Genomic DNA, 61106 nt, shown 5'->3' with positions numbered 1-61106 from the left:
TACTACTTCAGGACTTCCCTTTCTACATTCGTTTTGCTTCAGTATCTACTAACTATATACTTGAATCTTGAGCTCTTCTCCCACTTCTAATTCCTAAAGGGTTCATCGTTTCATATCAGGTCACTTTGTCTCCGGCAGCCAAGATTTGTCTTTAGTATTGATCCAGTCAGAAATGACAGAGGAAATTGTAGCTCAACACATGACTTGTTTGCTGTTCCTTTAGAAGGGATATTATAGTAGGACAGTTTACCTTAGGATAATATTTATAGTAAAGCAGGTCTTGATTGCTCTGTCTTGAGTTCAATTAATCAAAAATTAGTTCTGAATTAAAATATCAAATTTTTAATGCATCTACTAAAAATGAAAGTTCTAGTCTCCCAGTTGGCATACTAGTTAATGAATACCCATGTGCTGTATTTATTATAGATTATTACCATTAATTCTTAACTGATAAATTGCCACGTGTGTGTGTGTATATATAAATATATATAGAGAGAGAGAGTTTAGTCACTAAGTTGTGACCCACTCTTTTGCAATCCTATAGACTAACCCGCCAGGCTCCTCTGTCCATCCGATTTCCCAGGCAAGAATACTGGAGTACTGGGTTGCCATTTCCTTCATTAGGGGATATTCCCAACCCAGAGATTGAACCTGTGTCTCCTGCATTGCAGGTGGATTCTTTATTGCTGAGCCACAGGGCAAGCCTCATACACCTATAAATGGTATGGACCTAACAGAAGCAGAAGATACTAAGAAAAGGTGACAACAATACACAGAAGGACCATACAAAAAAGATCTTAATGACCCAGATAACCACGATGGTGTGATCACTCACCGAGAGCCAGGCATCCTGGAATGTGATGTTAAGTGGACCTTAGGAAGCATCACTACAAAGTTAGTGGAGGTGATAGAATTCCAGCCGAGTTATTTCAAATCCTAAAAGATGATACTGTGAAACTGCTGCACTCAATATGCCAGCAAATTTGGAAAATTCAGCAATGGCCACAGGACTGGAAATGGTCAGTTTTCATTCCAATCTCAAAGAAAGGCAATGCCAAAGAATGTTCAAACTACCACACAGTTGCACTCATCTCACACACTAGCAAAGTCATGCTCAAAATGCTAAATGCTCCAAGCTAAGCTTCAACAGTACGTGAACTGTGACATTCCAGATGTTCAAGCTGGTTTTGGAAAAGGCAGAGGAACCAGAGAGCAAATTGCCAACATCCTTTGGATCATTGAAAAAGCAAGAGAGTTCCAGAAAAACTTCTACTTATGCTTTATTGACTACACCAAAGCCTTTGACTGTGTGGGTCACAACAAAGTGTGGAAAATTCTTAAAGAGATGACAATACCAGACCACCTTACCTGCCTCCTGAGAAATTTGTATGCAGGTCAAGAAGCAACAGTTAGAACCATACATGGAACAACAGACTGGTTCCAAATAGGGAAAGGAATACGTCAAGGCTGTATATTGCTACCCTGCTTATTTAACTTATATGCAGAGTGAAAGTGAAAGTTGCTCAGTTGTGTCCGACTCTTTGTGACCCCAAGGAGTATGCAGTTCATGGAATTCTCCAGGCCAAAATACTGGAATGGGTAGCCTTTTCCTTCTCCAGGGAATCTTCCCAACCCAGGGATCACACACCCAGGTCTCCCGCACTGCAGGTGGATTCTTTACTAGCTGAGCCACAAGGGAAGCCCCTGTATGCAGAGTACATCTTTCGAAATGCTGGGCTTGATGAAGCAAAAGCTGGAATCAAGATTGCCCAGAGAAATATTAATAACCTCAGATATGCAAGTGTCACCACCCTTATGGCAGAAAGTGAAGAGGAACTAAATAGCCTATTGATGAAAGTGAAAGAGGAGGGTGAAAAATCTGGCTTAGGAAAAAAACCAAACAAACAAACTGAGATCATGGCATTCAGTCCCATCACTTTATGGCAAATAGATGGGGAAACAATGGAAACAGTGACAGACTTTATTCTGGGGGCCTCCAAAATCATTGCAGATAGTGACTGCAGCCATGAAATTAAAAGACACTTGCTCCTTGGAAGAAAAGCTATGACAAACCTAGACAGCATATTAAAAAGCAGAGACATTGCTTTGCCAACAAAGGTCCATATAGTCAAAGCTTTGTTTTTTCCAGCAGTCATGTATGGATGTGAGAGTTGGACCATGAAGAAAGCTGAGGACCAAAGAATTGATGCTTTTAATCTTTGGTGTTAGAGAAGACTTTTCAGAGTCCCTTGGACTGAAAGGAGATCAAACCAGTCAATCCTCAAGGAAATCAATCCTAACATTCATTGGAAGGACTGTTGCTGAAGCTGAAGCTCCAGTACTTTGGCCACCTGATGCAAAGAACTGACTCATTAGAAGAGACCCTGACACTGGGAAAGATTGAAGGCAGGAGGAGAAGGGGATGACAGAGGATGAGATGGTTACATGTCATTCACTGACTCAATGGACATGAGTTTGAGAAAGCTCTGGGAGTTGGTGTTGGACATGAAAGCCTGGTGTGCTGCAGTCCATGGGGTTGCAAAGAGTCAGACACGACTGAGTGACTGAATAGCTGCTGCTACTGCTGCTAAGTTGCATCAGTTGTGTCTGACTCTGTGACCCCATAGATGGCAGCCCACCAGGCTCTGCTGTCCCTGGGATTCTCCAGGCAAAACACTGGAGTGGGTTGCCATTTCCTTCTTCAATGCATGAAAGTGAAAGTGAAATCTCTCAGTCGTGTCCGACTCTTCACGGCAGCCATTTTTATAGTTTTAGTCCTTCTACTTCCAAAGTGTATTTCTGCTTTATGTAAAAAGCTATATATATTTAACGTTAATTTTTGACCGAGAGAAATGAATTATTTAGTAAAAAGAGTTCTAGTCACAAGTCTACTATATTAATAATTTACCACTTTGTTGTATGGGATATATGATTTTCTTTGCATTTACCAGCCCTACTTATCAGTAGTATGTCATTTTAAATTATTATTATAAGACTGCATACTTATCTAAGTTTTCATTTAGACTCTATTTTAAAGCCTTTTTTTTTTCCTTTTGCTTTTTGAATGAATCAAAGGCCAGAAATGAGTGGAATGCTATAACTTAAGCAAGCCAAACCAAAAATCTGTTATAACCTTTATTAAATATTAAATGAAGAAAAAATTTTTTAAAACCCTACAAAATTCCAACTGATAATTACCCTATTCAGACATTGGTGAATATGTCCCTCAGTCCAACTCGACCTTCTTCATCAGAGGTAAGAGAATCTTTTTGTACTAAAATATAAGAAACACCTACCTACCATTGGTTTTTAAAAGTTTTAATAAAGCAAAAATATGGATTATATAAAGTATTATATACTAACTCCACTGTGAACCCAATTTTCTGTATCCCATTATCTGATTACAGATCTTGTATCTCTAAGGACCCCAATTATACTGGTATCTCCAGTGCATTGACCTTATAATCTTTTTTTGTTTGTTTGTCTCTCTTCTCAGGATACCCTCTCTGGCTGTCTTAAATATCATGGAGCATTCTTGATCATTCTTGCACATAATTTTGACTCATTACCCCCTCTCATTTCATTGTACTCCTTGATAAAACAAAAACCCTGGTTAATCTTCATCTGGTCCTCATGTATACCGACACTGGCACATGGCTGGAGAAAAATATACCAGCATAAGGACTAGTCTCACTTCAATGAGTGTGAATCTCAAGTGGAACTTTTTGCTAGGAGGCAACAAGACTACCTCCTACTTATTCTCTGTTCCACTGTTTTAGACAACTATTTCATACCTCCTCAAACTCCAGTACCTTCTTACCATTTTTTTCTTTAAATTAACTCCAAACAAGTTTTCACTCCTCTACTCCACCAAAACCGACTGCCCTGTTCACCTTTACATTACTAAAGCTATTGTTTAATTCTTATCTCACATACGCTTGATCTGTATGTGCACAATAGTTGACACCATTGATCACTCTCTTCCTTGACATAATTCCTTGTTATTCATTCTCAGTCTTCTTTTAAAAAATATTTATATATTTGGCTGCATCGAGTCTTAGTTGCAGCACATGGGATCTGTACTTTAGGCATGCAGGATCTTCAGTTGCAGCATATGGGATCTGTTTCCCCGACTAGAGATCGAACCTGGGTCCCCTGCGTTGGTAGAATAGAGTCTTAGTACTAGACTACCAAGGAAGTCCCTGTTCTGTCTTCTTCTCTTTTAGGTGTTTTTCTTCTTCCTGATCTCTTGATACTGGGAAATTTCAGGGGTCAGCTCTTTGTTCTCTTCTCTGTTTGCACTCATTGTGATCTTTATCCAATCTAGTAGTTTTAAATACCAACATTATGCTACGTATTCACAAATTTATATCCCCATCCCAACCCTCTTTCCCAAATTCCAGACTGATGTTGTCAGCTGCCTACTTGAAATCTCCACTTGGATGACCAATAGACAACAGAAACTCAACATGTTTGAAACAACTATACTTTTCCCTGCAACCCAAACCTGTACTAACCATGACCTTACTCATTTCAGTTTATGGCAAATCCATCCGTTTAATATCTGAGGCCAAACACTTTGGAGTCATACTTAATGCCTTACCAAACTTCACTTCTTGGACACTCAGTTCAGTTCAGTCACTCAGTAATGTCTGACTCTTTGCGACTCCATGGACTGCAGCGTGCCAGGCCTCCCTGTCCATCACCGACTCCTGGAGTTTACTCAAACTCATGTCCATTGTCAGTGATGCCATCCAACCATCTCATCCTCTGTCACCCCCTTCTCCTCCTGCCTTCAATCTTTCCCAGCATCAGAGTCTTTTCAAATGAGTCAGCTCTTCACATCAGGTGGCCAAAATATTGGAGTTTCATCTTCAACATCAGTCCTTCCAATGAATATTCAGGACTGATTTCCTTAGGATGGACTGGTTGGATCTCCTTGCAGTCCAAAGGACTGTGAAGAGTCTTCTCCAACACTGAAGTTCAGCTTTGATTAGACAGACCCTTGTTGGTAAAGTAATGTCTCTGCTTTTTAATATGCTGTCTAGTTTGGTTGTAGCTTTTCTTCCAAGGAGCAAGTGTCTTTTAATTTCAAGGCTGCTGTCACCATCTGCAGTGATTTTGGAGCCCCCCAAAATAGAGTCTGCCACTGTTTCCATTGTTTCCCCATCTATTTGCCATGAAGTGATGGGACCAGATGCCATGATCTTTGTTTTCTGAATGTTGAGTTTTAAGCCAGCTTTTTCACTCTCCTCTTTCACTTTCATCAAGAGGCTCTTTAGTTCTTCGCTTGCTGCCATAGAGTGGTGTCATCTGTATATCTGAGGTTATTGATATTTCTCCCAGTTTGTGATTTCAGTTTGTGCTTCTTCAAGCCCAGCATTTCTCATGATGTACTCTGCATATAAGTTAAATTAGCAGGGTGACAATATACAGCCTTGACTGTACACCTTTCCCGATTTGGAACCAGTCTGTTGTTCCATGTTCAGTTCTAACTGTTGCTTCTTGACCTGCATACAGATTTCTCGAGAGGCAGGTTAGGTGGTCTGGTATTCCCATCTCTTTCAGAATTTTCCAGTTTATTGTGATCCACACAAAGGCTTTGGCATAGTCAATAAAGCAGAAGTAGATGTTTTTCTGGAATTCTCTTACTTTTTCGATGATCCAGTGGATGTTGGCAATTTGATCTCTGGTTCCTCTGCCTTTTCTAAATCCAGCTTGAACATCTGGAAGTTCACAGTTCACGTACTGTTGAAGCCTGGCTTGAAGAACTTTGAGCATTACTTTGCTAGCATGTGAGATGAATTTAATCTGAAAGAAAATAGCTGAATCACTTTGCTGTATACCTGAAACACAAAATTATAAATAAACTGTACTTCAATTAAAATAAAAAAGATATGAGAACCAAATGCATATGTTATCCTTGATTGGATTCTAGATTGAAAGAACATTCTAAGGACAGTTGGACAATAGGGGAAATTTGAATATGGACTAGATATCAGTTGCCATTAAGGAATTGTTAGTTTTCTTAGATGTGTATTTGAATTATTCCATTTAAAACTGAAAATTACTCCCTCTTTTATCTCCCCCCCCCCTTTTTTTTGCCCTGCTCTACTAATTATTTTTGACCAGGGATGTTCACTTTCTAATTTTCTATATCACTTACCAGTGTTTTATATTTAATGTTTATTGTCTGTGTCCCTCACAAGGCTGAGACTAGTCTGAGGCAAAGTAGTCAGTTGTCTTTGGTGCAAAACTTAAAGAGGCACTGAAAAAATTAAGTTATTAAAATAAATAATAAAAGATTTCTAAAATGAAAAGTTAATGGAAAAACCAATGATGAACAGGATATCAACATTTTAAATAGAAACAGGATCCAATAATGCTATGCCTAGCCATTTTGGAGCCAGAGGCAAAAGGCAAAATATATATCCCTCTGTATATCTTTTAATGTATTTTTACTTTATGTATTTATTTATTGTAGAAGAGTTATTTTTATTTTCATTTATTAAAAAAATTTTTAATCATAGTTGATTTACAATATAGTGTAAGTTTAAGATGGGCTTCCCAGATGGCCCAGTGTTGAAGAATCTGCCTGACCGTGCAGGAGATGGATGTTTGATCCCTGGGTCAGGAAGAAACCCTGGAGTAGGAAATGGCAAATCACTCCAGTATTCTTGCCTGAGAAGTTTTGTGGACAGAGAAACCTGACAGGCCACACAGTCCATGGGGTCCCAAAGAGTTGGACACGACTGAGCAACTGAGCACTCCACAGGTATGTTTTGGGTATGAAAGTGAAAGTCACTCAGCTGTGTCCAACTGTTTTCAACCCCATGTACTATACAGTCCATGGAATTCTCCAGGCCAGAATACTGGAGTGGTTAGCCATTCCTCTCTCCAGGGGATCTTCTGAACCCAGGGATGGAACCTAGGTCTCTCGCATTGCAGGCAGATTCTTTACCCTCTGAGTCATCAGGGAAGCCACAGCACAGCAATTCAGTTGTACATGTGTGTATATATATATTCTTTTTCAGATTCTTTTCCCTTAGAAGTTATTACATAATATTAAGTATAGTTTCCTGTGCTATTTAATGTATTTTTAAATAGTTTTAATGAGAATATTATTGATGAGTTTACTTCCATTAAAGCCAGGAAAGTAAAATTACAATAAAGTTGAGTTTTGATATAAATAGAATGTTTAACCTTAAAGTGATGTCCTGAGTTTTAATACAGGCTTGCAAAATTTTCAATATTTTTTCAAATATGTTGTTCTGGAAAAAGTTAGCCATTAAGAAATGTATTTTTAAAAAAGCCTGTATATAGCAGTTTGCTTTTTTTTTTTTCTATTCAGGCTATAATAGTACCATTCTATCTTTAAATTTATGATATTTTGTTCATCATGAATTTTTTGCATTGAACAGATCTTTAAATATTATTTACCTCAATGATTGAGGCTTTGGTGCCACTAAATTTTGTACCTGAGATGAGTGCTTCACTTGCCTCACCCTTCTTGTCCTGATACCTCATTAGAATATCAGCTACATGCGGGCATGGACCTTTGTTTTATTCACTATGTACTCATAGTGCCTAGAACAGTACTTCCACATAGTAGGTATGTTTGTTGAATGAATGAATAAAATTCTCCATAAATTAATTTACTTTACAAAATGTTTCAAAGGCCAGGAAATGTTTTATTATTATAATTACTTTTTCTTTATGTTGTCTCCTCATTCAATTATGGAATGAAAGTATATACAAATACTTTGAATTATAATTCATGAATTGTATAAAAATATTGAAGTAATTACTTGGTTTATGAAAATGGAGTAAAATGTTTAGTTCAAGAAATATTTTTCTACTATAAAATATTGATATATTCATATAAATGATAAGGCCATATTTACTTCAAATTTCTGAAAGTTTTATAAATATTTATTATAGCTTTAATATTTACTATTGTAGTATTAGTACATAGTATAGCTTTTAGCTGTTAATAGGATGGTATAACCAGAGAGTAATCTTTTATTTATTTATTTATTTTTAAAAATTTATTTATTTATTTTACTTTACAATATTGTATTGGTTTTGCCATATATTAACTTGAATCTGCCATGAGTATACATGTGTTCCCCATCCTGAATCACCCCCCCCACCTCCCTCTCCATCCCATCCCTCTGGGTCATCCCAGTGTACCAGCCCCAAGCACCCTGTATCATGCATCAAACCTGGACTGGCGATTTGTTTCACATATGATATTTTACATGTTTCAATGCCATTCTCCCATATCATCCTGCCCTCGCCCTCTCCCACAGAGTCCAGAAGACTGTTCAATACATCTGTGTCTGTTTTGCTGTCTTGCATACAAGGTTATTGTTACCATCTTTCTAAATTCCATATATATGTGTTAGTATACTGTATTGGTGTTTTTCTTTCGGGCTTACTTCACTCTGTATAATAAGCTCAATTTCATTCACCTCATTAGAACTGATTCAAATGTATTCTTTTTAATGGCTTAGTAATACTCAATTGTGTATATGTACCACAGCTTTCTTATCCATCCATCTGCTGATGGACATCTAGGTTGTTTCCATGTCCTGGCTATTATAAACAGTGCTGCGATGAACATTGGGGTATATGTGTCTCTTTCGATTCTGGTTTCTTCAGTGCGTATACCCAGCAATGGGATTGCTGGGTCATATGGCAGTTCTATTTCCAGTTTTTTAAGGAATCTCCACACTGTTCTGCATAGTGGCTGTACTAGTTTGCCTTCCCACCAACAGTGTAAGAGGGTTCCCTTTTCTCCACACCCTCTCCATCATTTATTGCTTGTAGACTTTTGGATTGCAGCCATTCTGACTGGCATGAAATGGTACCTCATTGTGGTTTTGATTTGCATTTCTCTGATAATGAGTGATGTTGAGCATCTTTTCATCGCCATCTGTATGTCATCTTTGGAGAAATGTCTCTTTAGTTCTTTGGCCCACTTTTTGATTGGGTCTTTTATTTTTCTGGAATTGAGCTGCAGGAGTTGCTTGTATATTTTTGAGATTAATTCTTTGTCTGTTGCTTCGTTTGCTGAGAGTAATCTTTAAATGCCCTGAAATTCAAAATACAGCATATAAGCAACTTCACTATTCAATCTATGCAGACATCTTAAACTGTTAGTTAATATTCTGACATCAAAATATACAGATAATATGCTTGGTCTATCGGAGAAGGCAATGGCACCCCACTCCAGTACTCTTGCCTGGAAAATCCCATAGACGGAGGAGCCTGGTAGGCTGCAGTCCATGGGGTCGCTGAGGGTCGGACACGACTGAGCGACTTCACTTTCACTTTTCACTTTCATGCATTGGAGAAGGAAATGGCAACCCACTCCAGTGTTCTTGCCTGGAGAATCCCAGGGACGGCGGAGCCTGGTGGGCTGCCATCTATGGGGTTGCACAGAGTCGGACACAACTGAAGCAACTTAGCAGCAGCAGCAGCCTGCTTGGTCTATAAAAACAACTTGAGCAAATTACTCATTCAACAGCCATTTTCATTTCCTATAAGAATTACTAATATTAATGTGAGGTCGTATTTACTTCAAATTTAAAAAACATTTTTTCAGATACAGACTTCCCTGGTGGTTCAAACGTTAAAGTGTCTGTCTACAATGTGAGAGACCTGGGTTCGATCCCTGGGTTGGGAAGATTCCCTGGAGAAGGAAATGGCAACCCACTCCAGTACTCTTGCCTTGAAAATCTCATGGACAGAGGAGCTTGGTGCAGGCTACTGTCCATGGGATCGCAGAGTCAGGCACAACTGAGCGACTTCACTTTTCACTATACTGTAGTGTATAATCATTTAAATGCTTTTGACTTTTAATATGGATGAGTAGCAAACTTTCATTGAAGTAAAAGTCTTTATTTGCTATAACTGTTTTGTAGAAATCTAAATATTCTTCTCAGTGGATGAATTCTAATTGAGGTCATAAAACAATAGAAAAGATGATAGTACATATAAGCACAGACAACATATAAACACAAACCATCTAAGCTTACAGACCTGCCCTATGTGGAAACAACAATTCCTTTTCCATCACTAGTCAGGAATAGGTTCTTCCTCAAATTCTGGTAAACAAAAATATTCCCCAAACCCCTGTATTCCGACTTCAGCAGGTTAGAACTAGCAATCATCACAGCTGTGTTAGGGAGATATATATAGATATATATATATATATATACATATATATATAAAGAATAAGGATTCCATAAAATCACACAAATTAAACTGTAGGTAGAGGTCAGGGAAAGGGGCAATGGTTGGTAATAGGAAATCTGATCTTGGCAATCTAGTGTCCTTACTGCAAGCCACAAATGTTTTGTGTGTCATATATATGTTAAGGAAATCTAGCACCACATCTAGGACATGGTTTCCAAGGGAAAATGTGCTCCAGTGCCTAGTAGCCAACTTAGCGATTTCAGGCTCTTCGTTTTGTTTTTTAGTATGTGTTTGTTCAGAAGGATACATATATACCTTGTTTATTTCAATGATGTTTATTAAACTCAAATTGTAGAGGATATTAATTGATTTTTCTCACTTAAAAATGATTTTAACTGACTTTATTCTTAATTTATTCAGTTGATGGAACTTCATGTTTTTTATGTCCCTGAAGGATCATGGAATTATAAGTTAAATACCATTTCAATAGAAGTTGTTAACAAATTCATTTCAGCTGGATTTATAAGGCAAGTATTTTGTAGTCACATTACAATGTGTCTGAAAAAGCAATCTTTTTTTTTCTGCAGAGAAAAATGCTTTGTGGAAATTCAAAAATTGTAAGTGAAAAATATCTTGTTCATGTGATGGATCCAGTCCCTGTCTTGATGAATACTGTCAATAAATAGTACTATGTAACTGTTAAAAAGTGCCATAGGAACAGATGTCACTTAACCATAGCACTGCCACCTAGAAAACAGAGTATAACTAACCTGTGTAGTAACCAGGCTATACACAAAGAGAATTAAGACCGTATTTACCTGAAATTAGAAACCTACTGAAGAGCTGTGAATAGTGGCTAAACCAGTATATCTACAATGACTTCTTCACTGAACTATTTAAAAATAGAAACACAATATATATATATACATATAATATATATATGGGCTTCCCAGGTGGCGCTAGAGGTAAAGAACTCGCCTGCCAATGCAGGAGACGTGAGGCACACGGATTTGATTCCTCAGTCGGGAAGATCCCCTGGAGGAAAGCCGGGCAACCCACTCCAGTATTCATGCCTGGAGAATCGCATGGACAGAAGAGCCTGATGGGCCGTTGTCAACTGGGATGTAAAGAGTTGGATACGATTGAAGCGACTGAGCACGCACATAACATATATATTATTTCACCTTCACAGAAACACACATGATACTATGTGTTCTAATTGCCTGTTATTTCTCTCGAGGACACCTCAGTCTTCCTAATCTTCCCCATCATTTTTTTCAAGCACATGAACTTCCTTTGTGTTCTGGAACACATTAGACATAGCCCTACCTCAGAACTCTTGTACTTGCTGTTTCTTTTGTCTAAAATGCTCTTTGTGCCTTTACATATGCTATCTTATCTCCTTCATTCATGTCTTTTCTCCAGTATTACTTTTTTGTTTATATTTTCTCTCATCAGCATACTCATCCTTGCCTGCTTTATGTTTCTCCATGGTACTGGGCTTCCCTGGTAGCTCAGCAATAAGGAATCTGCCTGCCAATGCAAGAGACATGGGTTCGATCCCTGCATTGGAAAGATTCCCTGGAGAAATAAATGGCAACCCACTCTAGTGTTCTTGCCTGGAGAATCCCATGGACAGAGGAGCCTGGCAGACTATAGTCCATGCTGTCACAAAGAATTAGATAGGACTGAGCAACTAAACAGCAACAAATAGTACTTAGCAGTGTCTTACGAATTAAATTTTTTCTTACTTATTTTGTTAATTTTTCACTTCCACCATTAGATTGTAAGGTCTATAAGGGCAAAAATATTTGTTTTGTTGATTGCCTTATTCTCAACCCTACAACAATATCTGACACAAAGAGGAGCTCAATATATATTTGTTAATTGAATAAGTTAATTATATAATATTCCCCTAAAAGTCTAGAAAAATAAGGACTCAGAACAAGAGCTTTAAATTTTAGATGTTGAGGAATGAAGTGTTCCCAATAAGCAAAGATGTATAGTCTGATGACATTTGATTATCAAAGAAAGTCTTAAGCACTAGCTAACACTGTCAAATTTCCAAAATAAATATCTGTGGCTAAATCCTTCTTTAAGATACATATAATATTATATAAATATCATTGCATGGTTTTATTTTAATAAAAAAACTGAAGGTAGATGAGAAAAGTGAAATTGAAGGTAGATGAGAAAAGAAAATAAGTCTTTTTTAGTACAGAAAAGACTTTTATAAACTGTACATTTGGATAATTTAAAATTTTAATGATTTTATTGATTAAGTGACTTTTAACCATTTTGTAAAAAAAATATTTACAGCCTTCAAGCTTACAAAGTTCCAAGCAATGTAGAAACACAATATATTAAGCTATATGCTACTGCTAAGTCACTTTAGTCGTGTCCGACTCTGTGCGACCCCATAGACGGCAGCCCACCAGGCTCCCCCGTCCCTGGGATTCTCCAGGCAAGAACACTGGAGTGGGTTGCCATTTCCTTCTCCAATGCATGAAAGTGAAAAGTGAAAGTGAAGTCGCTCAGTCGTGCCCGACTCTTAGCGACCCCATGGACTGCAGCCTACCAGGCTCCTCCATCCATGGGATTTTCCAGGCAAGAGTACTGGAGTGGGGTGCCATTGCCTTCTCTGATTAAGCTATATATGATCTATTAAATTGGGCTTCCTTGGTGGCTCAATGGTAAAGAATCCGCCTACTATTGCAGGAGACATGGGTTTGATCCCTGGTCTGGGAAGATCCCATATGCCGTAGAGCAACTAAGCCTGTGCTCTAGTGGCTGGGAACTGCAACTAGTAGAGCCAGGGCAACCCTAGAACCCATGCCCCTTAAGAAGAGAAGCCACCACAATGAAAAGCCCAAGCACCACAACTACAGAGTAGCTCGTACTCGTCACAACTAGAAAAAAGCCCTGTATAGCAACAAAGACCCCAATAAGCAAAGATGTATAGTCTGATGACATTCGATCATCAAAGAAAGTCTTAAGCACTAGCTAACACTGTCAAATTTCCAAAATAAATATCTGTGGCTAAATCCTTCTTTAAGATACATATAATATTATATAAATATCATTGCATGGTTTTATTTTAATAAAAAAACTGAAGGTAGATGAGAAAAGTAAAATTGAAGGTAGATGAGAAAAGAAAATAAGTCTTTTTTAGTACAGAAAGAACTTTTATAAACTGTACATTTGGATAATTTAAAATTTTAATGATTTTATTGATTAAGTGACTTTTAACCATTTTGTAAAAAAAATTTACAGCCTTCAAGCCTACAAAGTTCCAAGCAATGTAGAAACACAATATATTAAGTTGTATATGATCTATTAAATTAGTATTTAGACTTGAGATAAAAGACTAAAGCTATTGAATCTTTATTATAGCTGAAACCTATTTTATTTTACATTATAAGGCAATGTCATGATATTTCAGAGTATCTCCTCACCTAACTTTACAAGACCTGAGGGAGCATCTCAGTGAGTTCCTTGGTGAAGAAGCTGTTGCAGAGAAATTTTTATTTCTCAAATGCATTGGAAATAATCTAGCTGTAGTAAGTTTTATTAATTTTTCCTTTTGATTAAAGAAAAGCATACCTTAACAAATTTTCTTTCTTAAATGCTTATCAACTCAACTCCTTAATATACTATGCAATATATAATTTCAATCATAACAAAATGGAAATATCATTTAGCACACAGGTCATCAAGAAAAGATGGGCCTTTCTGGTATATTACTGTGCACTAAAATATGGGGGGGGGGGGGTGGTGGTGTGTAAATTTCCCTGGGGAGAAAAGAAAGACAAATTTTAAATGTGATCATATATTTTAAAATTTAATAGCATTAGAAGCTTTATAAATGAGCATTTGTGGGGGAAAAAATGGATTCTCATTTGTTAGGCCACAACTAGCCTTGTTTGATGTGGAATGACTCCAATATACTGTATTTGATGGGGCAGGAATCAGCTATTCTCAATTGAACACTCCTATTTGTAGCTTCAGTGGCAGGATTTTCTAAATAGAGAGTTTTCCTAGCTGAAATCTCAGTCCAGCAAACCATTAGATCTCAAAGTTTCTGGTTTCTCTTATTTATATAAGGTTTATTTGTCTACTCAAGATTTTCCCTACTTAAACTCTAAGTAGGCAAGAATCCCTTAGAAGCAATGGAGTAGGCCTCACAGTCAACAAAAGAGTCTGAAATGCAGTAATGCAGTACTTGGGTGCAATCTCAAAAACAAAAGAATGACCTCCTTTTGTTTTCAAGGAAAACCAATATCACAGCAATCCAAGTCTATTCCCCAACCACTAACGCTGAAGGAGCTGAAGTTGGATGGTTCCATGATGATCTAAAAACCTTATTGAACTAACACCCTCTAAAAGATGTCTTTTTCATCATAGGCAAGTGGAGTGAAAAAGTAGGAAGTCAAGAGGTACGTAGAGTAACAGGCAAGTTTGGCTTTGGAGTACAAAATGAAGCAGAGCAAAGGCTGACAGAGTTTTACCAAGAGAACGCACAAGTTATAGCAAACACCGTCTTCCAGCAACACATGAGACAATACTACACATGGACATCCCTAGACAGTCAATACCGAAATCAAATTGATTATGTTCTTTGCAGCCAAAGATGGAGAAGCTCTATACAGTCAGCAAAAACAAGACCGGGAGCTGACTATGGTTCAGATCATGAACTACTTATTACCAAATTCAGACTGAAATTGAAGAAAGTAGGGAAAACCACTAGAACATTCAAGTATGACCTAAATCAAATCCCTTAGATTATACAATGGAAGTGACAAATGGATTGAAGAGATTAGATCTGAGAGAGTGCCTGAAGAACTATGGGCAGAGGTTCGTAATATTGTAAGAAGGTGGTGATCAAAACCATCCCCAAGAAAAAGAAATACAAAAAGGTAAGTGTTGTCTGAGGAGGCCTTAAAAATAGCTGAGAAAAGAAGAGAAAGGAAAGCAAAAGATAAAAGGAAAGATATACCCATCTGAATTCAGAATTCCAAAGAATAGCAAGGATAAGATACGATAAGAAAGACCTCCTAAGTGATCAATGTAAAAAAAATGGAAGGAAAGTAATAGGATGGGAAAGACCAGAGCTCTCTTCAAGAAAATTAGAGATACCAAGGGAATATTTCATGCAAAAATGGGCACAATAAAGGACAGAAATTTTATGGACCTAACAGAAGCAGAAGATATTAAAAAGAGGTGGCAAGATTACACAAAATAACTATACAAAAAAAATCTTAATGACGCAGATAACCATGATGGTGTGATCACTCGCCCAGTGCCAGACATCCTGGAATGTGAAGTCAAGTGGGCCTTAAGAAGAATTACTACAAAGTTAATGGAGGTGATGGAATTTCAGCTGAGTTATTTCAAATCGTAAAAGATGATGCCGTGGAAGTGCTGGATTCAATATAACGGCAAATTTGGAAAATTCAGCACTGGTCACATGACTGGAAAAGGTCAGTTTTCATTTCAATCCCAAAGAAAGGCAATGCCAAAGAATGTTAAAACTACCACATAGTTGTATTCATCTCACATATTAGCAAACTAATGCTCAAAATGCTCCAAGCTAGGCTTCAACAGTACATGAACCAAGAACTTCCAGATGTTCAAGCTGGATTTAGGAAAGGCAGAGGAACCAGAGGTCAAATTGGCAACATACATTGAATAATAGAAAAAGCAAGAGAATTCCAGAAAAACATCTACTTCTGTTTCACTGACTACGCTAAAGCCTTTGACTGTGTGGATCACAACAAAGTGTGGAAAATTCTGAAAGAGACGGGAATACCAGACCACCTGACCTGCCTCTTGAGAAATCTGTGTGCAGATCAAGAAGCAACAGTTAGAACTGGACATGGAACAACAGATTGGTTCCAGATTGGAAAAGGAATATGTCAAGGCTGTATGTTGTCAACCTGCTTATTTAACTTATATGGTAAGTACTTCATGTGAAATGCAGGGCTGGATGAAGCACAAGTGGGAATCAAGTTTGCCCAGAGAAATAGCAATAATCTCAGATATACATATAACACCACCCTTACGGCAGAAAGCAAAGAGGAATTAAAGAGCCTCTGATGGAGGTGAAAGAGGAGAGTGAAAAAGCTGGCCTAAAACTCAGCATTCAAAAAACGAAGACCATGGCATCCACTCCATCACTTCATGTCAAGTAGATGGGGAAACAATAGAAACAGTGACGGAATTTACTTTCTTGGACTCCAAAATCATTGCAGATGGTGACTGCAGCCTTGACATTAAAAGAAGTTTGCTCCTTGGAAGAAAAGTTACGACCAACCTAGACTGCATATTTAAAAGCAGAGACATTACTTTGCCAACAAAGGTCCATCTAGTCAAAGCTATGGTTTTTCCAGTAGTCATGTGTGGATGTGAGAGTTGGACTATAAAGAAAACTGAGCACTGAAGAATTGATGCTTTTGAACTGTGTTGTTGGAGAAGACTCTTGAGAGTTCCTTGGGCTGCAAGGAGATCAAACCAGTCAATCCTGAAGGAAATCAGTCCTGAATATTCATTGGAAGGACTGATGATGAAGCTTAAGCTCTAATACTTTGGCCACCTGATGTGAAGAACTGACTCTTTAGAAAAGACTCTAATGCTGGGAAGAGATTGAAGGCAGTAGGAAAAGGGGATGACAGAGGATGAGATGGTTGGATGGATCACCAACGTGATGGACATGAGTTTGAACAAGCTCTGGGAGTTGGTGATGGACATGGAAGCCTAGTGTACTGCAGTCCATGGGGTCGCAAAGAGTTGGACTGAATGACTAAACTGAATTGAAACTGTAAAATGCAGTTTATTTCTATTCTACTCTAGTTTAAACATATCATTATTATGTATTTGCTTATTGGTTATTTGTTTAACTCTGCCTAGACTGTAGCTCCCTGTGAGCAAAGACCTTATTTTATTCACTATTTTATTTACAAATGCCTGACAAGGCTTTTAGCACTTAGGCATTTAAATGTTTATTGAAAATAATTAAATAATGAGTGATAATGAAAAAAATAAACATCCCCCCCAAAGTAGTACTGTAGAGGAATTTGCTATTGGAATTCTTGGGCTTATCTACTAGATTTGAACATTTTGGCATAGAGTTCTGTTCCATACACAGAACATTAATTTACTGATCATAAGATCGTTTCCCTTAATCTTGGAAGACAAAGAATTCCTCCCATAAATTTTTGTTCTTTTTCATGATATGTAAAATTACTAAATATCAGCCACAGAATTCTGAATTGGAAATGATCTGACAATAATTAAAATCAAATTCTAAACTGTTTCTAATAATTTATTATTTTCAACAAATAGTTATTGATGTTTTTCTCTATAGAAAATGAGAGAAAGTAAAGAATTGGACATAGATTTTTCCCTTAAAGAATATTCAGGATACAGGATGCTTGGGGCTGGTGCACTGGGATGACTCAGAGGGATGGTATGGGGAGGGTGGTGGGAGGGGCGTTCAGGAGTGGGAACACATGTACACCAATGTGGATTCATGTTGATGTATGGCAAAACCAATACAATACTGTAAAGTAAAAAAAAATAATAATAAAAAGAATATTCAGTGTAGTGGTGAAGACAAAATACACAAATAATTAAAACAGCATATTCTGTATATTTCGATGATTACAATTTGTTGACAATTTGATCTCTGCTTCCTCTGCCTTTTCTAAATCCAGCTTGAACATCTGGAAGTTCACGGTTCACATACTATTGAGGCCTGGCTTGGAGAATTTTGAGCATTATTTTGCTAGTGTCTCAGATGAATGCAATTGTGAGGTAGTTTGAGCAACCTGTGGCATTGCCTTTCTTTGGGATTGGAATGAATCTGACCTTTCCCAGTCCTGTGGCCACTGCCGAGTTTTCCAAATTTGCTGGCATATTGAGTGCAGCACTTTCACAGCATCATCTTTTAGGATTTGAAAGATCTCAACTGGAATTCCATCACCTCCACTAGCTTTGTTCATAGTGATGCTTCCTAAGGCCCACTTGACTTTGCATTCCAGGATGTCTGGCTCTAGGTGAGTGATCACACCATTGTGATTATCTGGGCTGTGAAGATCTTTTTTGTATAGTTCGTCTGTGTATTCTTGCCACCTCTTTCTAATATCCTCTGCTTCTGTTGGGTCCATACCATTTCTGTCCTTTATTGTGCTCATCTTTGCATGAAATGTTCCCTTGGTGTCTCTAATTTTCTTGAAGAGATCTCTAGTCTTTCCCATTCTTTTGTTTTCCTCTATTTGCATTGATCACTGAAGAAGGCTTTCTTATCTCTCCTTGCTATCCTTTGGAACTCTGCATCCAGATGTGTATATCTTTTCTTTTCTTCTTTGCCTTAACTTTTCTTCTTTTCTTGGCTATTTGTAAGGCCTCCTCAGACAACCATTTTGCCTTTTTGCATTTCTTTTTCTTGGGGATGGTCTTGATCCCTGCCTCCTGTATAATGTCATGAACCTCCATCCGTAGTTCTTCAGGCTCTCTATCAGATCTAATCCCTTGAATCTATTTCTCACTTCCACTGTATAATTATAAGGAATTTGATTTAGTCATACTTGAATGGTCTAGTGGTTTTCCCTACTTTCTTCAATTTCAATCTGAATTTGGCAATAAGGAGTTCATGATCTGAGCCACAATCAGCTCCCGGTCTTGTTTTTGCTGACTGTATAGAGAGCTTCTCCATCTTTGGTTGCAAAGAATATAATCAATCTGATTTCAGTATTGACCATCTGGTGATGTCCATGTGTAGAGTCTTCTCTTGTGTAGTTGGAAGAGGGTGTTTGTTATGACCAGTGTGTTCTCTTGGCAAAACTCTAGAAGCAAGAGAGTTCCAGAAAAATATCTACTTCTGTTTTATTGACTATGCCAAAGCCTTTGACTGTGTAGATCACAACAAAGTGTGGAAAACTCTTAAAGAGATGGGAATACCAGACCACCTGACTTGCCCCTTGAGAAATCCATATGCAGGTGGAAGTAACAGTTAGAACTGAACATGGAACAACTAACTGGTTCCAAATCAGGAAAGGAGTATGTCAAGGCTGTATATTGTCACCCTGCTTATTTAACTTATATGCAAACTACATCCGGAGAAGGCAATGCCACACCACTCTAGTACTCTTGCCTGGAAAATCCCATGGACAGAGGAGCCTGGTAGGCTGCCGTCTATGGGGTCGCACAGAGTTGGACACGACTGAAGCGACTTAGCAGCAGCAGCAGCAGCAGAGTACATCATGAGAAATGCTGGGCTAGATGAAGCACAAGCTGAAATCACAAGCTGGGAGAAATATCAATAACCTCAGATATACAGATGACACCACCGTTATGGCTGAAAGCAAAGAGGAACTAAAGAGCCTCTTGATGAAAGTGAAAGAGGAGAGTAAAAAAGTTGGCGTAAAACTCAATACTCAGGAAACTAAGATCATGGCATCTGGTCCCATCACTTCATGGCAAATAGATGGTGAAACAGTGAAAACAGTGACAGGCTTTATTTTGGGGGGGTTCCAAAATCACTGCAGATGGTGACTGCAGCCATGAAATTAAAGGACACTTGCTCCTTGAAAGAAAAGTTATGACCTACCTAGACAGCATATTAAAAAGCAGATACGTTACTTTGCCAACAAAGGTCCATCTAGTCAAAACTATGGTTTTTCCAGTAGACATATATGGATGTGAGAGTTGGACCATAAAGAAAGCTGAGTGCCAAAGAACTGATGCTTTTGAACTGTGATGTTGGAGAAGATTCTTGAGAGTCCCTTGGACTGCAAGGAGATCCAACCAGTCCATCCTAAAGGAAAAAAGAAAGAAAGAAAAAGAAAGTGAAGTCACTCAGTTGTGTCCCACTCTTTGTGACCCCATGACTGTAGCCCACCAGGGTCCTCTGTCCATGGTATTCTTCAGGCAAGAATACTGGAGTGGGTTGTCATTTCCTTATCCAGGGGATCTTCCTAACCCAGGGTTCGAACATGGGCCTCTCCTGCTTTTCAGGCAGATGCTGTAACATCTGAGCCACCATGAAAGCCCCAGATCAGTCCTGAATATACAGTGGAAGAACTGATGCTGCAGCTGACACTCCAATACTTTGGTCACCTGATGCAAAGTGACTCATCTGAAAAGACCCTGAAGCTGGGAAGGATTGAAGGTGGGAGTATAAGGGGACAACAGAGGATGAGATGGTTGGATGGCATCACCGACTCAATGGACATGAGTTTCAGTAAACTCTGGGAGTTGGTGATGGACAGGGAGGTCTGGCATGCTGCAGTCCATGGGGTCACAAAGAGTGGGACACGACTGAGCGACTGAGCTGAACTGAACTGATTCTCTATATTTCGAAGAACAAGAGACTGCTTCCAGAAAGAGAAGAGGTGAAATGGAAAACTTTAGGAAAGAGATGATCATCAGTTTGGATTTTGACAGATAAATATTTGATCTTGCAAAAATGTTGGGTGGGAGAAGCTTTCTGAGTAGAGAAAGGAGAATGAGCATGGAAGTGGCTAAGCAGGCAACTACAGAAAAGTGACTGGTTCAGTTTTTACTGGAGCATTGATTGTGTGAAAGGGAATAGTAGACAATTGTAAATGTAGGTTGTTGAAGGTCTTGAATGCCAGATTAATGCATTTGGGTTTTTTTTTCCTGAAACTTTGTAGTTTTTGAGCAGACGATAACATGATGAGAGCCTTAAGAAACCAGAGACAGGAATTGTAACCAGGAGTCTTACAGTGGCTATGCAAAGATAAGAAGAGTCTCAGGAACAGGCTGTCTCTCAGATTTCATCTACTACTATTTTCTTCTTGGTTCTACATTTTAGCCACAAAAATCTTCCTGTGGTCCTCACATGAAGCCAAACTCACATCTCTTTCATCATCTTTGTACCTGCCTGGAAATCACTTCCCCCGATTTTCAAATAGATTGCTTCTTTTTTTCATAATTCAGTTCTCAGTTCAATTATTGTTTTTATTTTTTTTTTAAAAAAGGCCTTCCCTGACCACCTAATTTTTAGATATTCTTTCTCTAAATTACTCTCTATTACATCACTCCATTTTATTTTCATAAATCACATATCACTACCTTAAATCATTTTTAACATCTGCTCTCCAAGTAGAATATAAGGACCTGAGAGCAGGGACTTCACATTGTTTACCATCCCCTATAGAACACTACCTGATACATAGTAGGCCCTCCATAATTGTTGAATGAATAAACAAGTAACAAATTAACTTACGGGTCTAACATTTAGGAAGTAAAGTTTACAAAGTTGGATTCTGGAACTAGATTACCTGGTTTTGCGTCCCAATTTGGAAACTTCCTATTTCTACAATTTTAGGCAAGATACTTAACCTCTCTTTGCCTCATTTTCATCTGTGCCTCATACAGACAATATGTATGCCTATCATGTGGAACTGTGAGGATTAACTGAGCTTTATATGTAAGTGTAAAGCATTTAGAATAGGCCCTGGCACATAGTAAGTCCATGCAAGTGAGAGCCATAATTACTGTTGTTAAATAACATAGAGTTTCAATTATGTTTAGCACACTGAATAGAAGTAGGATATATTCTAACCTTTTCTAGAATCTAGCTTAGTTACCAGCTTTAGTACCAACTGTTTGATGTGAATTTTATATCACAGAAATATGCCTTCTGCAAAACAGTGAGGTTAAAGAAAATGCTACAAAAGCTTTAATTATTTTTTCATTTGTTTGTAGGTGAAGACAAAGCAAGAATCAGAACTGAAACTCAAATCATTTGTTCCTCCATATGTGTGTAATTTGACATTTTAAATTTATGCTAATTTTTTATCTTACTGCTTTTTAAACTATAAACTAATTTTTAAATTTCCTGTATGTTTTAGGCTCTTCAACCAGAATTATATTTGCTTCCTATAATGGATCATTTAGGAAATATTTATTCAGCATCAGCAGCAGTTTCTTTAGATGAACAGCAGACTAACAATGGTGTTGCTGAGCCTGACGGGATAATACACAGATCACTTAGTATAACTCCATCAAAGGAAGAACCTGGAACAGATCCTAGTTTTTTAGAAAATGCTTTGAAAGAACTTCTTGACAAGAATCAGGAAGAAGGTGATTTCAACTGGAATGAAGCTGTTATAGTACATTTTAATAGTCAAGTCTGGGCAAACTCTGGGCAAATCTAGCCTTACAAATACAGGCAATATAATAGGAAAGCTCCAATTCAGTTTGGGAATTTTTAAAAATAGTTGTACGAGTTGGAAGAAAAAAGAAAGACTAATCTAAATACTATGCTAAAATAAAATCAAAATACAACACAAAGTCTACCACCTTTTATAATAGTTTCAGATAAAGTTAAGGCTAAAGGAGAAGGAAAGTGATTGTTACATAAAACCTTATTGTTTTAAGTTCAGAAGTATCTTATCCAGGCAAACAGTATCAGGCCAAAGCAAAATAACTTTAATATTGGGAGACATTTGTATTTCAAAGACTAAAAATTTTTGTATGATTACACGTACCAACTTACTGGTAATTTAGTTCTCAAAAAGTGGTAGGTTTTTAAAAAATCAAAATTAAACTTATAAACATATAAATTAAGCTGGTACTGCTGCTAAGTCGCTTCAGTCGTGTCCGACTCTGTGCGACCCCATACACGGCAGCCCACCAGGCTTCCCCGTCCCTGGGATTCTCAAGGCAAGAACACTTGAGTGGATTGCCATTTCCTTCTCCAATGCATGAAAGTGAAAAGTGAAAGTGAAGTCGCTCAGTTGTGTCTGACTCCTAGCGACCCCATGGACTGCAGCCTACCAGGCTCCATCCATGGGATTTTCTAGGCAAGAGTACTGGAGTGGGGTGCCATTGCCTTCTCCCAAGCTGGTACTACACTCTAAGAATATATTGAAATAAGTCAGTTGGATTTTTTTTACCTGGTTGCATACAGCAAATAAATTGTGATAGAAAACCAAATATACTAAAAATATATGAATTAAGTGAATCCCCCCTCAATTAATGACAACAGTCTTTACAGCTTCAAAATACACTTATTCTTAATTAGTTGCATTTTTATTCATCTTCAGTTATAACAATTATTGCATTCTGCATTCTAAGTTTATACTATGCCTAGTGATATTCCAAACTTAGCCCCTTCTTGTGTGTGTGTGTTTGTGTGTGTGTGTGTTTGTGCTTAACCTTAGGTACATTTAACATGGGCTTCCCAAGTGGCACAGTGATAAAGAATCGCCTGCCAATTCAGGAGACACAAGCAACACGGGTTCTATCCCTGGATTGGGAAGGCCCCTGGAGGCGGAAATGGCAACCTGCTCTAGTATTCTCACCTGGAAAATCCCAAGGACAGAGGAGCCTGAGGCTACAGTCCATGGGGTCTCAAAAGAATCAGAAAAGACTGAGCATACACACATTTAATGTGATCAGTGAGAGTCTTTACCTTATTTTTTTTAATCTAGGTATATCCCTGCAGTTATATATATGGCTTTCAGTCATGGTATCAATTAGAGGTTAAATGAAAAAACACCTGGGAAAAAAGTTAATTGTGGAATTCCAGTAGTCTTGAAAAGTACAAGATCAAGTAACTAATGAAGTAGGCAATTACCCTACATAAAGTTATGAGTAGTATCATATTTTATACCCTAGGCTACTGGCCAAGTCCCTGAACTATGCTACTTGTACAAAACCCAAAAAAAGTATTTTATTAAGAATATTTAATCATGAATTTTGTATAATTGTAATATTTAAATAGTGTTAATTTCTTGGTGCTTCACATCAAAAAAATTAACTATAATTTAACTGAGAGCCTAGTGTATGCCCGTTTTAAAAAGTTCTAGAAACGTCAATAACTATTAAGAAGAAAATAAGGATTAACAATAGTTTCACCATCCAGAGATAGCTGTTGTAAAATGAAAGTGAAAATTGCTCAGTTGTGTTTGACTCTTTGCAACCCATGGACTATATATAGTGCATGGAATTCTCCAAGCCAGAATACTGGAGTGGGTAGCCCTTCCCTTCTCCAGGGGATCTTCCCACCCAGGGATCAAACCCAGGTCTCCCACACTGCAGGCAGTTTCTTTACAAGCTGAGCCACAAGGGAAGCCCATAGCTATTAGTATCTGTTAGTATTTTGGTATATATTCTTGTAATTTTTTTTTTTAGTTCATATAAATATTTTTTAACTTTTGAAAAATGAGGACACATACAAACTCTTTTAAATCCTCTTTTAGAAAATGTCACAAACATTTCATGCCAATAAATATAGATCTACATCATTATAGAATTCTCTTGTGGTATGTTTGTTTATATAACCTTTTGATTTAATATTCTTACTATTATGAATGGTGCTATAAGCAACATTTTTCTAAATACAATGCATTTATTCTAAATAAATTCTAAATTTATGCATTCTAAATATATGCATTTATCCTATTATCTTTTTAGAAGTTTAATGGCTGTTTCTCAGGGAATGTGTTTTGTTTGTTTGTTATTCTTATATTCATCTGTTTTATTTTTTAGATTCTATGTATAGTGAGTGAAGTGAAGTTGCTCAGTCATGTCCGACTCTTTGCGACCCCATGGACTGTAGCCTACCAGGCTCTGAAGAGCCTCTCAGTCCATGGAATTTTCCAGGCAAGAGTACTGGAGTGGGTTGCCATTTCCTTCTCCAGGGGATCGTCCCAACCCAGGGATCGAACCCAGGTCTCCCGCACTGCATGCAGACGCTTTACCGTCTGAGCCACCAGGGATGTATAAATGATAACATATAGTATTTGTCTTTCTCTGACTGGCATATTTCACTATGCTTCTTAAAAGAGCTTTCCAACCTTGTGTGCCTCTTTCTGGTCAATCTTCCTCCTTCCCCAATAAAAAGAGTACTCTGATTTTTTTAAAATTACATATTTTTTGCAGTGCTGAGTCTGTTGCTGTGTGCGGGCTTTCTCTAGTTACAGTCAGCAGGGGTTACTCTCTAGTCACAGTGCACGGTCTTCTTATTGTGGTGGCTTCTCTTGTTGCAGAGCACTGGCTCTAGGGTGTGTGGGCTTTAGTAGCTGTGGTGCACAGGCTTGGATGCCTCGTGGAATGTGAGTCTTCCCAGACCAGGGATCGAGCCCATGTCCCCTGCATTGGCTGGTGGATTCCAAACCAGTGACCATCAGGGAAGTCCTACTTGATTTTTTGAGATAATTATTTTCTTACTTTTTTTATAGTTTTATTACAACCTCAATATGTATTCCTTAATAATAATTTAGTTTTGTCTCTTTTGAATTTTATTAATAATCATATTGAAACTTTTTTCTTTTACTTGACATTATAACTGAAAGATTCAACAATGTTGTCATGTATAATACTATTTCATTTCTTTTTACTGTTGTATAATATTTTCTTGTATGATCATATCATGATTTATTTACCTATTCTGCTGACAGACAATTGGTTTCCAATTTGGGGCTATTATAAATATGCTATTTTGTACATTCTTGTACATGAGTCCTAAATGCATATGTGCAAAAGGATCTCAAAAAAGTATACCTAGAATTAGGATTGTATGTACACATTCAACTTTACTAAGTAATTTCCATGTGTTTTCCAAAGTGACTGTACCCAATAACAAAAAGTTGTTTCTAAAAGTTGTATCAAAAAGTTCCCGTTGAGCCATAATCTTACTGTCAGACTACATTCTGGATAATTTGTTCACCTCTTTCTTCCAAATCTACCTTACCAATTCTCTTTTTCAGTTCAGTACAGTTCAGTCCAGTTCAGTCGCTCAGTCGTGTCCGACTCTTTGCGACCCCATGAATTGCAGCACGCCAGGCCTCCCTGTCCATCACCATCTCCCGGAGTTCACTCAGATTCACGTCCATCGAGTCAGTGATGCCATCCAGCCATCTCATCCTCTGTCATCCCCTTCTTCTCCTGCCCCCAATCCCTCCCAGCATCAAAGTCTTTTCCAATGAGTCAACTCTTCGCATGAGATGGCCAAAGTACTGGAGTTTCAGCTTTAGCATCGTTCCTTCCAAAGAAATCCCAGGGCTGATCTCCTTCACAATGGACTGGTTGGATCTCCTTGCAGTCCAAAGGACTCTCAAAGAGTCTTCTCCAACACCACAGTTCAAAAGCATCAATTCTTCAGCACTCATCCTTCTTCACAGTCCAACTCTCATATCCATACATGACCACTGGAAAAACCATAGCCTTGACTAGGCGGACCTTAGTCGGCAAAGTAATGTCTCTGCTTTTGAATATGCTATCTAGGTTGGTCATAACTTTTCTTCCAAGGAGTAAGCGTCTTTTAATTTCAAGGTTGCACTCACCATCTGCAGTCATTTTGGAGCCTGAAAAAGTCTGACACTGTTTCCACTGTTTCCCCATCTATTTCCCATGAAGTGATGGGACCGGATGCCATGATCTTCATTTTCTGAATGTTGAGCTTTAAGCCAACTTTTTCACTCTCCTCTTTCACTGTATCTGCTATTAAACCCTTACACAGAATTTATAATTCCAAATTATTTATTTCTCTTTTCTAGTCATTCTCTTTGCTTAAACATTTCTTCATATTTTTCATGGCCGTTTGGATTTGTCTTCATTCAAGCGTTTTACCTATTTTATGTTCTCTTAAATATTGACTCATTTTGTCATTGTTGTTCAGTCAGTCGCTCAGTCATATCTGGCTCTTTACACCTCCATGGACTGTAGCATATCAGGCCTCTCTGTCCTTCACCATCACCCACAGCCTACTCAAACTCATGTCCATTAAGTCAGAGATGTCATCCAACCATCTTATCCTCTGTCATCCCCTTCTCCTGCCTTCAATCTTTCCCGGCATCAGTGTCTTTTCTAATGAGTCAGTTCTTTGCATCAGGCAACCAAAGTATTGGAGTTTTTCGGCTTCAGCATCAGTCCTTCCAATGAATATTCAGGACTGATTTCCTTTAGGATTGACTGGTTTGATCTCCTTGCAGTGTAAGGGACTCTGAAGAGTCTTCTTCAGCACCACAGTTCAAAAGCATCAATTCTTTGGCACTCAGCTTTCTTTATGGTCCAACTCTCACATCCATATATGACAACTGGAAAAACCATAGCTTTGACTAGATGGATCTTTGTTGGCAAAGTAATGTCTGTGCTTTTTAATATGCCCTCTAGATTGGTCATAGCTTTTCTTCCAAGGAGCAAGCATCTTTTAATTTCAAGGCTGCAGTCACCATCTGCAGTGATTTTGGAGCCCCCCAAAATAAAGTCTGTCACTGTTTCCATTGTTTCCCCATCTATTTGCCATGAAGTGATGGGACCGGATGCCATGATCTTAGTTTTCTGAATGTTGAGTTTTAAGCCAGCTTTTTCACTCTCCTCTTTCACTTTCATCAAGAGGCTCTTTAGTTCCTCTTTGCTTTCAGCCATAAAGGTGGTGTCATCTGCATATCTGAGGTTATTGATATTTCCCCTGGCAATCTTGGTTCCAGCTTGTGCTTCATCCAGCCCAGCATTTTCTCATGATGTACTTTGCATGTAAGTTATTATAAGTAGGGTGACAATATGTACAGATATTTTTCCAGCATTTGTATGTGTGTATGTGTATGCATGTGTGTATATTTCTATGTAATTCACTCTAGATTTTAGTTTGTGGCTTGTCTTTTTATTCTCTTTATATTCTTTTGAGGAAAGGAATTCTTAAATTTTGTCAGCTGTTTTAACAATTATAGAGATGAGTGTTGACATTTTCAGCTGTTTTGTTTTGTGCATTTTGAAGCTCTGTTATGAGATGTGTGCACAATTTAAGATTGTTGTTTTCTTGAAAAAACTTGACTTCTATGTTATATGTAATGTTTCTCTTTATGTCTGGTAATGGTCTTCAATTTGAAATTCACTTAGTCAGATTTTAATATAATCATTCTAGCTTTCTTTTGATTAATTTTTTGATGGTATATCTTTTTCTATTTCACTTTTATCTGACTTTATATTCAAAATGGGTTTCCTGTAAACAACATATATTTATACCTTACTTTTTAATCCAGTTTGACCATCTATGCCTTTTATTAATATTAGGCATGTTTAGACCATTTACATTTAATGTAATTACTGATGTGGTTGGTTTTAAATGTACCATTTTATTATTTATTTTCTATTTGTCTCATCTGTTTTCTGTTTCTTCCCTGGCTTTTTTTTTTTTTTTTGATTGAGTAGTTTTTTTTTATTTTATTCAATTTTTCTCCACCATTGGCTCGTTAGTTATTTCTCATTTTAAAAAGCATTTAGTGGTTACTGTAGGTTGATGGTCAGAAAACACCTTTCTTTTTTAAATTTAAATCCATGCCCTATGGCTTATTTTTTTTAATAAATAAACTTTTACTTGAACACAGCCATGCCCTTTCATTTACATATTGTCAATGACTGTTTTTGCACTGCAATGATAGAGTTGAGCAGTTGTGACAAAGACCATGGTCTACTAGCCTGAAATATTTGCTGTCTGTATCTTTAAGAAGTGTCTCTAGCATATACATTATATACACTTAAATTTGAAGTATACTTTCAATTATATACAACTTCATATATAGTATAAGAAGCTTACAGTAATATACTTCTATTCCCTCCCTCAAATCTTTTGTGCTATTGTTGTTATACATCTTACCCCTATGTATGTTACAAACTCCATAATACATTTTTATTGTTTTTGCTCTTACTGTGTATTATCTTTTAAAGAAATTTTTAAAAGGGGGAAATGACTTTTTTAAATTTAGCAGAGAATTTCTTTCCCCTAACCTAGCAGTAGTAAACCAATGCTTTGTATGTTTGTGATCCTGGGCTCAAGATGGCCCTGCCAGCTTTTGCTTCTATTCTTCCTTTAGGCTAGTCTAAGACTAGGGGTGGGAAGATTTCCTATACCCTCCTCAGTAATAAAAATTTACAAGGCTGAAATTGGTGGAAGAGGAGTTACCTATTTTTTCCTCTAGGGTATATGGCTTTTGCAAGTATTCTTCCTCCAGAGCCAGTGGATTTTTGTCCAATCCCTGTGATGGGAGAGTTTTGTGCTCCTTTCCCATTGGCTTAAGGCTCTTGCTTTTTGTGAGGAAAGAGTGTTAAGAAAGATAGGGTTTCTTATTCACACACATTCATACCTGTGTGTCACAGATGACTCTTTTCGGTCTCCTGCCCTACCCCCAGTCTTTCTTATGAGTGTGTGATACAGGTACATGGAAAGGACCTTGCTATGAATATTGACTACCTTTTGTGTCTGGGGATCCTAGAAATTCCTATCTTGGTAGCCCATATTAGCCTTTAGAATTCCTTAAAATTTTATCTCTTTTGTTTTTTACTTCTTCCTTTATTTTTTTCTTAATATTGATTTATTTTTGGCCATGCTAGGTCTTCATTGCTCTGTGGACTTTTCTCCAGTTTTGGCAAGCAGGGGCTGCTCTCTAGTGGTGTGTGGGTTTCTCATTGCGGTGGCTTCTCTTGTTGTGGAGCATAGGCTGTAGAGCACAGACAGGTTCAATAGCTGTGATGCATAGGCTTAGTTGCACCATGGTGTGAGGGATCCTCCTGGATCAGGGATTAAACTCATGTCTCCTGCATTGGCAGATGGATTCTTTACCACTGGGCCATCAAGGAAGCCTCCTTTTTACTTCTTCAAACAATGACAATTACTTCCTCCAATGCTCTGCCAAAAATGAAACATCTTATTTTCTCCTTGGAGGAAATTAGAATCTAATTTCTTATAAACTTAACTGTGATGAGTCCAGTTATTATTCTATAGATTGTGTTTTTCTCCTTGTTGGGGTGGGAGCAGTTTTGTCTTTCTATATCCTCAGCAAAAGTGGAGCTGTAGTTCTTTAGTCAAGTTTGTCAGCATTTTCTTTCATGGTTAGTGCTTGCTCTGTATTAAGATGTCTCCTTTAAAAAATCCCTTTTCTACCCTGAGAGCATGGCGATACGATCCTGTATTATATTACAAATATTTTATGGTTAGCTTTTCGCATTTAGTTCATTAATATACCAGGAATTTATTTTTATGTGTGATGTGAGATGAAGTTCCTTAATTTTTATCATATGTGCACTATCATTTATTGATGATAGTTGTAGTGTCTTAAAATTGTCAGATTGCTCTTTAGCAGTGCTTGAGAATACAAAATATCTGAGCTCTAACATTGTGATATTATCAAAATATAACTGGTAAAAATATGCACAGTATATTTCATTGGTTCTTTAATGAAGGAGAAAAGATGTATTTCTTATTTTTTCATATTAAAATGGATAGTCGTTTCTATTAGTTATCTTTTATTCTTTTACAGCACTACACATCTCTATATTTTTTGACATGCCTCAACTTTATCATGTTTAATCTTTGATTGTTGTTGCCCCCAAGCCAGTACACTTTCTTATTTCTTTCGTTCCATCATTCTTCCAGTTGTTCAGACTTAAAGCTTTGAAAATTTCATTATTGTAAAATGATAGATTCTTAGTTTAAAGGAAACTTAAAAACCATCTTGAGTGGCCTTCTGCTTATATCTCCTTTCTAGTCTATCTTCTAGACTGCCATCAGCATCATTCTTCTTGTTACAAGTTGGATTATTTATCTTCCTATTTAAAAACCCTTGAAAGAGTCACTGATTAAGCCCCCTTAAAAAGGCATAGAGAACTATTCATACTCTTGACTTCAGATCCGGGTTACAAATGTTGGGCCATGCAGCCCAATTCCAGAAGGCTTTCTTCACATAGATTATGATATGAATGGAGCTCTCAGGCTTTGTTTAATGCGGTAGTTGATCGGTAAAGCATCTGCCTGCAATGCAGGAGACCCAGGTTTGATTCCTGGGTCAGGAAGATCCCCTGGAGAAGGAAATGGCAATCACTCCAGCACTCTTGCCTGGAAAATCCCAGGGATGGAGGAGCCTGGTAGGCTACAGTCCACGGGGTCGCAAAGAGTCAGACACGACTGAGCGAGTTCACTTTCACTTTCATTAGTAATAGTACTATTATTATTGCCTGGAAAATTCCATGGACAGAGGAGCCTGGCAGGCTATATATAGTCCATGGGGTGGCAAAGAGTCGAATACAACTAAGCACACACACACACACTATTATTATTATAGTTTGGTGGTAGGAAAGGGAGGAAGAAACACCATGTAGTACAACTGGAGGTATGTAGGGATTTAGCTGCAAAATCCTTGTTTGCAAAGCTAAAAAGTTTTGCAGGTAATGGGAAGCCATTTGAAGTTTCTAACAGGAATGGTGTAATTGGATTTTAGTTCCAGAAAAACAATATGGGAGACAATATGGAAAATAGACTGAGGTGATAAAGACCTGAACTAGGAAATGCTATGGAATGGAAATCAGAACTTGAAGTCTTAAGACTTCTAACAATTGCATACTGTGCAGAAAGTGTTTTCTATGCACTATTGCCATTTTAGAGCTAAGGAAACTGGAGTGCGAAATAACTTACCTGAGGTCACACATGCTGTGATAATGCCCGGACGGGAACACTTATATGTTTGTGTATGTAAAATAACAAATGACATATGCTCTGTATTTATACCCCATGCTTCCCAGAGGAGGATCCTCAGAATACTATTTTAAAACATACTTTTGGCAAAAGCTTTTTAGAGACAACTAGATTTGAATAAAACTCAACTTACCTCACCTTGTATATATTGTACATAAAAAAAGAGAAATCCTACAATAGGTGTGTGTCTTTATGGGATTTGTGTTCCTGTTAGGATTGCTTTAATCCAATTTTCCCCAAACTGAATTTACCAAAGAATTCTCCTTTTGTATAAACTAAAGGTTTCATGAAATTCAGTTTGGAAATAATAAAGTTCATGGAGATATTGAAACATGGATAAGAATATATAGTATGTACATATAAAAATTTATTATTTTAGTATTTTCTTAATATTGTAAACTTTCTTTGCTATGGGTGGATATCAGCATCAGCTGGGGGAAAATCTACTCCAAATGAGAATCAGTTCGGAAATAATCAAACTGGAAATCCTGAATTGCCAGGATCACAGGAAGATTCAGATAATGATTATTTTAGCGACAGTAAAAGGTAATTAGTATGAATATTGATTCTACATGTCATAATCTATAAGAGTGAGATAGCCAGGGTACTGTCTTAGATTCTTCTAATTAAAACAAGGACCAAGTGAAGTTCATGACATTTTTAACTAAAACCCCCTTGATTCTGATGTTTACTGTTGTATGCTAGTATTTCCCTCCAATATAATGGGGGATAATGTATTGCTTAAATTTATTCTATTGTAATTATTTTGTCATCAGGGGCAACCTAAATGGCAGAAAAGTTTCTGTCCTCATTTTTGTTTCCTAGAATTAATTTTTCTGGCTCTTTTACATTCCTGGTTATGGTAAACTAATCATGCTTGTGTTTCACATTGGTATAATTTCAGTCAAAATTATAGTACTTAAACCACAGCTTTGCATACAGCCTTTTGAAATTAAAGTAAGGAATTTTATAAATAATTATTCTCAAAATAACTATAAACAAAGTATGTTTATTAAATTTCCAGTTAGTTACCTTGCTATCAACATTGGACTGTAATTTGATTTTAGCTATAATGGACGAGTTTGAGCAAACTCTGAAAGATAGAAGACAGGGAAACCTGGTGCACTGCAGTCCATGGGGTCACAAGGAATCAGACACAACTTAGCAACTGAACAACAACATAATGAAATATTATCTTATAATTCATCCTAAACATAGTTTATGTTAATCATTAATCAGTTTGAAAGATAACATAATAGTTTTGAGATGACTTTAAAATTTTTTAATGTTATATTTGTGTTTATAGAATGTTAAACAAAAACATGAAAAGCTAATATTCATGGAATCATTTTTAATATGACTTTCAATTTTATCATTCCCTTTTAAGTCAGTTTCTTTGGAAAAATGAAGATGATAGAGCTAATATCATTAGAAGAGAGGATAATCAGGTATGATTTCTAAATTTTTCTTAAATGTGATATTGTACCATATTTATACTGAAATTGAAATGAAACTGCAGATTAAAATGCCTAAGTTTTCTACCTAATACATTAGAGATGGGGGAGATAAACTTCAAGAAAATTCAGGAGCCTCCCAATTCAGTGAAATTTCTGGGAGTTTTATGGTCTGGGAGATATGTTGAGATATGCCCTTTAAAGTAAAAAACCAGGTATTTGAACCTTGCCCCAGCTACCATTGAAAATGAGTCACTCGATGTAAAGTCATTTGACCTCTTTCGAATTTGGAGATTTATTGCATTCAGATGCGTGGCTCCAATCTTTCCTTTTTTTTTTTTAAATCAAGTAATCTAAAAGACTACCAACTTTGGGCAGAAACAGCTCACAAAGTGATCCAAGAGACACAGCAAGCAGTGCTGCCAGTTGTGTGTTAACATTCATCTAGTCCAATGATACTTGATATGTAATAGGTTGGAATGCTGAATGGAATCTGAGAAAAATCCTGGTAGAAGAATCACAGCTCAGAGCCTTTGCATTTTGGAATAAAGGCATGCCATCTGCAGCAAATAATTATTTTGTTGTTGCTGCTGCTGCTGCTGCTAAGTCGCTTCAGTCGTGTCCGACTCTGTGCGACCCCATAGATGGCCTCCTACCAAGCTCCTCTGTCCCTGGGATTCTCCAGGCAAGAACACTGGAGTGGGTTGCCATTTCCTTCTCCAATGCATGAAAGTGAAAAGTAAAAGTGAAGTCGCTCAGTCATGTCTGACTCTTAAAACATGCTATCTTTACACTTAAAAATAAAATTTTTTCCACCTGGTGGGTACTGAATACTATTTCACTGTGGCCTGAATTTTAATTTCCCAGGTTACCCATACAGTTGGTTTGATCCTGTTTATATATTTTATGGGCTCCATTTTAATAACTTTTTTGAAAAACTACCTTTTCAAGTATTTGAAGTATATTTCTCTTATTGCAAATCAAGATACTAACTTCTCATTTCTTCTTATTTACATTTATTTGGTATACCTCATCTTCCTCCTCTACTTTTTTCCCCAACTTTTCTGGATTGCATTGTTTTAGGTACCTCTTTATAGACATCATAAAGTTGGGTTTCATTTTGTAAACAGTCTGAAAGTCATTTTCATTTAGTAGATGAATTATCTCCTTTTATGTTATGATGGGATTGATATATTTGACCTCAAATTTGTCATTTTATTTTGCTATAGTTACTATGTGGCTTATTTGTACTTTCCCCCTTCCTCGTATGTAGGAAGGTTGAATCTTATTCTAGTGTTTACCTTCATACTAATATAAATTTTTGTTAGTATTCCTCACCCTCCTTTTTCCTTTTTTAAAATTTATGCTTCTTCAAAAATTTGAAATTTTTGATTCGTTACCTCTAAAATTATCCTCTGACTCCTACCTTACATTCAAGGTTATTAAAAAGTCATCCCTCTCTCTTTTCTTCCCTCATATACTTTTAGTTGTATCATTTCTACTTTGTCAAAGAACAGAAAATTTATGGGCTGTGCTTCCTGTCTTCTCCTCACCCTTGTTTTAGTCTCAGATCTATAATTAAATACGTTCAACACTTACTGCCAGTTCTTTTGCACAAGATTTTTCAATCATTTTCTGGCTGGGTTAAGTTCCACTTATTTAAAAACAGCTCCTACATACAATATTTCCTTACTTCTTCCATATTTAAATCTGTCTAGAGCAGGAATAGACAAACAAGGCTCAAAGCCAGTTTAGTGAAGCATGGGACCTAAAAAAATTTTTTTTTAAGTTGGAAAAAGAAGAATTATGACAGATACCATTTGTGGCCTGCAAAACCTAAATTATGCTGAGGCCTTTTACAGAAGAAGTTTGCTCATCCCTGCTTTGAGCCTTGATACTTGAGGGATAGCTTGATTGTCTGTAACATCCTCGGCTTACGCAATTTTTCCTTGAATTTATTTAAATGTTCCCCTATTGATGTCTTATTCTATTTATTACTATTAAGAAGTATGATGCCAAATTGATTTTATTTTCCTTGTAAATTGGTTTGGGTATTTTCTTCTGGAAGGCCAGAGTATTCTTTTAATGTGTAGTAGTTTTTCAGGCTGTACTTCAGTTGAAAGTTCTAGGTCTGGTTTTTATGAGGACCTAGTGGCTACATTGGAGAAGGCAATGACAACCCACTCCAGTACTCTTGCCTGAAAAATCCCATGGATGGAGGAGGCTGGTAGGCTGCAGTCCATGGGGTTGCTAGGAGTTGGACACGACTGAGTGACTTCACTTTCACTTTTCACTTTCATGCATTGGAGAAGGAAATGGCAACACACTCCAGTATTCTTGCCTGGAGAGTCCCAGGGATGGGGAAGCCTGGTGGGCTGCCATCTCTGGGGTCGCACAGAGCCGGACACGACTGAAGCGACTCAGCAGCAGCAGCAGCAGAGGCTCCTTTTATGGCTTCCCTGGTGACTCAGCTGGTAAAGAATTCACCTGCAATGTGGGAGACCTGGGTTAAATCCCTGGGTGGGAAGATCCTCTGAAGAAGGGAACAGCTACCCACTCCAGTATTCTGATCTGGAGAATTCCATGGACTGGGGAATCCAGTCCATGGGGTCGCAAAAAGTCGGACATGACTGAGCAACTTTCACTAGTGGGCCCTTTCAGTATGAAAATCAAGACTTCTTTTATTTCAACAAATTGTAGTTCTAGAAGACAATATAAATAGCAGATCAATTCCATGTTTTTGTTTTTTTTTTTCAGGGACCCCAGTTCGTCTTTTTTGGTTCTTCTTTACCTTCTATTTCTGTTACTTTCTCTCTGATCAAGTTTACCATTTCTTTTTTTTTTTTAATTGGAGGCTAATTACTTTACAACATTGTAGTGTTTTTTTTTTTTTTTACCAAACATTGACATAAATCAGCCACGGGCACACATGTTTTCCCATCCAGAACTCCGCTCCCACCTCCCTCCCCATCCCATCCCCCAGGGTCATCCCAGTGCACCAGCCCTGAGCACCCTGTCTCATGCATCGAACCTGGACCGGCGATCCACTTCATATATAATATACACGTATCAGTGCTACCCTGTCAAATCATCCCACCCTCACCTTCTCCCACAGAGTCCAGAAGACTGTTCTTTACATCTGTATCTCTTTTGCTATCTCGCATATAGGGTCATTGTTACCATATTTCTAAATTCCATATATATGCGTTAGTATACTGTATTGGTGTTTTTCTTTCTGACTTACTTCACTCTGTATAATAGGCTCCAGTTTCATCCACCTCATTAGAACTGATTCAAATGCATTCTTTTTAATGGCTGAGTAATATTCCATTGTGTATATGTATCATGGCTTTCTTATCCATTTGTCTGCCATTGGACATCTAGGTTGCTTCCATGTCCTGGCTATTATAAACAGTGCTGTAATGAATACTGGAGTACACGTGTCTCTTTCAATTCAGGTTTCCTTAGTGTGTGTGCCCAGCAGTGGGATTGCTGAGTAGTATGAAAGTTCTATTTCCAGTTTTTTAAAGAATCTCCACACTGTTCTCTATAGTGGCTGTACTAGTTTGCATTCCCACCAACAATGTAAGAAGATTCCTTTTTCTCCACACCCTCTCCAGCATTTATTGTTTGTAGACTTTTTAATAGCAGCCATTCTGACTGGTGTGAGATGGTACCTCACTGTGGTTTTGATTTGCATTTCTCTGATAATAAGTGATGTTGAGCATCTTTTCATGTGTTTGTTAGCCATCTGTATGTCTTCCTTGGAGAAATGTCTGTTTAGTTCTTTGACCCATTTTTTGATTGGGTCGTTTATTTTTCTGGAATTGAGCTTCATGAGCTGCATGTATATTTTTGAGATTAATTCTTTGTCAGTTGTTTCATTTGCTATTATTTTCTCCCATTCTGAAGGCTGTCTTTTTACCTTGCTTATAGTTTCCTTCGTTGTGCAAATGCTTTTAAGTTTAATTAGGTCCCATTGTTTATTTTTGCTTTTATTTTCATTACTCTGGGAGCTGGGTCATAGAGGATCCTGCTGTGATTTATGTTAGAGAATGTTTTGCCTATATTTTCCTCTAGGAGTTTTATAGTTTCTGGTCTTACGTTTAGATCTTTAATCCATTTTGAGTTTATTTTTGTATATGGTGTTAGAAAGTGTTCTAGTTTCATTCTTTTACAGGTGGTTGACCAGTTTTCCCAGCACCACTTGTTGAAGAGATTGTCTTTTCTCCATTGTATATTCTTGCCTCCTTTGTCAAAGATAGGTGCCAATAGGTGCATGGATTTATCTCTGGGCTTTTTATTTTGTTCCATTGATCTATATATCTTTTTTTTTTTTTTTTGCCAGTACCATACTGTCTTGATGACTGTAGCTTTGTAGTATCATCTGAAGCCAGGCAGGTTGATTCCTCCAATTCCATTCTTCTTTCTCAAGATTGCTTTGGCTATTCAAGGTTTTTTGTATTTCCATACAAATTGTGAAATTATTTGTTCTAGTTCTCTGAAAAATACTGTTGGTAGCTTGATAGGGATTGCATTAAATCTATAGATTGCTTTGGGGTAGTATACTCATTTTCACTATATTGATTCTTCTGATCCATGAACATGGTATATTTTTCCATCTATTTGTGTTATCTTTGGTTTCTTTCACCAGTGTTTTACAGTTTTCATATATAGGTCTTTTGGTTTTTTTAGGTAGATTTATTCCTAAGTATTTTATTCTTTTCACTGCAATGGTGAATGGAATTGTTTCCTTAATTTCTCTTTCTGTTTTCTCATTGCTAGTGTATAGGAATGCAAGGGATTTCTGTGTGTTAATTTTATATCCTGCAACTTTACTATATTCATTGATTACCTCTAGTAATGTTCTGGTGGAGTCTTTAGAGTTTTCTATGTAGAGGATCATGTCATCTGCAAACAGTGAGAGTTTTACTTCTTATTTTCTAATCTGGATTCCTTTTATTCTTTTTCTTCTCTGATTGCTGTGGCTAAAACTTCCAAAGCTATGTTGAATCATAGTGGTGAGAATGGGCACCCTTGTCTTATTCCTGAATGTAGGGGAAATGTTTTCAATTTTTCACCATTGAGGATAATGTTTGCTGTGGGTTTATCATACATGGCTTTTATGTTGAGGTATGTTCCTTCTATTTCTGCTTTCTGGAGGATTTTTATCATAAATGTATGTTGAATTTTGTCAAAGGCTTTCTTTGCATTTATTGAGATAATCATATGGTTTTTATCTTTCAATTTTTTAATGTGGTATATCACATTGATTGATTTGCAGATATTAAAGAATCCTTGCATCCCTGGTATAAAGCCCACTTGGTCATGATGTATGATGTATGATGTGTGATAATATGTTGTTGGATTCTGTTTGCTAGAGTTTTGTTAAGGATTTTTGCATCTATGTTCATCAGTGATATTGACCTGTAGTTTTCTCTTTTTTGGCGGGGGGGGGGGGGGGGTGCATCTTTGTCAGGTTTTGGTATTAGGGTGATGGTGGCCTCATAGAATGAAGTTTACCTTCCTCTGCAATTTTCTGGAAGAGTTTGAGTAGGATAGGTGTTAGTTCTTCTCTAAATTTTTGGTAGAATTCACCTGTGAAGCCATTTGATCCTGGGCTTTTGTTTGCTGGAAGATTTCTGATTACAGTTTTGATTTCCATGCTTGTGATGGGTCTGTTAAGATTTTCTATTTCTTCCTGGTTCAGTTTTGGAAGGTTATACTTTTCTAAGAATTTGTCCATTTCTTCGAAGTTACCCATTTTATTGTCATATAGTTGCTGATGGTAGTCTCTTATGATCCTTTGTATTTCTGTGTTGTCTGTTGTGATTTCTCCATTTTCATTTCGAATTTTGCTGATTTGATTCTTCTTCCTTTCTTTCTTGATGAGTCTGGCTAATGGTTTGTCTATTTTATTTATCTTCTCAAAGAACCAACTTTTAGCTTAGTTGATTTTTGCTCTGGTCTCCTTTGTTTCTTTTTCATTTATTTCTGCCCTAATTTTTATGATTTCTTTCCTACTAACCCTGGGGCTCTTCATTTCTTCCTTTTCTAGTTGCTTTAGGTGTAGAGTTAGGTTATTTATTTGACTTTTCTCTTGTTTCTTGAGGTAAGCGTGTATTGCTATGAACCTTCCCCTCAGCACTGCTTTTACTGAGTTCCATAGGTTTAGGGTTGTGTGTTTTCATTTTCATTATTTCTATGCATATTTTTATTTCTTCTGTGATTTGTTGGTTATTCAGAAGCGTGTTGTTTAGCCTCCATATGTTTGTATTTTTAATTTTTTTTTTCCTGTAGTTGACGTCTAATCTTACCAGACTGTGATCAGAAAAGATGCTTGGAATGATTTCAATTTTTTTAAAATTTACCAATGCTAGATTTATGGCCCAGGATGTGATCTATTCTGGAGAAGTTTCCGTGTGCACTTGAGAAAAAGGTGAAATTCATTGTTTTGGGGTGAAATGTCATAGATATCGATTAGGTCTAACTGGTCCATTGTATTATTTAAAGTTTGTGTTTCCTTGATAATTTTCTGTTTAGTTGATCTATCCATAGGTGTCAGTAGAGTATTAAAGTCTCCCACTATTATTGTGTTACTGTTAATTTCCCCTTTTATACTTGTTAGCATTTGCTTTACATATTGTGGTGCTCCTATGTTGGATGCATATTTATTTATAATTGTTATATCTTCTTCTAGATCAAAGGCTTGACCCTTTGATCATTATGTAGTATCCTTCTTTGTCTCTTTTCATGGCCTTTATGTCAAAGTCTATTTTATCTGATATGAGTATTGCTACTCCTGCTTTCTTCTGGTCTCCATTTGCATGAAATATCTTTTTTCCAGCCCTTCACTTCCAGTCTGTATGTGTCCCTTGTTTTGAGGTGGGTCTCTTGTAGACAGCATATATAGGGGTCTTGTTTTGTAACCATTCAGCCAGTCTTTGTCTTGGTTGGGGCATTCATCCCATTTACATTTAAGGTAATTATTGATAAGTATGATCCCATGCCACTTACTTTGTTGTTTTAGGTTTGAGTTTATACACCTTTTCTGTGTTTCCTGTCTTGAGAAGATCCTTTAGCATTTGTTGAAAAGCTGGTTTGGTGGTGCTGAATTCTCTCAGCTTTTGCTTGTTTGTAAAGCTTTTGATTTCTCCTTCATATTTGAATGAGATCCTTGCTGGGTACTGCTACTGCTACTGCTAAGTCACTTCAGTCATGTCCGACTCTATGTGACCCCATAGACAGCAACCCACCAGGCTCCCTCGTCCCTGGGATTCTCCAGGCAAGAAGACTGGAGTGGGTTGCCATTTCCTTCTCCAATGTGTGAAAGTGAGATCGCTCAGTTGTGTCCGACCCTTAGTGACCCCATGGACTGCAGCCCACCAGGCTCCTCCATCCATGGGATTTTCCAGGCAAGAGTACTGGAGTGGGGTGCCATTGCCTTCTCCATTGCTGGGTACAGTAATCTGTATTGTAGGTTTTTCTCTTTCACCACTTTAAGTATGTCCTACCAGTCCTTTCTGGCCTGAAGAGTTTCTACTGAAAGATCAGCTGTTATCCTTATGGGAATCCCCTTGTGTGTTATTTGTTGTTTTTCCCTTGCTGCTTTTAATATCTGTTCTTTGTGTTTGATCTTCATTAATTTGATTAATATGTGTCTTGGGTGTTTCATCTTGGGTTTATCCTGTTTGGGACTCTCTGGGCTTCTTAGACTTGGGTGGCTATTTCCTTCCCCATTTTAGGGAATTTTTCACTATTATCTCCTCAAGTATTTTCTCATGGCCTTTCTTTTTGTCTTCTTCTTCTGGGACTCCTATGATTTGAATGTTGGGGCATTTGACATTGTCCCAGAGGTCTCTGAGGTTGTCCTCATTTATTTTAAGTCTTATTCCTTTTTTCCTTTCTGCTTCATTTATTTGTACCATTCTATCTTCCACCTCACTCATCCTATCTTCTGCCTCAGTTATTTTACTGTTGTTTCCCTCCAGAGTGTTTTTGATCTCAGTTATTACATTATTCATTATTGATTAACTCCTTTTTATTTCTTCTAGGTCAAGTTTACCATTTCTTTATGTTTAATTTTATTTGCTCCTTTTATTTCTGTTCTCTATTATGCTTACTCTGTTTTTTTGGTCATATCTGTTCCTGTTTGGATACCTGTTATTCATTTCCAAGACAGTTTGTTTTCTTCTTTAATTTCTTTCTTCAATTTGGTCAATTTCCATTTTACATCTTCCTGGAGTTTTATTTTTCCATTTTTATTCTGGATGTCTAAATTTGTGATTTATGGTGTTCATTAATACCTAAAATGCTTTGAATTCATTTAATACAGTCTATGTTGGGATAGTGTTAATTTTTTCTGCCTCTTGGCTGCTGGTTTTGTTTTGTTTTAATTCTCAATTTTGAGGGTTTTCAAAAAGTAACTTAGCATGAATGTTAGATTATTTTGTAGATGTTGTCTTTGCTAATTTGTGTTGGATTTTTCTGAATCAGTAGCAGGTGTTCTTACAGAGGAACAGGGAGTAGTGTTCTGGTGGTTTAGTTTAGCTTGTAGATTAGGAGTGCCCTCTTCTGTTGTTATAATAAAATGCAATTGTTTATTTTTAAATAAATGGGGCATTTGGGGGAAATGGTCTTTTTTCTTTGTATACTTTCTTACTGATTTAATTCAGCAGAGCTCTTAACTAACTTGACCACCTTTCTTTCTCTTACTACCTTGCTTAACAGAACATCTCTTGCTTCTGAAGCATTTTCCTCTCACCTAGTAACTATGCTGCTGCTGCTGCTAAGTCGCTTCAGTTGTGTCCAACTCTGTGCGACCCCATAGACGGCAGCCCACCAGGCTCCCTCGTCCCTGGGATTCTCCAGGCAAGAACACTGGAGTGGGTTGCCATTTCCTTCTCCAATGCATGAAAGTGAAAAGTGAAAGTGAAATCGCTCAGTCGTGTCCAACCCTCAGCGACCCCATGGACAGCAGCCTTCCAGGCTCCTCTGTCCATGGGATTTTCCAGGCAAGAGTCCTGGAGTGGGTTGCCATTGCCTTTTCCTCCTAGTAACTATGTTTTCCCATAATTACCACCTCTGGTCCTCTACATTTTAAAAGCCCCTTTCTTTTAGATTCCTCATAGAAAGAGCTCTGATTTACCAGTTCATACCCTATCTCTCAATATTTCTCCACCACATGTAGGACCCTTTCCTTTAAGACTGAATTGTGGTTAATATTCACTCTGTTATCTGTGTATTGTCTCTCTAATGCATAGTCCCCATCTGACTCTGCTTAGATGTGAGCTCCTAAGCACACACTGCTGGCCTAGGGTGTTTATTTCTCCACTTACATGTAAATTAAAGTATATGTAAATTAGAAGATTCTGTGTCCTAGTTACACTGCAGACATAAGTTATGGGTGATTATATTTGCTTTCTTTTTATAGTAGTTGAAAGCATGTGTGAAGAGATTCTAATTTAGGTGGTTGCCATTATCCTGTGGGAATCTGACCTTATAAGTTAACAAAATAAAATGCAATAAAAATAATAAAACAATAAAACAGAAAAAATAATAAAACAAAGTAGGGATAAGGGTTTCTTAATGAAGGTAGAAGTAGAAACTATTAAGTTACAGAAGTAAACAGCCTAGTAGAATTGACAAGAGATCAAGATCTATAAAGCGGTAGTGGCAGAAACATCAACATTGGTAAGACTTGAGGTAGTTTATCAAAAAAGGGTAGAAACACAAAAATTAGGTGAGATGAAGGCAATGTAACACAAATATAGAGGTGATAAAATTTATGAGAATATAATGTATGCTAAAATTTGAAAATGTGCTAGGATGTCCAATTTTCTAAGCAAATATAAATGGTCAAAATTGGCTTAAGAAAAAAAAGTTCAATAGCCATCTGAGAAACATTTAAAAGTTGTCATAATAATTGAAATCAGAAATCTTGGAAGGAAATCATGCTTAGAAAGAAATATGAATTCCTTTTTCTTTCTTCTTTGTAAATTTTTAGTTTGAAGCTCCTGTGGTATAATGTCCAAGTAATAGTGGAATGAAGAAAATGGAGCACTAGAGAGGGTCTATAGTTACAAAGATAGATTTGGAGTTCATCACCTTATAAGTAAAAAAATGCATTACTGTTGGCATTATCAGATGCTTACAAATAGATGAAAAATAATGTGTCATCCTACCAGATCTTACTGGTTTTCATGTTTGCTTACAGCTAGGTAAAACAGAATACATCCCCATACCAGATCTTATTGATTTTCCTTCACTTCCTTGTCAACCTGCTCTTTCTCCAGGAATAACTGATATACCTTTATCACAGATTGAGAGTAAGTATGATGATACTATAAGTACAGATGATTCTATGAGGTAAAGTTAAATACTGTAAATGAGGAGTTAATTGTTTAATATGTACAGTTTTAGTTTGGAAAGATAAAGTTTTGGAGATGAAGGGGTGGTGATGCTTGCAAAATATTATGAATGCACATAGTGCCATTAAACTGTACATTTAAATATGATTAAAATGGTAAATTATGTATATTTTACCACAAAAAGTTAAATTATTTTAAAGTATATGATTGTTATGTTGATTACTGAGTATGTGTGTCACTAGTATTATTTCTACTTTAAAAAAAATATATTCCAAAATATACATTTTTCTATGTAAGATTTACAGAGAAGGCAATGGCACCCCACTCCAGTACTCTTGCCTGGAAAATCCCATGGACGGAGGAGCCTGGTAGGCTGCAGTCCTTAGGGTCGCTAAGGGTCGGACACGACTGAACAACTTCACTTTCACTTTTCACTTTCATGCATTGGAGAAGGAAATGGCAACCCACTCCAGGGTTCTTGCCTGAAGAGTCCCAGGGACGGGGGAGCCTAGTGGGCTGCTGTCTATGGGGTTGCACAGAGTCGGACACGACTGAAGTGACTTGGCATGGCATGTAAGATTTAAGTACAATAACTTTGGACCCAAGTTAAATTTACTTAAAGAATTAAATCAAGCGATATAACTACACAAGCTTTACCTAGTTTCTATGTGAAGTTGCTCAGTCGTGTCCGACTCTTAGCAACCCCATGGACTGTAGCCTACCAGGCTTCTCTGTCCACGGGATTTTTCAGGCAAGAGTACTGGAGTGGGTTACATTTCCTTCTCCAGGGGATCTTCCTGACCCAGAGATCGAACCCAGGTCTCCTGCATTGTAGGCAGACGCTTTACCCTCTGAGCCACCAGGGAGCCTACCTAGTTTTTATACATATATGTATAAATGCAAAAGAAACATACTGTATTGTTTATATATATATAAATCTCCTATAAATACTGAAATGACTCCTTAGTGTTTTCCACAGAGGCAAATCACTATACTACAGGTAGGAAAACAGAGTTTGGGTTAAAATTTATACTTGCTGTTTTAAGCATTTTTTAGTTTTTTATTCTATATTTTAGGACTTTACCCATCTTTTAGCTTTTAGGTATTTATGAGTATGGCTTATAATCTATTAGGGGAGAAGATTATTGAACAAATGAAACAAGTAGAGGAAGAAAGAAGATATCTGGAAAGAATTAGAGAAGAACTAATCAAAAAAGCTGAAAGGCTATTGGAACAAGGCAAATTAAAGTGCTATCATGGTAAAATTTATTACATATCTGTTATCTCTATAAAGGAAACTCAAGGTTTACAGAATTTTTGCCTGTAAATTATGTGCCTGTGATTTATTTTACAGAATAAATCACAGATGATATTTACTGTTTTACTGTTACAGTTTAAATGGTATACTATTGATATAGATTCACTATAGGAAAGATGAAATCATTGTTTGACTATTTTATACACTAAATGCAACATGCTTTTTATTAAAATTGAATTATTTTTAATTTATTTTTTTTATTGAAGGATAACTGCTTTATCTAACTTCATTATTTTCTGTCAGATCTCAACATCAGTCAGCCATAGGTATACATATATCACCTCCCTTCCCTCCCATCTCCCTCCCCATTTCCCCACCCCCATAGGTTGAGAGCCCCTACTTGAGTTTCCTGAGACCATCCAGGAGTCCAAAGTCAAGTGGACCTTAGAAAGTATCGCTCCAAACAAAGCTAGTGGAGGAGGTGATGGAATTCCAGCTGAGCTATTTCAAATCCTAAAAGATGAGGCTGTGAAAGTGCTGCACTCAATATGCCAGCAAATTTGGAAAACTCAGCAGTGGCCACAGGACTGGAAAAGGTCAGTTTTCATTCCAATCCCTAAGAAAGGAAATGCCAAAGAATGCTCAAACTACCTTACAATTGCACTCATCTCCCACACTAGCAAAGTAATGCTCAAAATTCTCCAAGCTAAACTTCAACAGTGCATGAACCAAGAACTTCCAGATGTTCAAGCTGGATTTAGAAAAGGCAGAGAAACCAGAGATCAAATTACCAACATCCACTGGATCATAGAAAAGGCAAGAGAATTCCAGAAAAACATCTACTTCTGCTTCATTGACTGTGGCAAAGCCTTTGACTGTGTGGATCACAACAAACTGTGGAAAATTCTTAGAGATGGGAATACCACCTGACCTGCCTCCTGAGAAATCTGTGTGCAGGTCAATAGTTAGAACTGTACATGGAAGAGTGGATTGGTTCCAGATTGGGAAAAGAGTAAGTCAAGGCTGTATACTGACACCCTGCTAATTTAACTTACACACAGAGTATATCATGCAAAATGCTGGGCTGGATGAAGAACAAGCTGGAATCAAGATTGCAGGGAGAAATATCAATAATATTATATATGCAGATGATACCACCCTTATGGCAGAAAGCAAAGAGGAATAAATAGCCGCTTGATGAAAGTGAAAGAGGAAAGTGAAAAAACTGTCTTAAAACTCAACATTCGGAAAACTAAGTTCATGGCATCCAGTCCCATCACTTCATGGCAAATAGATGGGGAAACAATGGAAACAGTGACAGACTATTTGGGGGGGCTCCAAAATCACTGCAGCAGCATTGGCTCAGAGCAGCGTTGGCTCAGAGGTTAAAGCATCTGGCTGGAATGCTGGAGACCCAGGTTCGATCCCTGGGTCAGGAAGATCCCCTGGAGAAGGAAATGGCAACCCACTCCAGTACTCTTGCCTGGAGAATCCCATGGAGGGAGGAGCCTGGTAGGCTACAGTCCATGGGGTCACAAAGAGTGGGACATGACTGAGCGACTTCACTTCACTTCACTTCAAAATCACTGCAGATGATGACTGCGACCATGAAATTAAACGACACTTGCTCCTTTGAAGAAAAACTATGTCCAACCTAGACAACATATTGAAAAGCAGAGACATTACTTTGCCAACAAAGGTCCATCTAGCCAAAGCTATGGTTTTTTCAGTAGTCATGTATGGATGTGAGAGTTGGACTATAATGAAAGCTGAGCACCAAAGAATTGATGTTTTTGCACTATGGTGTTGGAGAAGATTCTTGAGAGTCCCTTGGACTGCAAGGAGATCAAACCAGTTAATGCTAAAGGAAGTCAATCCTGAACATTCATTGGAAGGACTGATGCTAAAGCTGAAGCTCCAATACTTTGGCCACCTGATGGGAAGAACTGACTCATTGGAAAAGACCCTGATGCTGGGAAAGATTGAACGCAAGAGGAGAAGGGGACAACAGAGGATGAGATGGTTGGATGGCATCACCAATTCAATGGACATGAGTTTGAGCAAGCTCCAGGAGTTGGTGATGGACAAGGAAGCTTGGCATGCTGCAGTCCATGGGGTGGCAAACATTTGGACATGACTGAGTGACTGAACTGAACAGAAAGGCAGTTAATTCCATATATACCTTTTACCCTTTTTATCTTCTAATACAACCCAAAATGTAAGCCTCTCAAATTATTTAACATCTCTCAAATCATCCTATGCTTCCTCCACCCTTTCTCATTTTTTCATTTCTACAAGTTCTAACAAATCTGTTTCTAATTATTGCAAGGAAACTATTTTTCTTACCTCATTTCTCTCATTGATTCACCCATTCATTCAATTTAGCAAAGCAGACAGACATACCAAAAAAATTGAGCATCTAGGGGAGACTAAGGGACTCAAAGAAGGCTTCGAGAGTGATATCTAAGCTGGGATTGAATGATTAGTAGGAAATAACCAGGAACTCTGAAGAAAGGAATAGACGGAGAAAATAAGATTTAGATGGCAGAGGGAAAAGACTGAAGGCATGGTGCCAAGAGGAGGCACACTTCAGATTCTAGTATGGTGGGTGGTAGTTTAGCCGCTAAGTCGTGTCTGACTCTTGTGACCTCATAAACTGTAGCCTGGCAGGCTCCACTGTCCATGGGACTGTTCCAGCAACAATACTGGAGTGGGTTGCCATTTCCTTCTCCAGGGGATCTTCCTGACCCCAGGATCAAACGGCCAATTCTTTACTGACTGAGCCACCAGGAAAGCTCAGATTCCAGTACATCTACCACTTTTCCTGGAGGCCTTTCTTGATCTCTTCCATTTAATTTAGGTGTTTTTCATCTGTACTCCCATGCATAGAATCTGTAATTCCTTTATCATAGCAGTTATCAGGATGTATCACTACTGCTTAACTTGATCATCATTCCTCCACTGGACCATAAACACTTTGAGGGCAGGGACAAGACTTTGTTGGCTTATTACTATCTCCCCAGCCCCTAGAACAGTGACTAAGTTCAGTAGGCACTTAATAAACACTTATTTAATACATGACTGTTAAAATTAATAAATAAATGTCAGTTTTTAAAAATAATTGAATTTTTAATGCTCTTGCACTGTTGGTGGGAATATAGATCGATACAGCCACTGTGGAAGACGGTATGGAGATTCCTTTAAAAACTAGAAATAAAACCACCATATGACCCAGCAATCCCACTCCTAGGCATATGCCCTGAGGAAACCTGGGTTGAAAAAGACATGTATCCCATTGTTCATTGCAGCACTATTTACAATAGCTAGAACACCAAAGCAACCTTGATGCCCATCAACAGATGACTGGATAAAGAAGTTGTGGTACATATACACAATGGAATATTACTCAGTCATAGAAAGCAACACATTTGAGTCAGTTCTGATGAGGTAGATGAACTTAGAACCTATTATACAGAGTGAAATGAGTCAGAAAGAGAAAGATAAATATTATATTCTAATGTACACATATGAAATCTATAAAAACGATTCTGAAGAATTTATTTACAGGGCAGCAATGGAGAAACAGACATAGAGAATAGACTTATGGACATGGGGAGAGGGGAGAAGAGGATGAGATGTATGGAAAGAGTAACATGGAAACTTATATTACCATATGTAAAATAAGTAGCCAACAGGAATTTGGGGTATGGCTTTCAGTGAGTGATCACACCATCATGGTTATCTGGGCCATTAAGATCTTTTTTGTATAGTTCTTCTATGTATTCTTGCCACCTTTTCTTAATATCTTCTGCTTCCATTAGGTCCATATTGTTTCTGTCCCTTATTGTGCCCATCTTTGCATGAAATGTTCCCTTGGTGTCTCTAATTTTCTTGAAGAGATCGCTACTCTTTCCCATTCTGTTGTTTTCTTCTATTTCTTTGCATTGATCGCTTAGGAAGGCTTTCTTATCTCTCCTTGCTATTCTTTGGAACTCTGCATTCAGATGGATATATCTTTCCTTTTCTCCATTGCCTTTCCCTTCTCTTCTTTTCTCAATTTGTAAGACCTCCTCAGACAAACATTTTACCTTTCTTTTTCTTGGGAATGGTTTTGATCACTCCCTCCTGTACAATGTTAACAAACCTCTGTTCATAGTTCTCCAGGTGCTTTGTGTATCAGATCTAATCCCTTGAATCTCTCAGTTTACAGCAAAATTATTGCTCTAGTACTAGATCTGACATGTCAGGAGGTATTTCTGAATGTTTTACCTCATAATATTAAAGTGTTACCCCAGAAGAGGTGGCAATTATTTGGCCATGTTGTAGTGAAAAAAAGAGCAATTTTATCAGACAGATTTGAGCAATGAATTAGAAATCACAGGACCAGGACCTGATACCAGAATAATCACTTACTTATACAAGTTATTTCTCCTCTTTGTGCCTCACTCTATCTATTGATAAAATGGGAATTATCACTTACTTTCTATTTCAACAGGAATGTTTCAAGATAAAATGTATCTATCAGCCATCAAATATTCTGATTGAGCCTACTATGCACCTCAGTTCTCAGCACTGTTTTAAATGCTGAGGATACAGCAATAAACAAGACAAACATGGCCCTGCCTTCAAGGGGTTGGCTTTAATTGGAGGATACAGACAATAAACAAATAGCTGGTGGTCTCATCAGCTACTGATGAGAGCTAAAAGTAAATTCAAAGAGTAAAGAGTGGTGGGGCAGGAGAGATGGTTTAGCTAGACTTTTCAAGGAAGGCTTCTCTGAGGAGATATCATTAAGGTTTGATTAATAAAATGATAAACATGTGAAGGAGCTCCCCTGGTGGCTCAGTGGTAAAGAATCCACCTGCCAATGCAGGAGACACAGGTTCAATTCTTGGGTTGGGAAGATCTCCTGGAGAAGAAAATGGCAACCCAACCCCCTCCAGCATTGTTGCCTGGGAAATCCCATGGACAGAGGATCATGGTGGCCTACAGTCCATGGGATCACAGAAAGAGCTGGACATGACTTGGCAGCTAAACAACAACAAGCATGTAAAAAGATGGGGGAAAAGAGTCCAAACAGGAGGAATACTAAAAGTCAAGATATAGAGATAGAAATAAGCTTTCAGAATTAAGGACCTGAACCAAGACCAGTGTGGCTGGAGTGTCATCAGTAAGAAAGAATGTAGAGGAAGAAAATCAAAAGGTCAGGAAGGAACAGGCCAGTTGCAGAAGTTGGATTTTGTTACAAGTAATACGGGAAGACATCAGAGGATTTTTAACCTTTGGATTTAGGTGATTTTTAAAGTATTTTAAAGATGTTTTTGGAGAAGGCAATTTGCAACCCACTCCAGTACTCTTGGCTGGAAAATCCCATGGAAGGAGGAGCCTGGAAGGCTGCATTCCATGGGGTCGCTAAGAGTTGGGCATGACTGAACGACTTCACTTTCACTTTTCACTTTCATGCATTGGAGAAGGAAATGGCAACCCACTCCAGTGTTCTTGCCTGGAGAATCCTAGGGACAGAGAAGCCTAATGGGCTGCCATCTATGAGGTCGCACAGAGTTAGACACGACTGAAGCGACTTAGCAACAGCAGTAGCAGCAAAGATGTTTTAGAAAGATGGAATAGCCTGTAGAGGGGCAAGAATGGAAGCAGAGAGGCCATTAGAACATCACTCATTACCAGAGAAATGCAAATCAAAACCACAATCATGTACCATTTCATACCAGTCAGAATGGCTGCGATCCAAAAGTCTACAAGCAATAAATGATGGAGGGGGTGTGGAGAAAAGGGAACCCTCTTACACTGTTTTTGGGAATGCAAACTAGTACAGCCACTATGGAGAACAGTGTGGAGATTCCTTAAAAAACTGCAGGGCATATACACCAAGGAAACCAGAATGGAAAGAGACACGTGTACCCCAATGTTCATCGCAGCACTGTTTATAATAGCCAGGACACGGAAGCAACCTAGATGTCCATCAGCAGATGAATGGATGAGAAAGCTGTGGTACATATACACAATGGAATATTACTCAGCCATTAAAAAGAATACATTTAAATCATTCTAATGAGATGGATGAAACTGGAGCCTATTATACAGAGTAAAGTAAGCCAGAAAGAAAAACACCAATACAGTATACTAAAACATATATATGGAATTTAGAAAGATGGTAACAATAACCCTATATGCGAGAGAGCAAAAGAGACACAGATGTATAGAACAGTCTCTTGGACTCTGTGGGAGAGGGAGACGGTGGGATGATTTGGGAGAATGGCATTGAAACATGTATAATATCATATAAGAAGCAAATCACCAGTCTAGGTTCGATACAGGATATAGGATGCTTGGGGCTGGTGCACTGGGATGACCCAGAGAGATGGTATGGGGAGGGAGGTGGGAGGGGGGTTCAGGATTGGGAACACGTGTACACCCATGGCAGATTCATGTTGATGTATGGCAAAATCAATATAGTATTGTAAAGTTAAAAAAAAAAAGAAATGAAAAAAAATAAAATTACATCTTTCAAAAGATGATAGCAGATTGCCTAGGAATGCAGCACTGAAGAAGGGAGAATGTGGGAGATGCGCAAAGGATTTTGGGAGTGGTACCAGTAGAACTTGCTGTAGGGTTAGATATAGGGCTGAGATCAATTGTTAAAATCTTGAATTAAAGGTCCATGTAGTTTTTTGTTTTTATTTAAATCACATTATAATATAGAATTTTAAGGTGTTTTCATGATAATCTTAAAAAAGGAAATATAAGCATTTTCTGATATACTAGCATGCAGTTTGTGTTCCAATTAAGTTTATAGTTTGAATCTCATTAGTGTCAAAGTGATTCCTTAAACTGACAGAGTTTAATTTCTAATTTTCTCAACTAGAAGTCATGTTTAAGAAATTCTGCCCTACAGAAGTTTGGGGATATATTGGGAATAATTTTGATAAATGATGAATTAGAATCAACTGATTTCACAAAACAAGTCATTTGGGGGCTGAAAAATAAGGAAAATCTGAAAATATATATTTTGCCTTTTTGTTTGAATTCAAATCAGATTATGGACAAAAGTAGTCAAAAATATACACATTTTGTTATAGGTAGTATTTTGAAGATTTTCTAAAAAAAGTACAAGCTTGAAGAACTTGATTTTGGTTCCTGGATTTAAGAGTATTTTACTATATTTGTAGGCCTTTTAATTCAATAAACATTTTGCTCTTAACTCTAATTTCCTCAGCATATGAGAGAGGAATGATTTGAATTAACTCCAGGGTCCTTTCCAGATTGAAAAGTTGAATCAAACTATAGCATTTGTGTTTTTTTATTGTTGGTAGTTTTTTTTTTTTTTTTTAAAGCCTGTGGTGTTTGGAAAAAACGGTGCTTTGAAACAAAGAAAGTTACAGCATCATTGGAAGAAGTTTTAACAAAACTTCGAGAAGATTTGGAACTTTACTATAAAAAATTGCTCATGCAACTTGAAGTCAGGGAGATCAAGATGAGACCAAAAAATGTTGCAAACATCACAGACTCTAAGGTACTATTAAATATGTTCTGTTTCTGTTGTGTGTGACTGCTAAGTCACTTCAGTCATGCCTGACTCTTTGCAACCCTACGGACTGTAGCCTGCCAGGCTCCTCTGTCCATGGGGATTCTCCAGGCAAGAATACTAGAGTGGGTGGCCATTCCCTTCTCCCGGGGATCTTCCCAACCCAGGGATCAAACCGAGGTCACTTGCATTGCAGGCAGATTCTATACTGTCTGAGCCTCCAGGAAAGCCCCTGTGCTGTATATTACATCCCTTGAACTTGTAGATCTTATATCCTGCTTCCGCCAACCACCAATCTACTCTTTGAGTAAAAGTTTAGCATTTTAGGTCAATTTAATGTAAAATCCAAATAGTTTTAAATAAAGTTTTCTCCATATTAGCTGATAATTTTTTAAAGCATCACAGAAACTTTTTATTTTACTGTTTTCTCAAGTTGAATATATGATAATGGCCTTTTCATGAAAGCAGCTTAAATTATTTCTTTCCAGATAGTTACACCTCACAAAGAATAACAAGGAGAGATAAGAAAGCCTTCCTCAGTGGTCAGTGCAGAGAAATAAGAGGAAAACAATAGAATGGGAAAGACTAGTGATCTCTTCAAGAAAATTAGAGATACCAAGGGAACAATTCATGCAAAGATGAGTACAATAAAGGACAAAAATGGTATGGACCCAACAGAAGCAGAATATATTAAGAAGAGGTGGCAAGAATACACAGAAGAACTATACAAAAAAGATATTAATGACCAAGATAATCACGATGGTGTGATCAGTCACCTAGAGCCAGACATCCTGGAGTGAGAAGTCAAGTGGCCCTTAAGAAGCATCACTATGAACAAAGCTGGTGGAGGAGGTGATGGAATTCCAGCTGAGCTATTTCAAATCCTAAAAGATGATGCTGTAAAAGTGCTGCACTCAATATGCCAGCAAAGTTGGAAAACTCAGCAGTGACCACAGGACTGGAAAAGGTCAGTTTTCATTCCAATCCCAAAGAAAGGCAATTCCAAAGAATCCTCAAACTGCTGCACAATTGCACTCATCTCACACACTAGCAAAGTAATGGCCAAAATTCTCCAAGGTAGGCTTCAACAGTATGTGAACTGAGAATTTCCAGAAAATCCAGTTTGAAAATCCAGTTCAAGCTGGATTTAGAAAAGGCAGAGGAACCAGAGAACAAATTGCCAACATCCGCTGCATCAGAGAAAAAGGAAGAGAGTTCCAGAAAAACATCTACTTCTGCTTTATTGACTATACTGTGTGGATCACAACAAAGTGGAAAATTCTTAAAGAGAAGGGAATACCAGACCACCTTACCTGCCTCCTGAGAAATCTGTATGCAGGTCAAGAAGCAAGTTAGAACCAAAGGACTGGTTCCAAATTGGGAAAGGGTACATCAAGGCTGTATACGGTCACCCCGCTTATTTAACTTATATACAGATGACATGCAAAATGCTGGGCTGGATGAGTACAAGCTGGAATCAAGATTGCTGGGAGAAATATCAATAACCTCAGATATGCAGATGATACCACCCTTATGGCGGAAAGCAAAGAGGAACTAAAGAGACTTTTGATGAAGGTGAAAAATGAGAGTGAAAGAGCTGGATTAAAACTCAACATTCAGAAAATTAGGTTCATGGCATCCAGTCCCATCACTTCATGGCAAATAGATGGAGAAACAATGGAAACAGTGACAGCCTTTATTTTCTTGGGCTCCAAAATCACTGCAGACTGTGATTGCAGCCATGAAGTTAAAAAACACTTGCTCCTTGGAAGAAAAGCTATGACAAACGTATAGAGCATATTTAAAGCAGAGACATTACTTTGCCAACAAAGGTCTGTATAATCAGAGATATGGTTTTCCTCTCGTAGCTCAGTTCGTAAAGAATCTACCTGCAATGCAGGAGACCTGGGTTTGATTCCTGTGTCAGGAAGATTCCCTGCAGAAGGAAATGGCAACCCACTCCAGTATTCTTGCCTGGAGAATCCCATGGACAGAGGAGTCTGGCAGGCTACATTCCATGGGGTTGCAAGACTTGGACATGACTTAGTGACTAAACCATCTCATGGTTTTTCCAATAGTCATGTATGGATGTGAGAGTTGGACCATGGAGAAGGCTGAGGGCCGAAGAATTGATGCTTCTGAACTGTCATGTTGGTGAAGATTCTTGAGAGTCCCTTGGACTGCAAGGAGATCCAACCAGTCCATCCTAAAGGAAATCAATCCTGAATATTCATTGGAAGGACCGATGATGAAGCTGAAGCTCCAGTGCTTTGGCCACCTGATAGGAAGAACCGACTCGTTGGAAAAGACCCTTATGCTGGGAAAGAGTGACAGCAGGAGAAGGGGACGACAAGGACTAGATGGTTGAATGCCATCACCAACTTAACAGACATGAGTTTAAACAAGCTCCAGGAGATGGTGAAGGACAGGGAAGCCTGGTGTGCTACAGCCCATGGGGTCATAAAGTATCAGACACAACTAACAACTGAACAATGAACAATAACAACTCACAAACTTTTCTGAACAAAAGTAACCAAAAGGTTACTTAAGTAACCTTTACTTAACTAAAACAGGTTTTCTCATATTAACAGATTTTCTTATAAAATACAATATTTCATTATTAAATATTTTAATGTGATTCTGTTATGATTCCACTGATAAACCATGATGCCAATTTCTGAAGTCTTGCTAAGTATCTTAAACCTAGTATATTCATCTTATAGTAATAGTTGTTGGATTCTATGGTGCTAATTTAATGGTAAATTTTACAAATACCTCTTTATTTTTATAATACATGAAAATGGTAGTAGAACATAAAGGAAAGTGGTCCGTAAAGCATAAGAAATTAACAACTCAATAATTTAAACAGCTCTTGAGAAGGCAATGGCATCCCACTCCAGTACTCTTGCCTGGAAAATCCCATGGATGGAGGAGCCTGGTAGGCTGCAGTCTATGGGGTTGCTAGGAGTCGGACACGACTGAGCAACTTCACTTTCACTTTTCACTTTCATGCATTGGAGAAGGAAATGGCAACCCACTCCAGTGTTCTTGCCTGGAGAATCCCAGGGACGGGGGAGCCTGGTGGGCTGCTGTCTCTGGGGTCACAAGAGTTGGACACAACTGAAGCAACTTAGCAGCAGCAATTTAAACAACTCAATAATTTACTGCAAAGCAACAAGCTTATTTTATGGAATAGGTTATTCTCATGATATGCTCTTTTGATATTTGATCATTTTGCTGTCTATATTGACAAAGAATTAAAAATTTTAAAGGTAGATGTTATACTAAACAAAGACATCTTTATATGTCCCATACAGAATTACCTTATCATCCAGATCACTGAAGTACAACATGCTATTGATCAACTTAAAAGAAAACTGGATACTGACAAAATGAAACTCATAATAGAAATTAAGGTACTTTGAATTTCCCCTAATAAGATTATAACATTTATCTTGAAATAAACTACTTTGGTGTTTTAACTTTGCTTATCAATAGGGTAAAGGCAGTAAGGACTGTCTTAAAATTGTTACCTTAACAAAAAAGCATGAATGAAAAAAGTACAAGAATAATAATGATATCCAGTGAAAAGATTCCTAACAAGGCCAAAGCAAAACTTAGTAAAATTTCACTAAGAAATAAAGTAAAAGAACCTTGTGAATCAGTACCCCATCCACCCATCATGTGCTCAGTCCTGTCTGACTCTTTGTGATCCCATGGACTGTAGCTCGCCAGGCTCCTCTGTCCATGGGATTTTCCAGGCAAGGCTACTGGAGTGGGTTGCCATTTCCTTCTCCAGCGGATCTTCATGACCCAGGGATCAGACCCATGTCTCCTGTCAGAACCAGGAGACATTGCAGGCAGATTCTTTACCTCTTGAGCCATCAGGGAAGCCCATGAATCAGTACAGAGTTTCCATAAAATATTCTTAAAGAAGTAATTTTCATACATTAGCGTCATTCATACCTAAGTCTGACAAACCACTGAGCTCTCTGAGCTCCCATTTAATTTTAATGTTTTCTCCTCTCTTGGGTAATTATCTCATTTACTCTGGTTATTTTCATAGATATATATACAATGTTATATGAGTGCTCTCAATTCACCTCTTTATCAGAAATAGATTTATAACAGAGAATAATGACCCCTGTCGAGAATTAGCACTGTCCAATACAACTTTCTGTGGTGGTGGAAATGTTTAAGACCTGCACTGTCTGATAAGGTAGCCACTAGCCACATAAGGATGTTGAACACTTGATATATAGATTGTTGTGTGACTGAGAAATTGAATTTTAGATTTAATTTTAGTTACTTTCAGGTTAAATAGTTACATGTGGCAAGTGGCTACTCTACTAGACAGCACTGTTCTAGATTCTTCTCACTAGCAGCATTCTCTAGACTAAACTCTGGCTCAGCACTGAGAAGCTTAAAACTACAGGAGAGGAAAAAGGTAAAGGACAATTTTAAACAACAAAAAAAAGGAGTTATTTGACATCTTTATACAGTATACACTAAAAAAAAAAAGTTCATTCAATGAATGAAAACTCCTGTGTATTCAGAAAAAGGAGAGAAATCAAGCGTAAAACTTGTCCACTTAAGGATAGTTGGATGGGTAGAAGACCCACCAAGGCCTTCAATTACAACTTCTTCAATGCCCTTTTCTTCTGGAAAGCATACACATTAGTTCTTACCATTTTTTGTATATTTTGGCCTAATAATATTACATATAAATGGTTTGAACCCAAATTAGAATTGTAGTGAAAAAACAGGAAAGACATGTAAAAAAGAGAACCATGTTTTCAGCTTATAGGCTGCAGGTGAAAAAAATTCTATATTAACCATAGGGCTTAACTGTCACATAGCAGACATTATAAGATACATTATAAGAATTTATGTATCTACACATAAGATTCAGATCTAAGGAACAGAAAGCCTTTTTGACTGTTGCAATCATATTCAAATAATATAGCACAATCTGCTTCTCAAAGTTCAATGTTATATCACCTGGAGATCCTGTTAAAACTAGCAGGATCTGATTCAACAGATCTCCGGGGGAAGCCTGAAAATCTTCAGCACTAACAGACTCCCAGGTGATGCTGATGCTGCTGGTCCACAGACAATACTCAGAATGGCAAGTTCTGGTAGCAGATGGTCTAAGTTTGAATTCTGGCTGTGCCACTTTCTGGTTTTATACCTTAGCAATTTACTTAACTTCTAGGCATTTCAGTTCCTTTAGCTGTAAAATGAGGAGAAATAACAGTATCTGCTGCAATTAAATTTCTGGAAGAATCTAAGGGGTTAATGCACTTAAAAGAGTGCTTACCACACTATTATATTTCTTAAGTACTTGCTCGGTTTCTAAGGTCAGGAAATTAAGGTTTTTTTGTAATTTCTTTAGGAGTCAGAGGTTTTTTGCTTTTACCATTTTCTTTATACATTGAGAAGATATTGAAATAAATGAAAGATAAAATTCTTTCTCACTCTAGTTTTTTAGAACCATTTATTTTTATCATGCTTATATACTAATAAGTGAAATTATTTGGTAGCATAACTAGCAGTAGATAAGCATGCTTACTCAAAAGGACTTATGAACTATACATTTACCATAGTAATCCAGTGCAAGCAAAGGCACTGAAAGCAAATGAGAGAAGACAGGAAAGCTATTTCAAAAACCCTTATTTATATGACAATTATATAATTTTAGAAAAGATGGAAGTTCAGTTTTGAAAGACAATTCTTTTTTATAGATGAGAAAACAAGCAATTTCAGACTTACGCACATTGAAAGCTGAACTGGCACAGAAGAAACTTAATACAACTTTTCAATCTCAATTAGGTATGTTAATTTAAAACTTTTATTGGTCAAAATCCAGTGATTAAGACTCCATATTTCCATTACAAGGAGTGCAGGTTCAATCTCTGGTCTAGGAATTAAGATCCCACATGCATTGTGGTATGGCCAAAAAAAAATTTTTATTTACTTACTTGAACATATTTATTTAACCATTGTTCTCCTTGTTTCATATAAATTACAAGTGTTATGTCTATTTGCTTTTCTTGTGGCTATTATACAGTGTTTCAGGAAATATAGGTGTAAAAAAGCAGAATGGTGGTTATGGCTATTTTTTTAAGGTTTCAAATGTATTACATTTTATTTTACAGCACTATATTTTATCATTTTCACTTTTAAATAGTCTTAAAATATAATACCTAGTATGACTGTAAAATGAAAAATTATTTATTTTAATAAATATGAGTCTAACTTGCATTCACAGCTATGACAGAGATTAGTACTGAGAATTTAAATCTTTTAAATTTATTTTGAAAATACAAAGACAATAGTAATCAGAAAATACTATGGAAAATGATTGGTTTTACTTTGCCATAAATAATCATGCAAGTAGGAAATGAATTATTCTCATAACAGAAGACTCAACCGTCATTTATCCAAATTTGAAGAGAGCAGAATGCACAGGGAAGGCAGGATTTATGTCAATCCAGAGTTTAAGAGTGCAGATTTTTAATCTAAGAATTTATAGGAATTAATATAAATGCAACACAATATTCTAAATTGGCTTGAGAAAGGAAACATAGACCCCTGTACATTTCTTTGCACAAAATTTCTCTTTTAGGAAGAAAACAACAGTTAAGAAACAAATGTCTTTAGATAATCAAAACACAGATATAGAAATTGAAAAAATTTAACTATGCAAACAAAACTAACCAGGATATATAGATGTCCATCAGTGAAGGAATATTAATAACTTGGAAGGGTAAATGATAATGAACAGAACTGGGTTCAACATCAAGTTTTTTGTAAACATTTCAGATTAACCTCAAAAAAATTTAGTTGGTAAATATTAGATATACCTAACCTACTAATTCAAAAATTACTGTTAAGTTACCTTCTTGTATTTTCTAAGTATTTTGATCTTTTATATTCATTTTTCCCCCCTTTGGAGACTTAAGTGAGTTTCATTCAAGTGACTCCGAGAACATGAGTATTATAAGGAATCAGGAAGCAGAAAAATTATTTGCATCAATTTGATGAACCTAAAGACACAAAATTGCAGGTTTAAAATTTATTGAAAAAAGTATAAAACAGATTCCCAGACTAAATTTTTAAAAATCTATCCCTAAGCAATTTCCACTTCAAATTATACATATTTTAAAAACTGTCACTGATTTGTAAGTATATATTTTAATATCATTTATTATCATTCAAAATTTTAGCATAATAAAATTCTGAAAGCAACTGTTTCCAGCTATAGTATTAAACTTCTTACAGGGGAATATTTGACATGGTAAGTTGACTTGCTTCTTATCTTTACCTTTATGTTGTTGTACACAGAAGATATACATAGGTATTTTTCAATTTCAAACAATCAAAGCATTTCTTTGTTCTTTATCTGTTTTTGAGAATACTAATAACTAAAATATATAAGAACATGAAAAAAGGTCTAAATTTTTTAATCTCTTCCGGAAACTAGATAGATTAAAACAGATCATTTTTCTAAATCTTCATAGTTTAACAAAAGATGTTCATCTCTGGTCACAGGTTTGGTTTTAAGGCTTTCCACATTTCTTTAGTTTGCTGTTTTGCTATAGCATCTCCAGAGTAGTCAAGGCAGTTTGCATGCCACATGCCAATGCCAAGTAAGCCATGTTTTTGTACATATGATGCCTTTAGAGAAATGCTCTGAGCGTCATCATACCACACTTGATGGAAATGGCCAGCCTGATCCTGTACAGATAAATTAAAATGTAACTTGAAAATAGTCCGCACAATAAGAGGAAAAAGTGTTTCTTAAATCCAATGATTCAAATAGGATACAAGTGAAATAATAAAACTTTCAGGACACGCATAATACAGGCCATCATTCTATATGTGATACTTTCTAGATATCATTGCCTGTAGTATTTTTATAACAATAGAGATTACACAAATGAGCCTCCCAATATATGCTATTTAAAATCCTCCTCATGTCCTAAGATTCCTTCCTTGCTCTGATTTGGTGATTATCAACCAAGATGTGCTGTTCACATCTGAATCATTTGTGAGGACTTTTAAAAACAGATTCCTAGGACCCACACCACACGAAAACCATTGAGTCAAAATCTTCCAGGCCTAGTGCTGTAACATATATTTGTTTCTTTGTGTTATGTTTTAATGTTCCATTAGGTGATTCTGATACACAGTCAAGATTAAGAAGGATCACTGCTTTTGCCCTCTAAAACCAACTTAAACACTTTTTTTTTTGCATTCACTTACAGTTCCTGGGAATGTACCTAGTTAGAAGCTCAACAGGTGTCTTTGTTTATGATGAAACAGATCAAAAGGTAATGGCAATGGATGAAGAAAATATCTCCTTTTCTAGGTCTTACAGAATTGAGTCTAAGAGCCTGTGGGTCTGGACCCCATGGGTGACTTAGGCACACACCTGATTAAGAACTACAAACTAGAAATTGGTCTTATGCTTACTTTCTACCCTTAAAAGTCCTTTTCCCCACTATCACTTGCCTCTATCTAGCACTAACCATAGTCTCTTTTAGAAGGTATTAGCTATGGATAAAGGATAAAAGAAAGAGGAAAGGAGCAGAATTAAGCAAAAGGGTAAAGGAGGGGGAAAAGATAGGAAGTAAAAAATAGAATGATCTGCGATTTAAAATAATTTACTAATTTTCATATACATCTGGAGAACTCTTTAAAGGCAATTCTCAGTGAATATCAGTAATATTGTTATTTATGCTAGCACCATGAGAATTAGAATCATCTCCTAAGA

The 61106-nt window shown here is 37.2% G+C and overlaps 2 protein-coding genes across 2 annotated transcripts in view; one reads left to right on the top strand and one right to left on the bottom strand.

Moving 5' to 3' along the window:
* The first annotated feature begins 3219 nt into the window (after window positions 1–3219).
* SPATA1 (spermatogenesis associated 1) lies at window positions 3220–58159 on the top strand. The gene is given in 13 exon segments (XM_052638002.1): window positions 3220–3255; window positions 10624–10730; window positions 13646–13763; window positions 21934–21987; window positions 22080–22311; window positions 32134–32248; window positions 33090–33150; window positions 43373–43484; window positions 44660–44785; window positions 52137–52315; window positions 55645–55743; window positions 58072–58130; window positions 58132–58159. Coding segments are annotated over 13 exon segments (1326 nt in total).
* A 1716-nt stretch (window positions 58160–59875) lies between these two features.
* CTBS (chitobiase) overlaps window positions 59876–61106 on the bottom strand; it is an 11604-nt gene continuing 10373 nt past the window's right edge. The window contains exon 7 of the mRNA XM_052638213.1: window positions 59876–60067. Coding sequence (XP_052494173.1) covers window positions 59876–60067 — 192 coding nt within the window. The remainder of the gene's footprint in view (window positions 60068–61106) is intronic.

This window comes from Budorcas taxicolor, chromosome 3 (assembly GCF_023091745.1).
Source record: "Budorcas taxicolor isolate Tak-1 chromosome 3, Takin1.1, whole genome shotgun sequence".
Taxonomy (NCBI): domain Eukaryota; kingdom Metazoa; phylum Chordata; class Mammalia; order Artiodactyla; family Bovidae; genus Budorcas; species Budorcas taxicolor.
Note: the sequence above shows the minus strand (reverse complement) of the source record. Positions and strands in the feature narration are given on the sequence as shown.